This window comes from Arachis ipaensis, chromosome B7 (genome assembly GCF_059453495.1).
Source record: "Arachis ipaensis isolate K30076 ecotype BB chromosome B7, ASM5945349v1, whole genome shotgun sequence".
Taxonomy (NCBI): domain Eukaryota; kingdom Viridiplantae; phylum Streptophyta; class Magnoliopsida; order Fabales; family Fabaceae; genus Arachis; species Arachis ipaensis.
In genome coordinates this window covers 78,117,013-78,188,805 of record NC_142442.1, presented here as the reverse complement: position 1 = coordinate 78,188,805, position 71,793 = coordinate 78,117,013, and the positions used below count along the sequence as shown (strand labels likewise).

At 38.4% G+C, this 71,793-nt stretch overlaps 7 protein-coding genes and 1 non-coding gene across 8 annotated transcripts; 5 read left to right on the top strand and 3 right to left on the bottom strand.

Moving 5' to 3' along the window:
- Positions 1-32,466: 32,466 nt before the first annotated feature.
- Positions 32,467-33,691, bottom strand: LOC148553072 (uncharacterized). Its single transcript, XM_088494766.1, has 2 exons — positions 33,644-33,691; positions 32,467-33,165 (listed from the first exon to the last, which is right to left on the bottom strand). The coding sequence occupies exons 1-2, from the start codon at positions 33,689-33,691 to the stop codon at positions 32,467-32,469; spliced, it is 747 nt and encodes a 248-aa protein (XP_088350892.1).
- Positions 33,692-38,895: 5,204 nt separating this feature from the next.
- LOC107607205 (uncharacterized) lies at positions 38,896-40,404 on the top strand. The gene has a single exon (XM_016309180.1). The coding sequence runs from the start codon at positions 38,896-38,898 to the stop codon at positions 40,402-40,404; it is 1,509 nt and encodes a 502-aa protein (XP_016164666.1).
- Positions 40,405-41,498: 1,094 nt separating this feature from the next.
- Positions 41,499-43,361, top strand: LOC107607204 (uncharacterized). The gene is made up of 2 exons (XM_016309179.1): positions 41,499-42,569; positions 42,807-43,361. The coding sequence occupies exons 1-2, from the start codon at positions 41,499-41,501 to the stop codon at positions 43,359-43,361; spliced, it is 1,626 nt and encodes a 541-aa protein (XP_016164665.1).
- Positions 43,362-43,875: 514 nt separating this feature from the next.
- LOC148553071 (uncharacterized) lies at positions 43,876-44,434 on the bottom strand. The gene is made up of 2 exons (XM_088492957.1): positions 44,417-44,434; positions 43,876-44,337 (listed from the first exon to the last, which is right to left on the bottom strand). Exons 1-2 carry the CDS (start codon positions 44,420-44,422, stop codon positions 43,876-43,878), a joined length of 468 nt encoding a protein of 155 aa, XP_088349083.1. The 5' UTR covers positions 44,423-44,434.
- A 12,137-nt stretch (positions 44,435-56,571) lies between these two features.
- On the top strand, positions 56,572-57,329 carry LOC148553070 (uncharacterized). The gene is made up of 2 exons (XM_088494765.1): positions 56,572-56,751; positions 56,844-57,329. Exons 1-2 carry the CDS (start codon positions 56,572-56,574, stop codon positions 57,327-57,329), a joined length of 666 nt encoding a protein of 221 aa, XP_088350891.1.
- Positions 57,330-58,268: 939 nt separating this feature from the next.
- On the top strand, positions 58,269-58,964 carry LOC148553069 (uncharacterized). The gene is made up of 2 exons (XM_088494764.1): positions 58,269-58,467; positions 58,669-58,964. The coding sequence occupies exons 1-2, from the start codon at positions 58,269-58,271 to the stop codon at positions 58,962-58,964; spliced, it is 495 nt and encodes a 164-aa protein (XP_088350890.1).
- Positions 58,965-63,032: 4,068 nt separating this feature from the next.
- LOC148553067 (uncharacterized) lies at positions 63,033-65,333 on the bottom strand. Its single transcript, XM_088492961.1, is given in 1 exon segment — positions 63,033-65,333. A coding segment is annotated over 1 exon segment (2,301 nt).
- Positions 64,692-64,799, top strand: LOC148553068 (small nucleolar RNA R71). Its single transcript, XR_015892557.1, has one exon. It is a non-coding gene; the product is annotated as a small nucleolar RNA R71 (small nucleolar RNA).
- Positions 65,334-71,793: the final 6,460 nt, after the last annotated feature.

Here is a 71,793-nt window from a genome sequence, read left to right as displayed (position 1 = left end):
AGGATTAAAGGCTTGAAAGATGAACTGGATGCTAGGGTGGCTAAGTTGGAGCTGGATGTGGAAAGGGAGAAACTCCGAGCTACTGCTGCTGAGGCTTCTACAAACCTGGCTGAGGAGGCGGCAAAAAAATATAAGGAAAGCTATACTCGTACTTATGGCGAGCTGTTGGAATTTAAGGAAAGGCTTGAGTCTTCCCAGGCCAATTATGCGGAGCTCCAGGGTCATCTGGTGGGCAGTGTGACTGATGCATATGAGAACTTGAAAGCCCAAGTTCGAGTTCTGGCCCCTGAGCTTGACCTGACTCTTTTTAGTTTGGATAATGTGGTCGAGAATGGCAAGATTGTGCCTGTCCCTGATGATGAGGATGAGAGCCCTCCTCTTGTGCCGCCAGGGAAAGCCGTAGCTACTTCAGCCTCCTCTGTTCCTTCTGAGGCCGACCAGCCAGAGTCTGATCCCGACGTGTAGATCTTGAACAGGCCGGATGGAACTGTTGATGCCGTCCCGATCACGACCATTCCTCCTCCTCCAGCCAAGGATGCCACTACTGGAGAGAATTTAGATCCTTCATAATTTCTGTTGCTTGTATTATAGTCTGGTTTGTGGACTTTAGACTTGTTTTTTGTAAATTTCTTTATGGTTGACTTTATTGACACTTGGTTGCTTCCTAGCAACTTTATTTTGCTAAACAAAACACTTTAAACTCTAAGGCTGCCTTTTTGGGTGGCCTTGTGGGTCTTTAATGCTTTGTGATAGATATGCTTTTGTTGATATATACATTCGCAATTCTTTTGGATCTTTACAGAGGTTTTGATACCTTTCCTGTCCGACCTCTTTCGCAGTGTGGGTTTTTGTCCCTTTTTGGATCATGCCTTGCTCTCTGCTTGGGCAAGGTGATCCTTTGGTGGCCGGGCTAACTTGTCTGACAACTTTTTAGTGTTCTTATAGAACCTTTTTAGTTATCGTCTTCTTTGTAGCCCTGCGTTGAGATCGTTCCTCTGTTTGAGCGTAATTGTTCCCCTTTTTACTAAGCATGTTTGAGCCTTAAGTTCTTTCTAACCTTTCTGGCTTTTACTAATTTCTCGGGGTCGTGCTTGCTTTGCTAGGTCGCGCCTTGAGTTGATGTTGACGTGAGCTTTTTAGTCAAGTTCCAAGAACTTTTTAGGTAGTGATCCAAGGGGAACCTTTTCTTTATAGTTTGCTTGGATGACTTTTTAGCTCTATTCTGACTTGTGGCTTTGCTTTTTAAGTAATGTCTTTTTTCGCAAGACTTGTACCTTTCAGCGAAGCACTTTTGGTCTTTCTTTGGCCTTTGCGAGATGTCGTCCCTTTTTAGTGATCCTTTCACTGGTTTGACTTCTCTGTCGGGCCTTCTTAAGTTATTTTTAGCAATTCATTTTTAGTCAGACCTCGTCAGGTCGCTTTCTATGGATTACTTTTTATAACTTCTTGCATTAATCTGCTTCTACTCTTTTGCCTTGCCGACCTCTTTGTAATCGGACGATGAATTTGGTTACCTTGCCGACCTCTTTGTAATCAGTCGATGAATTTGATTTTCACCTTGCCGACCTTTTTGTAATCGGTCGATGAATTTGATTTTCACCTTGCCGACCTCTTTGTAATCGGACGATGAATTTGGTTTTCACCTTGCCGACCTCTTTGTAATCGGACGATGAATTTTTGCGTTTTTATGAGCTTAGATTAATGCGTCTTGGTAGGAAACTTTTTAGGGAATCTAAAAAATTTATTCAAATAGAAGATAGAAATATAAACAGGAGTATATACATATGAGTGCTTACCCTTCTAAGTCGGTAGATCTTGGCCTAGCGCCTCATTAAAAAAACTTTTTCAGGAAAAAGAGTGCACCTTGACCTTAGATCTTTATTATCTCTAACTATAGTACCTTCTTAAGTTACAGGCATGTCATGACCTTGGTAGCTCTCACCCATCGAGGTCAGACACCTTGTAGTAACCTTTTCCCAATACTTCCACAACTCTGTAAGGTCCTTTCCAGTTGGCTGCTAGCTTCCCTTCTCCTGATCGACCTGCTCCGATGTCATTTCGGATTAAGATGAGATCGTTGGTGGCAAAACTTCGCTGGACTACCTACTGATTATATCTTAAAGCTATTCGACACTTTAGTGTTTCCTCTCCAATCCGAGCTTTTTTTGGGCTTCCGGAAGTAGGTCGAGCTCCTCCCTTTGAATTTGGGAGTTGGTCTCTTCATTGTAGAGGATTACTCTGGGAGATCCTTCTTCTATTTCCACTGGAATCATTGCCTCCATTCCATAAGCAAGTTAGAAAGGTGATTCTCCTGTGGTTGAATGTGGTGTTGTCCGATATGCCCATAAGACTTGCGGGAGCTCTTCAGCCCAAACTCCCTTGGCGTCCTGTAATCTTCGTTTTAACCCGGCCAGTATGACTTTGTTGGCGGCTTTCGCCTGTCCATTGGCTTGTGGGTGCTCTACAGAGGTAAACTGGTGCTTGATCTTTAGATCAGCTACCAGATTTCTAAAGCCTGTGTCGGTGAATTGAGTACCATTATCTGTGGTGATAGAGCATGGGACCCCAAACCTTGTGATAATGTTTCTGTATAGAAATTTCTGACTTCTTTGGGCTGTGGCATTAGCTAATGACTCTGCTTCAATCCACTTTGTGAAATAGTCTATGCCCATAATGAGAAACTTGACTTGTTCGGACCCCTGGGGGAAAGGTCCAAGGAGGTCGAGTCCCCACTTTGCGAATGGCCAGGGTGAAGTGACGCAGATGAGCTCCTCGGGTGGGGCTATGTGGAAATTGGCGTGCTTTTGGCATGGTGGGCATGTCTTGACGAACTCTGTTGCTTCCTTTGGCAAGGTCGGCCAGTAAAAACCAGAGGGCTCGTGCTCAGAGGTGATTGCCACACATGCCACTGTAGACTTCTTCGAGAACTTCCCTTGTAGCGGAGGTCGGGATGCATTTTAGGAAAGGTGTAGAGATTCCTCCCTTATATAGGATATCTTGTATTATGGTGTAGTATTGTGCTTCTTGTACTAGCCTTTTTGCCTCCTTTTTGTCTGTGGGAAGTGTTTCTGACTTGAGGTAGTTGACTATGGGCGTCATCCATCCTTGATCATGTCCTGATATGGCTAGGATCTTTTCTTCCTCCAAGGTTGATGGACTTTGGAGTGTTTCTTGGATGAGACTTCTATTGTTGCCCTCTGGTTTGGTGCTGGCTAGTTTTGAGAGTGCATCAGCTTGGGCATTCTGCTCTTAGGGTATGTGTCGAACCTCATATCCCTTGAATTGTCCGAGCTGTTCTTTGGTTTTGTCAAGGTATTTTTTCTTAGTGGGATCCTTAGCTTGATAGCTCCCTTTTATTTGCGAAGTGACTACTTGGAAGTCGCTAAAGATGGTAAGTCTTTGAGCTCCCACTTTCCTAGACAGCCTCAAACCGGCCAGTAGTGCTTCATATTCAGCTTGATTATTTGAGGCAGGAAACTCGAACTTTAAGGAGAGCTCGATTTGGGTTCCCTTATCACTTTCTAAAATGACGCCTGCACCACTCCCGGTTTTGTTTGAGGAGCCATATACATAAAGGCTCCACTTTGTGGGGATACCCGAGGTGTTAGTATACTCTGCGATGAAGACGGCCAGGTACTGAGATTAATAGCTGTCCGAGCTTCATACTTGATGTCGAATTCAGACAACTCTACTACCCATTGTAGGATACTTCTAGCTAAGTCTGTTTTCTGTAAGATCCCCTTTATGGGTTGATTGGTCCGTACTTTGATGGTGTGAGCTTGAAAGTATGGTCGGAGTCGTCGGGAAGTGAGTATGAGGGCGTAGGCTAACTTTTCTATCTTTTTATAGTTTAATTCACCCCCTTGTAAAGCCTTACTGATGAAGTAGATGGGTTGTTGCCCACTTTCGTCTTCTCTGACTAGTGCTGATGCTATTGCCCGACTTCTTACGGTGAGGTATAGTATGAGCTCTTCACCTTCTTGAGGTCGAGTAAGGACAGGTGGTTGCCCCAGAAATTTCTTGAAATCTTGGAATGCTTGTTCGCATTCTGGGGTCCATTCGAACCTCTTTTCCTTCCTTAATGTTGCATAGAAGGGGAGAGATCTTAAGGCTGATCCAGCTAGGAACCTAGATAGAGCTGCTAGTCTTCCATTGAGCTGCTGGACCTCTTTGACACAGGTTGGATTTTTCATGTGAAGTATGGCCTGGCACTTATCTGGGTTTGCTTCGATTCCTCTTTGGGTGAGCATGAATCCCAGGAATTTGCTAGCTTCTACCGCACTTTGCAAGGTTAAGTCACATGCCATGTTTTCTTTTGGTGTCGAACACTTTAGTGAAGTCGGGTAACAACGATTCCTCACTTTGTGTTTTTACCCGCATGTCGTATACATAAACCTCCATTAGCTTTCCAATGTGATTAGCGAAGACTTTGTTCATCAGTCTTTGGTAGGTAGCTCTGCGTTCTTAAGTCTGAAAGGCATAATTATTAGCAATAGTTTGCTTTTGGGGTTAAGAATGATGTCTTCTCTTGGTCGGGTTGATACATTGGGATCTGGTTGTATCCTGAGTAAGCGTCCATGAAGGAGAGGTACTGATAGCCTGACGAAGGGTCGACTAGTGTGTCGATGTTTGGGAGTGGGTAGGGATCTTTTGGGCAGGCTTTATTGAGGTCAGTGTAATCGGTGCACATCCGCCACTTCCCATTTTACTTTTTGACCAACACCACATTGGCTAGCCATAGTGGGTATTTTACCTCCCTTATGAACCCTGCCTCCAGCAAGGCTTGTACCTGCTCCTCTACAGCTTGGGACCTTTCTGGGCCGAGCTTCCTACATTTTTGTTGTACTGGCCGAGACCCTTGGTATACGGCTAACTTGTGGCACATTAGTCCGGGATCAATACCAGGCATGTCGGCGGCCTTCCATGCAAAGAGGTCGGAGTTATCTTTTAAGAGCTTTATTAGCAGTTCCTTTAAGTCTTCTCTCAGATTTGCTCCTATACTTGTTTTTTTGTTTGGATTGTCTCCAATTTGAACTTCTTGAGTTTCACCTTCTGGCTGAGGGCGGAGTTCCTCACGAGCTCGAATTCTCCCGAGTTCTATAGTGTTGGTTTCTTTCCTCTGGAGTCTCCTTTAAGATTAGACTTTCATTGTAACAACGTCGCCCGAGTTATTGTTCTCTCTTTGTGGTAGCGATCCCCTCCGGAGTGGGGAACTTCATGCATAGGTGTGGAGTGGAGACCACAGCGGCGAGCTGGTTTAACGTTGTCTGACCTATTAACGCGTTGTAAGTTGAGCTCACGTCGACTACAATATAGTCTATGCTCAACGTCCTGGACCGAGTTCCTTTCCCAAAGGTTGTATGGAGGGAGATGTATCCTAGTGGTTGAATCGGGGTGTCTCCAAGTCCGAACAAGCTATTCGGATACCCTCTAAGCTCTTTTTCTTGTAGGCCGAGCTTGTCGAAGGCGGATTTGAACAAGATATCCGCATAACTTCTCTGGTCAATTAGTGTTTTGTGGAGGTTGGCATTGGCGAGTATTATGGTAATGACCATGGGGTTATCATGCCCTGGGATGATGCCCGCAGCGTCCTCTTGTGTGAAGGTAATATTGGCGAGGTCAACCAACCTGTCTCCTTTTCCAACATGATACACCTCCTTAAGGTGTCTTTTGCGTGACGACTTAGAGATCCCTCCTCCTGCGAATCCTCCATTGATCATGTGGACATGCCTTTCAGGGGTGCGATTGGGGCGTTCATCTCATCCAATCTCTTCATCCCTTCTTCTTTTTCTTGGTTCGTTTGCTATGTTGCCTAGAAACCGATCTAGTCGCCCGTCTCGTGCCAGTTTTTCAATGGCATTTTTAGGTCAAAGAAGTCATTGGTGGAATGCCCGTAGATTTGGTGGGATTCGCAATACTCTGTCTGATTTCCTCCTCCTCTTTTATGTTTAATCGGACGAGGGGGCGGGATCTTTTCAGTGTTGCATATCTCTCTGTATACATCCACAAGGGACACTCTGAGCGGAGTGTAGTTGTGGTACTTTCGATATTTTTCAGTAGGCTGATCCTCCTTTTTCCTGGACTCTTTATCCTTATCTCGAGGTTGGTGGGAGAATCCGGATTTTGAGGTTTCTCTTAATCAATAATTTTCCTCCATATTGATATACTTTTCTGCCTGTTCTTGTATCTCGTTTAGAGACGTTGGATGTTTTTTGGATATTGATTGGCTAAAAGGTCCCTCTCTCAGGCCGTTGATGAGCCCCATGATGGCGGCTTTTGTTGGGAGATTTTGTATGTCGAGACATGCTTTGTTAAACCTTTCCATGTAGCTGTGAAGGCTTTCTCGATCTCCTTGTTTAACTCCCAGTAAGCTTGGAGCATGTCTGGTCTTGTCTTTTTGGATGGAGAACCTGACGAGGAACTTTTTGGCTAGGTCGTCAAAACTTGCAATTGATCTTGTAGGCAAAATGTCGAACCACTTTATTGTTGTTCGTGTCATGGTAGTCGGGAAAGCTTTAGCGAATGGATCTTGATCCTTGCGGGAGTTATCTTCACGGTTGGAATGGGCAGCTTTGGTTTTGAGATTGGCCTCGAGCTTTGTGAGTTTGTCCTCTAACTCTCTGTGACGTCTCGTTTCTCTTCGGAGTCTCTCTCGCCCTCGCACTGATGTTCGGCCTCTTGTTCTAGTTATTTGAGGCGATTCTGCTGTTCATGGAGGGCATCTAAGATTTCGGTGTTTGGAGATTGCTTGTCCCCCTTGGTTTGAGGCACATCCTTTGATGCGGCATCCGTATTTTTAAGCGAGGTTCTTTCTTCTAAACTGGAGTTGTGATCGTTGTCAAGGTTGTCTGCCATGATGATGGGATGACTTCCAAGTTCCCCGGTAACGACGCCAATGTTCCGACGGTTATCTGAAACTGAGGGTCGATCTCGGACGAGATCTTCTGTGCTGGTCGGTGCTGACACGTCCGACTTGCTGATCCTTGAGATGTTGCTGATCCTTGATCACCGGAGGGGGGGTGGTACCTGCAAGAGACTCCGATGCTTAAGTTATCATGGGCTTTCAGCAGGTTTTTAAGTAAAATCAGAGTATGAGTTATACCTGGGTGCTCTAATATATTTATAGTAGTGTGGGGTGTCCTTTAAGATAAGTTAGTTATCTTATCTTATCTTATCTTTTAGGGGAGCCGCCTTATCTTTCTAGGCTTTGCCGCCTTTAGAATGGGCTGCGTTCCTTCATTTGGGCCTGCTTGGGCCTCTATGACGATTTGGCCAAACTCTTTAAGGAGAGATCGGGGGCGACCCAACCTGAAGAGGTCAGTCACTCTTGTCTTCAATCAGCCCGGGTCGCATAATCGACCTAGGGTATGAACAATATGTATTCTTGGAAGTTGATTTATTTTGACCAAGTAATTGTATCCATTTAGATAGATTGCATTTAGATAGTATACATTAGAATAAATGATGATACCCTTTGTTTCCTTCTTGGTTTAGCATGAGGACATGCTTGGTTTAAGTGTAGGGAGATTTGATGCACCACTATTTTGTGGTGCATTTTATCTTGAATTTAGGGGATTTTATCACCTTTTCCCACATTTATTCACTAAAATAGCATGGTTCTGTATATTCTCCCTAATTTGTGCTTAAGAGTGAAAACATGCTTTCTAGGCCCTTAATTGGTTAATTTTAATTCACATTTGATTCCACTAGATACCTCGACCGAATCAGCATTTTTAGGTGACAAATTTCTAATCTCAACACTTTTGCATTTTATTTTTAGGTCTTTTAGGATTTTTTGCTGCATTTTCTTATTTAGCATACATTGTAGATCATGTTTTGAGCTAAGAACACAAGCATGTGAGATTTGAGCCTAATTGTGTGGTTACATCTTATAACCACTTATTTTCATTCTTATGTGCATTATTCTTTTTCTATGATTGTAATATTTGATTTGTTTGATTCTTTATGTCCATTATTTTGTGTATGCATGCATTTATATGATTGAGGCCATTATTTCATTTAGCTCACTTACCCAAATAGCCTTACCTCTTATCTTCCATTGTTAGCCAACTTTGAGCCTACGATTAATCCACTTGTTCTTAATTTTAACACATTATAAGCCTTAAAGCGAAAAACAATAAATGTCCTTTATTTGGATCTTTGATTAACTTAGGCTAGTGAGTGTGTGGTGAGAGGAACTTTTGCATGGTCTAGAAATTCGCAGATAAATCCTCGTTGCAAGTATAGTTTCTAAACCAACAAAAGTCTTTTCATACAAATGTTTTGGTTGTCACAAGTAACAAACCCCTAAATAAATTGATAACCGAAGTATTCAAACCTCGGGTCGTCTTCTTAAGGAACTGCAGGGAAGTATGTTCTTAGTATTGGTTATGAAGATTGTAAATTGGGGTTTTGAAGATGAGGAACAAGTAATTTAAATTGCAATTAAAATAAGTAAATGACTGTAAAATAAATAAATAACTTGTAAAATAAACTTTTGGCGAGGTATGAGAAATTAGAAGTCCTATCCTAGTTATCCTTATCAATGATGATGAAAATTGAATCTTAATTCCACTTAGTTAACCTTTTCTAGAGCAAAGAAAAGTCAAGTGACTAATTAGTTAGATCCTCAAATCCTAGTTAATCCCTAAGGAAAGATTGGGATTAATGAAGTTCAATTCAATTAGTAAAGATAGCGATTATCAATCATGTTGAGTTCGATAACTCCTGAGTTACTGATTTCTTAACCAAGACCAAAAGGGGAAAAGTAAATCTACTGAAATAAAAATGTCTTCAGATTAGGGATAAAAGTAACATAAATAAAAGAAACCAATATTAAACTGAAATACCTCAAATAACATTAATTCAAAGAGTAATCTGCAACATAGAAGAATTCATAATTAAATTGAGAACAAAATAAAAAGGAATATTGAACCTGGTAAAGAGATAATCCAGAAAGCGAATAAGATCCTAAATCTAAATCCTAATCCTAAAGAGAGAGGAGATAATCTCCCTCTCAAAACTAAATCTAAATCATGGAAAACTAACTAATTGGAGACTCTCCCTGAATAGATGCGTTCCCCCACTTCATAACCTCTGGTCTATGCCTTCTGGACTTGGATTTGGGCAAAAAAGGGCTTCAGAAATCGCTTTGAGCGTTTTTGCAATTTCTGGTGCGTGGCCTCTGTCACGCGTCCGCGTGGGTTACGCGGTCGCGTCATTCGGAGTTTTCCTTGTCACACAGTCGCTTCAGTCATGCGGCCGCGTCATATGTGTTCTGCTTGTGGCGCGCGATCGCGTTAGTCATGCCGTCGCGTCGCTGTTGATTCGTGCTGGCATGCGGCCACGTCGCCCATGCGATCGCGTGGATGCCAGTTTTTTCAAAAACTCCGTTTTGTGCTTTCCTTCCATTTTTGTATGTTTCCTTTCCATCCTTTAAGTCATTCCTGCCTTAGAAGATCTGAAACTACTCAACACATGAATCACGGCATCGAATGGAAATAAAGGGTAATCAAAATAATTATTTTTAAGCATAGAAAACATGTTTTTCACATACATCATATAATAAGGAAGGAAAAGTAAAACCATGCAATTAATATGAATAAGTGGGTGAAGGATTGAATAAATCACTCAAATTAAGCACAAGATATATCATAAAATATGGGTTCATCAACCTCCCCACACTTAAACAATAGCATGTCCTCATGCTAAGTCCAAGATAAAGAGTAAGTTAATGTTAAAGTGGTGGAATCTCATGCAATGCAATCTACTCTAAATGCAACTACCTACATGCATCATGCAATTCTTATTTTTATTCACTTGTATATAAAGCTTACATGGAGTTGAATTAATTCACATTCTCAAGGAATCATCATATATATATAGCCAAGCCTTAGATAGTGATAAAGTGCCTTTACAATTGAGATGGGAGAGAAAAAATGTTTTATAAACTTGCAAGACAATTAATAAATTAAGCAGAGATATATGTTAATGAGCTATTGAACCCTCACTGGATTTTGTGTTTACTCTCTAGTCACTCAGTGTTTATTGGGTTAATCACTCTATTCTTCTTTTTATCCTTCCTTTCTATAACTTTGTTCTTCATCTAACCAATCAACAATTATAGAATATAGGCATACAAAAGTCATGAGGTCTTTAGTTAAGGTTGTAATGGGGCCAAGGTAAAGGTAAGGGTATATGTATAAGGCTAAGTGAGCTAATTAAGTGAATCCTTGATTAGTCTAAGATCTCACCTAACATACATACTTTGTAAAGCAAAACTTCTTTACCTATTTTCCCACTTTTTCCCACTTTTGATGTTACATGCTCATACTTTAACTTTTGTCCCATGTGCATTTATTTTGCATTTGGGGGATTCTTTTGTATCCCCTTTATTCAAATACTGAAAAATAACTTTTTTTTAATGCACATGGTAATTCAATTATTTGATTTTACATGAGCATGCTTCCCAAAATTTTTATTTGAATTATTTTGTTCTTTTCAACTTTTCTACCTTTTGTTTTTATCATCCATGTTCCCAATAGGTTTCCCACACTTAAACAATTACACACTTTCTATCTTAAGCTAACCAAGGATTCTACTTAGGATTTTTATTTTGTTTTTCTGCTTAAGGCTAGTATTGTGGTTTATAGAATAAGAGGGGGTTTAAAGGTTCAAGGGGGCTGACAAGGGTGATGTAAAAGGTAGGCTAATTTAGGATAAGTGAGCTAAAATCAAACAATGGCCTCAATCACTCTCTTGGTATGTACTTCTATTCTATAATCGGACATATAGATTAAAACAAAGTAAAGAACACCAGAATAAATAAGAAGGGCGGAACACACAGGAATAAAAATTATGGTTTGAATGTAACCATACAATTAGGCTCAAAACTCACAAGCTGTGTATTCTCTAGCTCAAAAATCATTTATCAATTATGTATGTCATGCAAGTAAAATTAAAAGTTCCCATTATTCTCAATGTAAAATTTATTTTGAATGGCTTTAAAGTTTGTGTTTCTCCTTGATGAAATGTTGTTAACTAGCTAACATAGAATGCTATATATACAAGGTGTGCGTTGTTTCTATTATGTTCAAGTCTCTAGTTTACTTCCTTTTTATATTTTCAAATTAAACTAAGCTATCTTATGCTAAAAAGGGTAAACTATACTAATTAATCCACAATTTCTATAACTAATAAGTTAGAATTGCTACTAAACTAAATGGCTAAAATATGAACTAAAAATACAAAATACAGAAATAGAGTAAAAATACATGAAAAGAGTAATGTATAAGTACTGGGAGAATAAAAATAAAAATAAAGAGAAAAATACAGAAAAATAGCAAAATAAAATGAAAGAGTCTGTAGTGGTTCAACAAAAGAATACACCAGAGATGGAGACCTCCCCACACTTAAAATGAAGCATCGTCCCTGATGCTCACTCAAGCAGGGTGTGAAGGGGTGTCATCACTGGAAGGATGGGTAGCTAGAGTCTCTGTGGTGGTGGTCTTAGGATCTGCCTGTTGCAGAGGAGATGCTGACTGGATAGGGATCTCTAAGTCTACAGCCTGAATCTGAGGCAGAGCCTCCTAATGTGATGCGGCCTGCTCTGTGCCTGCCTGCGCAGCCTCGCTCCGTGGATGGGTCTCTGCCTCGTGATCATCCGCCTCCTCCTCAGATGCCTCAGATGGTGTGTCAGGCTCGGAGGGGATATCTCCAGATCGTATCATCAGCTTCAGGTGCTCATAGCGTCGCTTGTTGCGACGCTCCATCTGGTCAAGCCATCGAAACAGGCGGTGCACTAGGTGATAGATGGGGTCTGAGGCAAGTGGAGGTGCAGTGGTGGTAGCAGGGGTAGCTGTGGAAGAAGAGGGGCCAGCAGATGGTGTGGCTGTCTCAGTAGTAGCAGTGAGGAATGGAGGTCTGTAGCCCAAAGCCAGAAAGTTCCTGCTGTGAGGGATAATCTTCTTGCATTCTGCAGCAGGTGGCTTCTCATCAGCATCCTCCCAAGGCACGTCAGCTCGACGGCCTAGCTGTGTAATCAGATAAGGGAAGGGGAGAGTGCCTCGGACGTGGACCTTGGCCATATAGTACCGGATAAAGCGTGGCAGGTACAGGTCCTTACCCTCCATCACACACCATAGGAGGGTGATCATAGCGGCAGGTATCTCTGTCTCATGGGTACTCGGCATGACAAAATTGCTCAGGATCTGGTGCCATAGCCGAGCCTCATCATTTAAGTAAATCCGCTTGATTCCCTTTGGCATGGTGGTGTTCTGACCCATGATCCATGGAACAATTGGGTTAAGGGCTATCCTAGCCTTGACTGCATCCCAATCAAATTTCATGAAGCGCATATCCTCCTCAGCTCTTTGATAGCCATCCAGCTGATCAGATTTAGGCAGAAGCTTCAGAACATCCTCTATGGTCTCTTCAGTGACCAGAATCTGCTTCCCCCTAAGGTTCACTGCATCTAGGGAAGTTTTGAAGTAATTGTAGTAGAATTTCCTTACCCAAGATGCATTGACCTCAGTCAGGTTTCTCTCTAAGAAGAACCAGCCTCTTTGTTTGATTTGCTCAGAGGTGTATTGCTGGAGTTCTTCTGGGATTTTCAAAGTCCGCTCCAGGTACAGGTTCCTGGAGGTTGCAAACACCGGATATTTCAGCTCAAAGTATCGGTTTGCAAATCTAAGGGGATCAGTGGCAGGGAGTAGCTGGTCAGCCTTCTCCTGTGGGGTAAAGTATTTCTCCCGCCAGGAGTCATCGTGCATGATATCCAGGATGGACATGGAGGATTCTCCTCTTTTACGTTTGCCAGTAGTTGCCTTTGCTTTTCCTTTTCTTTGGCTGGCAGACATCCTGAAAAATAGAAAACCATGATATAATAAAAATAGGAAAACAAATAGGCAAATAATCAAAAGAAACACAAAGTGACAAAGAAGCAATAGAAGAAGAAATTGAGTTAAGTAAATTTGCATTAAGGATTGTATAGGAGTGAAAAGTCCGAAAAAAAGAATTCACAATCCAAAATGTAATGGAAGTCATGTTAATTAGAAAAATTAACATTATGCCTTGGTTAGAAGGTTAAAAGAAAGTGAAAAACCAGAAGAGATGTTTCGAAAGGTTAGGTTGGTTAGAATTGAAAAAGAGTTTAGGAAGTTAAAATTAGGGAGTTAGTAAAAAGTGGTTCAAAGAAAGTGGCATAATGATCATATTCCAAGTAACAGGCATTCACAATGAGAAGATATAGGTAACTCATATCCAAACAAGGAAATTAGGTTGATGATGATTCAGATAGATATAGAAATAGCAAAAATTGGAATCTAATCATCAAAAATGCAGATTAAGAACCAGGAAATCAAAAAGGATAAGAAAGCTTGCCCTAGCATTCATGAATTGGTTTGGTAAAAGCAGAGTGAAGCAGAATTTAAAAGTGCTAAAACCAAAACATGAATGAAAGCAGAACAGTTTTACAGAAAATTGGACAGCATTCCTGCTAAAATTGGATTGTCCCGGAAAATAAACAGCAGTCATAAGAGTTCATATGAGTTAAAAATATAGCTGCAGTTACATATAAGGAATATGAACATGGAAAAGCAGTGTAAAGAGCAGCATGAAACAAGAAATTACAGCATATGAATAATACTAACAGTAACAGCAGAATTGCGAAAAGTAGAAAACAAGAAACACGAACAGCGCAATTAATCAGGCCTAAATCCACTAACCACATCCTAGGCTACCTAACAACCTAAAATCCACTACAACATGCATATCTAACTAGCCTAAATATGAACATAAACAGAAAAATATGAATTAACTACGAATGGATAGAAGGGTGGTGTTCGTCGGAACCTGGTAGGCGAATTAAGGAGAGTGGGGCAAAGAGGTGGCTGGGGGATGGTGGCGGTGGCGGCTGGAGCGGCGGTTGGCGGTGGTGCGACGGCGGCGGGTGCTGTTCGGAGGCAGGGGCTTCGGGAAGGGTAATGGGGGTAGAGCGGAGAGAAAGGGGAGGAAGGGAAGGGGGCGTGGGTGGCGGATGGGGGGGCGCGGTTGGGACGGGGCGGCGGCGGTGGGTGGTGGTTGCGAAGGGGGGCAGTGGCGGTGGAGGGAGGAAGAAGAAGGAAGAAGAAGAAAGAAGGGGAAGGAGGAAGGGGGTGGCGTGGTGGCGGGGTCTGGGTGGTCGGCGGGATGGCGGCGGTTGGTGATGGTGGCTGGGTGGTGGTTGGGTGGTTGGAGAAGAAGAACGGAAGGAGAAGGGGTTGAGGGGGCGCGAATGGTAGGATTCGCGTGACTGGGGGGTTATAAATTTGAATCATGGGATCGCGTGGGGCACGCGGTCGCGTGGTTGGACTGAAATGGTGGTTGACGCGATCGCATGAGTGGCGCGATCGCATGGAATAGCTAAAAGAGTGAATGACGCGATCGCCTGGGGCATGCAATTGCGTCGCTGGAAATTGTGCTAAACACACAATTCCAGCGTCGTTTCAGTGCAACTCTCTGTCTCCTTTTGGGATGTTGTGTAATTCATGCGACGCGATCGCGTCGCTCACGCTGTCGCGTGGGATTGATGTTGTGCAAGTGACGCGATCGCGTCAGGGACGCACAATGGCCGTTTTGTGCAAAACGCACAATGGCCGCACGATTCCAGCCTAACTTTCTGGACGTTGGATCTTTACGCCGATCTCCAGATCACGCGGCCGCGTGAATGACGCGGACGCGTGGGGAGTGTTTTCGCAACTTGACGCGATCGCATGAATGATGCAGTCGCGTCGCGCACCCTTTTTTTTAACTGGTATGCAATTATGCAGGATGCAATGCAAATGAAGAATATTCAGGTTCAATTGAAAAGGAAATAAAAATAAATAACACGAAATAAAACTGAAAAAGAAACGACCATACCATGGCTTTTAAATCCACCTTCGTCTTGATCTATATTTTTTCATCCGGGTGGTTTAGAAATTAGATTCTCACCAGAATAACCAAACGTTTTCCAAGATCCATTTGATAGATCATGATGCCAATCCGCACACTTCGAGTTGAAGCGTGGAACCTTATTGAACTTTGTGCACCAGCTCTGAGCACGAGCCATTTCCCTCTTACTCTTAAAGTCGCAGAGAGCTCTAAGCTGGCCATCTGTTTCAAGCAAACCATATTCAAGTGGAAAAATAAAGCTAAAGGTTAAGGATTGTATCCACTTGAAGCTTGTATTAGGTGGTAATGGCCTTGGGATAGGTGGTTCCAGTAGTTCTATGAGTTCTACTCCCTTGTGCTCTTCTATGAAATTCTTCACTTCTTTGCAAGATTCTTCAAATGTATCCATGTCCTGATCAAAGCCTTCTATGTCTTCCTCGTCACTTAAGTCATAAACTGGAGGTTGAGAGAAATCTACCTCCGTATCATCTTCGTACTCGCTTGGGGAAGATTCTTCGATCTCAGAGAATTCACTCGCGGATGCAAGTTCATTACTTGGGGATTGTGCACTATCCTTCTTAGCATCAGTTGTAACGTCCTTGACAGAATTCTCCACAGCTCTGGGTTCCCATGGAAGTTCAGCGTCTCCTAAGTCTTCAACCAACTCATCTTCTTGTATAATGACAACTTCCTCTACTTGTTCTAGTACAAAGTCATGCTCTGTCTTGTCCACTGGAGTTTCTAATATCTCCTTCATGTTACGCCCTTCCTTAGATTGTCCACATAGGGCTCTGAGAGGCCCTTGAATATTCGAACGTCTAGAAGATAATTGACTTATTGCTTGCTCCAGTTGATGAAGGGTTGTTTGAAGTTGATTTACTGTTCCCTTGAGGTGAACTTCTGATTCTCGGGGTGATGGATTTGGACGTGGTACATTGGGAAGTGGTGGTGTTTGGGAGTAATTGGATTGGAATCGGGGTAAATGAGGATCATATGGTGGCGAATGGTGAAAAGGAGCTTGTGAGTGTGGTGGTTCAAGGTTGTGTTGAAAGGATGGCCTATAAGCATAGGGTGGGGCTTGTTGGTAACTACAAGGTTGTCCACTATGTCTATTGCCTTGGTATGCATTGTAGAATGGTCTTTGTCCATGATATCTTGGAGGGTGTTGCTGCCTAAAGGGTTGATCAGATCCTCTTGGCTCCATCCATCTTTGATTGCTCTGACCTTGATGCATGTTCCTGTTATAACTTTCATTCCTTTCAACAATATTAGAACCAAACTCAAAGCGAGAGGGGTAAGAATTTATAGTGACTAATAAAAATAAAAGGGAAAAATAAAAACCAATAGACAAGTAAAAGAAAAATATTTACAATAACCAATAATAAGGCACACAGTTGCAGCTCCCCGGCAACGGCGCCATTTTGGTGAGAGGAACTTTTGCGTGGTCTAGAAATTCGCAGATAAATCCTCGTTGCAAGTATAGTTTCTAAACCAACAAAAGTCCTTTCATACAAATGTTTTGGTTGTCACAAGTAACAAACCCCTAAATAAATTGATAACCGAAGTATTCAAACCTCGGGTCGTCTTCTCAAGGAACTGCAGGGAAGTATGTTCTTATTATTGGTTATGAAGATTGTAAATTGGGGTTTTGAAGATGAGGAACAAGTAATTTAAATTACAATTAAAATAAGTAAATGACTGTAAAATAAATAAATAACTTGTAAAATAAACTTTTGGCGAGGTATGAGAAATTAGAAGTCCTATCCTAGTTATCCTTATCAATGATGATGAAAATTGAATCTTAATTCCACTTAGTTAACCTTTGCTAGAGCAAAGGAAAGTCAAGTTACTAATTAGTTAGATCCTCAAATCCTAGTTAATCCCTAAGGAAAGATTGGGATTATTAAAGTTCAATTCAATTAGTAAAGATAGCGATTATCAATCATGTTGAGTTTGATAACTCCTGAGTTACTGATTTCTTAACCAAGACCAAAAAGGGGAAAAGTAAATCTACTGAAATAAAAATGTCTTCAGATTAGGGATAAAAGTAACATAAATAAAAGAAAGCAATATTAAACTGAAATACCTCAAATAACATTAATTCAAAGAGTAATCTGCAACATAGAAGAATTCATAATTAAATTGAGAACAAAATAAAAAGGAATATTGAACCTGGTAAAGAGATAATCCGGAAAGCGAATAAGATCCTAAATCTAAATCCTAATCCTAAAGAGAGAGGAGAGAATCACCCTCTCAAAACTAAATCTAAATCATGGAAAACTAACTAATTGGAGACTCTCCCTAAATGGATGCGTTCTCCCACTTCATAACCTCTGGTCTATACCTTCTGGACTTGGATTTGGGCCAAAAAGGGCTACAAAAATCGCTATGAGCATTTTCTGCAATTTCTGGTGCGTGGCCTCTGTCACGCGTCCGTGTGGGTCACGCGGTCGCGTCATTCGGAGTTTTCCTTGTCACGCGGTCGCTTCAGCCATGCGGCCGCATCATATGTGTTCTGCTTGTGGCGCGCGATCGCATCAGTCATGCGGTCGCGTCGCTGTTGATTCGCGCTGGCATGCGGCCGCGTCACCCATGCGATCGCGTGGATGCCAGTTTCTTCAAAAACTCCGTTTTGTGCTTTCCTTCCATTTTTGTATGTTTCCTTTCCATCCTTTAAGTCATTCCTGCCTTAGAAGATCTAAAACTACTGAACACACAAATGACGGCATCGAATGAAAATAAAGGGTAATCAAAATAATTATTTTTAAGCATAGAAAACATGTTTTTCACATACATCACATAATAAGGAAGGGAAAGTAAAACCATGCAATTAATATGAATAAGTGGGTGAAGGATTGAATAAATCACTCAAATTAAGCACAAGATATATCATAAAATATGGGTTTATCAGTGTGTATCATTCAAGTGTGGGGAAACTTGGGACATTGGTTGAGAAAAAGGTGTGTGTTGTATCTTTGTTGAAAATCATGGGAATTGGTTACATACTCATGTGTTAATTAAATGTAAAACCATATGCATTGATACTTTTGTATATATTTTGGTTTGAAAAGAAAAAAAAATGAGAAAATAAAAAGAAAAAAAAAATATATATATATATATATAGATATGAAAAGAAAAATAAATAACAGAAAAAGAAAGAAAAAGCAAAGCAATAAAAATGGGACAATATGCCGCACAGTGAAGCTCAATAATAATCAATGCATATGAGTTGTGATCAAGAAAAGAATGCATGAGTGTGTGGAAAAGTGAAGAATGGGTAATTAGGTTTGTTTAGAATTGTATAGGTTGCTATATAGGTTAGGTGGGAAGCTTAGGTTAATCAAATATTCAAATTTCAAGTCCACTTAACCATATGCATCCTACCTTGACCCTAGCCCCATTACAACCTATGGAAAAGACCTCATGATATTTGTATGTATGCATGAAATAATTGTTGATTGTTATATGAAAAACAAATCTTGGAAAGCATGAATAGGGGAGAATTGAGTGAATCAACCCCATACACTTGAGTGATTAGAGCGAATATACATCCGGTGAGGGTTCGATCGCTCAATTACATGTTTTCACATATAATCATCACTTTCCTTGCAAGTTTGCAAAAATCTTTCGATAACTCAATTCAATTATGGGTTTGGCTTGGTTGTTAATACCTTTAGCCCTTATGCTTATATTGGTTTTCTTGGGAATTAATTTATTTTGACCAAGTAGTTGCATTCATTTAGATAGATTGCATTTAGATAGTTTACATTAGAATAAATGATGATACCCTTTGTTTCCTTCTTGGTTTAGCATGAGGACATGCTTGGTTTAAGTGTGGGGAGATTTGATGCACCACTTTTTCGTGGTGCATTTTATCTTGAATTTAGGAGATTTTATCACCTTTTCCCACATTTATTTACTAAAATAGCATGGTTTTGTATATTCTCCCTAATTTGTGCTTAAGAGTGAAAATATACTTTTTAGGCCCTTAATTGGTTAATTTTAATTCACCTTTGATTCCACTAGATGCCTTGATGTGTTTGTTAGTAAATTCAGGTGCAAAAGGTTAGGAATGGATCAAAAGAATGAAGAGAAAAGCATGCAAAGTGGAGAAATCATGGAAAATCAAGGATTGGGAGTGCATTCACCGACGCAAACGCGTGAATATGGAGTCGCATGGCGACGCGTACGCGTGACATGAGGCGTACGTGTGGGAAGTAAAAATGCCGATCGATGTGTGCACGTGACCCATGCGTACGCGTCGCATCTCGCACATGACCTCATTAAAGTGAAAACGCTGGGGGTGATTTCTGAGCTTCCCAAGCCCAAATCTAACTCATTTTCTGAGCCTATTACATGCAGAATTCAAGAGGAGTTAAGGGGGGAGCATATAGTTGAGGTTTCACCATGCTTTAGTTAGTTTCTACAGAGAGAAGCTCTCTCTTCTCTCTAGAATTAGGTTAGATGTATATTAGGATTTCTTAGATCTAGGTTTAATTTATGCTTTAATTTACTTTTCCCTTCTAATTTCTTGTTCCTTTACCTTTGCTTTCCTAGTTTAGCATTTCATTCTTTGTAATTGTTTACTTTGTTGTTGATGCACTTTTGTTTCTTTTATTTTCCTTTAATGCAATTTATGTTTTATTTGTTTTATTGTTGATTTGAATTATTGTCATTACTTTCCTTGCAATTGGTAGTGTAGATTTACTTTTCTTGCAATTTTATATTGCTTTCCTTTTATGCCTTCCAAGTTTTGATTAAATACTTGGAAGGATGTTAGAGTAGATTTTTGTGTTCTTAACTTGGGATGGTAACTTAGGTGAAATTGAGTTGCTAATGTCCAAGACTTGATAATTGGTGTCCATTGACTCTAGCTTCTACTAAGTTAATTAATGAGTGGCTAGGACTTATGGATTAGGATTGGTGTAGCTCATTTGACTTTCCTTCACTTGTTAGAGGATGACTTAATGAGATTGATCCTTACAATTATCATGTTGTGGTTAGTAACAAAGATAAAGATCCTTAACCATCAACCCTTGCCAAGACCTTTTATCATTTGAGTCTCTTTTACTTTCTTGCAATTTATCTTTCATGTCCCTAATCCAAAACCCCAAAATATACTATCCATAACCAATAACAAGAACACTTCCCTGCAATTCCTTTGAGAAACGACCCGAGGTTTGAATACTTCGATTATTTTTTTTATTGGGGTTTGTTACTTGTGACAACCAAATTTTTGTATGTGAGGATTGTTTGTTGGTTTAGAACTATATTTGCAACGAGATTTCATTTGTGAAATTCTATACCGACACAATTTTTGTTCATCACTAGTCTCCCCTCTCGTGCCAATTTTTCTATGACATTCTTCAGGTCGTAGCACTCGTTAGTAGAATGTCCATTAATTCGGTGGTATTCGCAATATTCTGTCCGACTTCCACCTTTCTTGTGTTTAATCCGGCGAGGGGGTGGGATCTTCTCAGTGTTGCATATCTCTCGGTAAACATCTACAAGGGTCACCCGAAGAGAGGTGTAGTTGTGGTACTTTCTAGGTTTCTCAGTAGGTTGGTCTTCTTTTTTCCTGGACTCTTTATCCTTATCCCGAGGTGGGTAGGAGAGTCTGATTTTTGAGGCTTCTCCTAATCGGGAGTTCTCCTCCATATTGATGTACTTTTTCGCCTGTTCTTGTACCTCATTCAACGATGTCGGGTGTTTCTTGGATATGGAGTGGCTAAAGGGTCCTTCCCGTAGTCCGTTGATGAGTCCCATAATTGCTGCTTCTGTAGGGAGATTCTGTATGTCAAGGCATGCTTAATCCCTAACAGGCTTGGAGCGTGTTTGGCTTTGTCTCTCTGGATGGAGAACCTGGCTAAGAACTTCTTGGCGAGGTCATCAAAGCTTGTGATTGACCTTGGTGGCAAGCTGTCGAACCACTTTATAGCCGTTTTAGTCAAAGTGGTCGGAAAAGCCTTGCACCGGGTTGCGTCTGAGGCATCCGTGAGGTACATACGACTTCTGAAGTTGCTGAGGTGATTACTCAAGTCGGACGTACCATCATATGGGGTCATGTCAGGGGCTCTGAAGTCCTTCGGGACTTTAGCCTTCATGATTTCTTTTGCGAATGGATCTTGGTTCCTGTGGGGGCCATCTTCGCGGTTGGACCGAGTGGCTTTAGTTTTGAGGTCGGCTTCGAGATTTAAGAGTTTGTCTTCCAGCTCTCGACGCCGTCTTGTTTCTCTCCGGAGATCTCGCTCGGCTTCACGCTGACATTCGGCTTCTTGTTCGAGCTGTTTGAGGCGATCTTGCTGTTCACGAATGGCATCTAAAATTTTAGCGTTCTAAGTCTGCTTGTCTCCCTTGGATTGGTGTGTATCCTTTGGGGAGTTTGCTATTGGGTTCGTGTTCTTGAGTGGCATTCCTTCTTCTAATCCAGAGTTGAGGTCGTTGGCAAGGTTGCTCGCCATGGTGAGAGGATGACTTCCAGGTTCCCCGGCAACGGCGCCAATGTTCCGAGGGTTAGCTGAAACAGGGAGGTCGATCTCGGATAAGATCTTCTGATCTGGCTAGGGCTGCCGTGCCCGACTTGGTGGAGCTTGAGATGTTGCTGGTCCTCGATCACCGGAAGGGGGGTGGTAACTGCAAGAGACTCTGATGCTTAAGTTAGTACGGGCTTTAGGCAGGTTTTTGTAGAATTGGAGTATGAGTTATACCTGGGTGCTCCAGTGTATTTATAGTAATGCTTGATGATCTTCCTTTGAGATAAGTTGTTATCTTATCTTATCTTTTAGGGGTGAGATCATATCTTTGGGTCAACCGCCTTCTAGTGGTCGGCGGTTCTTTGTCTCTGGGCCTTCTTGGGCCTCAGTGCATTTGTCTGAGCTCTTTGGCGAAGAGGTCGGCGATGGGCCAACCTTTCATGAGGTCGGTCCCTTTGTCATCCTCCAACTTGGCCTTAGAACTTGGACCGGTGTATGGACAGATGGGATGAAATATCTTGTATTGATTCATGAAATATCCAACTTTGATGCAATTTATTTGGTTGATGATAGAAGAAGCAGAGATAGAGGAAGCAAAGCCCTGAAATAGAGCCCTAGAGTAGGCCAACATGGCGTGGCAACACCTGGCAAAAGGGATGATGCACCACTATTTCGTGGTACATTTTGTACTTTGAGTGGATTTTATCCACTAAAATCACAGTTGTTCATATAATTCGCATGTTTTACATTTTCCTTTCCTAACTTTGTGCTATAATTGAAAACATGTTTCTTTGGTCTTAATTTAGCTAAATTTAATCCTCTCTTATTACCATTCAATGCCATGATATGTGTGTTAAGTGTTTTCAGAGATTATAGGGTAGGAATGGCTTAGAGGATGGAAAGGAAGCATGAAAAAGTGGAAGGAATACAAGAAATTGAAGGAATTGCAAAGCTGTCTAACCTGACCTCCTCGCACTAAATCGATCATAACTTGAGCTACAGAGGTCCAAATGAGGTGGTTCTATTTGCGTTGGAAAGCTAACATCCGGGACTTCGAAATAATATATAATTTGCTATAGTGTCCATACAGAAAAATGATGCGCACACGTGCATCACGCGCACGCATCGTTCTGCAGAAAAATCAGCGACTTGTACGTATCAGAAATCGCCCCCAGCGATTTCTGGGATATTTTTGACCCAGTTCTCGACCCAGAAAACATAGATTAGAGGCTACAAAGTGGGGAAATCAAGGAGATATTCAATAATCAATTCATTATTCACAATTTAGGTTTTAGATGTAGTTTTAGGATTTAGGATTTCTCTTAGGTTAGGTTTACTTCTTCTCCATTCCAGGTTCAATGTTTCTTTAATTTAGTTTTCTCTTCTACTTTTATTTATTCTAGCACTTTGGTTTTTCTATTTCTCTTGTTAATTACTTATGTTGCAAAATTGGTTAATGAACTCTTCATGTTAGATTTGAATTTCAATTTAATGCAATTTGAGGTATTTCAGATTTATGATTTTAATTTAGCTTTTTACATTCTTAGCTTTAATTGATTAATTGGTGACACTTGAGTTATCAAACTCCTTTGTTGATTGATAATTAGAATTCGCTGGTTGATTTGGATCCCTCTAAAGCTAGTCTTTCTTTAGGAGTTGACTAGGACTTGAGGAATCAAATTAATTAGTACACTTGACTTTCCTTTATTTAGTAAGGGTTAACTAAGTGGGAATAATGAACAATTCTCATCACAATTGATAAGAGTAACTAGGATAGGATTTCCAGTTCTCATACCTTGCTAAGAGCTTTATTAGTTATTATTTAAATTTCTTGCAATTTACTTTTCTTGTTCCTTATTCAAAAATCCCAAAAAGATAATCTTCCATAACCAATAATAAATACACCTCCCTGCAATTCCTTGAGAGACGACCCGAGGTTTAAATACTTTTTTTATCAATTTTATTAGGGGTTTGTTACTTGTGACAACCAAATTTTTATACGAAAGGATTCTTTGTCGGTTTAGAAATTGTACTTGCAACGGGAATTTATTGTGAATTCTTTACCGACATAAAATCTCGATCGTCAAGGGGCGTTACCTCAAGCAACGCCTAATATGGGAGGACAAGGGGCATTGGCAACACCCACTATCACTAGAGTTACTCAAGCTAACCCCTAAGCAAACCCTGGATAGTGGCCTGGCGTTAGCAATGCGCAACTCAACCGATGTTGCCTTCAAATAACGCCAGGCACATTAAGACAGCACCCATGCACAAATGAGTTAGCTAGGACAACGCCATGCATGAGGAGAAGCATTTGGAAGACCCTGACGTTAGCAATGCCAAGATGAAGCCCTGAGAGTTGGAGCTGGCATTGGCAATGCCAGGAATGCCTGGAGTTATCCTAAAACACGCCAATATGAAGCCCTGGGAGTTGGAGCTGGCATTGGCAACACCAGGAATACATGGAGTTATCCTAAAACACGCCTGCAATGATTTTGTGAAGCTGCATATTTCAATGGCCACGCGTAGGCATGACCCACGCGTACGCGAGATAAGAGCCAATAATGCTAAGATATAACTGGAGTTATCTGGAACAACGCCAGCAATGAAGGCCATGCGTACGCGTGGCGACGCGTACACGTGAGAATGAGATTTTTACTCCTGGAAGAAGGGCTCTGGCATTGGCAATGGCAAAATATAACTGGCATTATTCTAGAACAATGCCTGCGATGAAGGCACGCGTACACGTGAGGAGAAACTTTGTTCCTGGAAGAATATGCATGATACGAAGGTCACGCGTACACGTGAACTACCAATAACGCCCAAGATAAAGGGTGCCCAATTTGAACAACGCCAGCTGGGCATTGGCAACACCAACATAAGGGGAGTTAGTGAGCAAATAACGCCCAGGCCTTTCAGAACCTCAATTCCAAGTCCAGCAAAACCCATTCCTCATTATGGAAGCATAATTTGAAGCCATCTAAGGAGCAGAGAATTAGTATAAATAGGAGGGGACTTTGAACTGTAAGGGGATGGCTACAAGACTTCTTTCTTTTGCACTTGCTTAGAGAATTTCACTTGTACTTAATTCTTAGTTTACTTTTCAAGTTTTACGATTCCAGTCTTAGTTCTTTGTAAAAGAGCTATGAGTCACTTTACCGCCACTTCATTAGGGGGAGGAGCTCTACAACAATTGGAATGAATTAATGTTCATCTTCTCTTCTTTTTGATTCTATCTTTGTTTATCTAAGAGAGAGTTTCCGTTCTTCAAAGATCCAATTCAATCGGAAGAGGGATTAGATCTATTAGAATTCTATGTGAACCTTGGAAAAGGAATCCTAGTAATTTAGTTTGAAACTCTCTTCTTACAATGAATTTGATTTTGATTCAAAGTTGATATGTAACATATAATCACTTTGAAATTGGGATCTTAGGAGTTGTGTGGCTTTGGTTTAGAAATTAAACTTTACCTCTTTTTGTAAGCATTGGATCAATAATTGGCATTTGATCATGATTAGAGAAATTGAGTAACCAAGGAATTGGAGCTCAATTACTCATGATCCACCAGAGATCTAACATTGCATGAACAAGAGGAAGAAAAAGTTCATTGACTCAGGAAGATCTAGCATCTTCGATCCCTAATAACCTTTATCCATTAGCATTCCCTTATTTCATCTTTACTTGCTTTAATTCCTTCCCTGATTGTAATTCCTTTACATTTTCTTTATATTTCTGCAATTTAATTTTCTTGTCATTTATCTTTCAGCAATTTACTTTTATGCACTTTAAATTTCTAGTCATTTACTTCCCACTCTTTAATTTCAGTCATTTAATTTCCTGATGCGCGGGAATTTACCTCTCAACAAATTTTCTTTCGTCAAGTGCACCGGATTGTCGTCAAGTAAAAACTCACTGTAGAGTGAGGTCAAATCCCACAGGGATTGGTAGATTGATCAATTTTAATTGGAGAATTATGCTAGTTGAGCGAAATTGGATGTGAATTGAGACTTGCAGAAAGTAAAATTGGCAGGAAACTTAAATTGCAAGAAATTAAATGACAGAGAATTAAATTGTTGGAATTAAAGAACAAGAAATTAAATTGCAAGAAATTAAAAGGGAATGGGGATTTAACATGAAATTAAAGAAACTGAATGTAAATAGAATGGGTAGATCAGAGATGGAGGAATCATTGGGTTTAGGAGATGTATAATTCTCCAGATCAAATTCATTTTCATCTTTTCCACAATCAATGCATTCATTGATCTCCTTGGCAATCTTAATTGATTGGATCCCAATTCCTTGGCTCACCAATCTCTCTAAGCATGAACAATTGCCCAATTCCTTGATTTAAGTACTCATGGGAAGAGATGAAGTTTGGTTACTGATTATACCACACAAATTCATATACCAAAGTTTTGGTAGGATTACATGTCACTATATCCGTCCAAACCCCAATCTAATCCAATGTGAGAAAGCATTTCTAGCATGATCTCCTCGTTCCTCTTCCAAGGTTCCAAGGAGATCCAATTATGAATAGCTTCTTTCCCAAGATAAATATCCAATTTGATGAAGACCGAAAGCTTTCTAGCAAAATCAAGAGAAAAGAAAGAAGAAGATGAATGAAAATTACTATTGATCCATTGAATTACACAGAGCTCCCTAACCCAATGAAAGAGGTTTAGTTGTTCATAGCTCTCAAAATGGAAATTGGAAGTAAGAGATACATTGCAAAATAAAAATCCACAGAAAGTAAAATGTGCAATAGTCAGTAAAAGAAAAATTGAAATCGGAAAAAAGGTCCCTCTAACTTAAATTCTAAACAATTTATACACTCTCTTCCATTGATCTTCAATCTCTGAATTGGGATTTTGGCCTTGGTGGAATTGGGTTGAATTGGCTCCAATTGGTTTCCTTTGCTGTTGAGAAGAGATTGGTTTGAATTGCAGAGTCTGATGCTTCACGTTGGGGTCAACGTTTGATGGCCAACGTTGACTCAAACGCTCTTCAGAAAAACCAGAGAAACTTGTTGTCATTGGCGTTTGACTCAACATTGGAGGGCCAACATCCCGCTATCCACGCGTACGTGTGCTTTGCGCGTTTGTGCACAAGGGGCAAAAATTATCATCCACGCGTACGCGTGCTTCACGCGTGCGCGTGGATGCGAAGATTTCATTTTACAGCTTCAAAACCATGTAGGGGACGTTGGCCTCAGCGCTGGACCTCCAACGTTTCCTCCAACGTTGGCATTTTCACGCATGCGCGTACTCCACGCTTACGCGTGAATCGCTCTTTTTCCCATCCACGCGTACGCGTCACTGACGCGTACGCGTCGATTCAAGTTTTTCAAATCCAAAGTCTGGGCTTGGCATCGTGGACGTTGGAAGCTAGCGTTTGAGGCAACATTGGACTCCAACGTTCGTGTAATGACGCGTACGCGTGACCCATGCGAACATGTGGATGGTCAAGTTTGCCATTCCACGCGTGTGCGTGACTCACGCTTGCGCGTGGATACGAAAATTTTGTTTTTTCACGCGTACGCGTCATAGATGCGTACGCGTCGCTTGGAAATCATTCAGCCCCAGAATTGGTCATTTTATCACCACGTTGGGGGTAACGTTGGACCTCCAACGCTCCCTCCAACGTGAGCATCAGCAAAATATGTAGAGAATTACTCTGCTTCTCTTCCAACGTTTGAGGTAACGTTGGTGGTCTAACTTGGCCACCAACGTTGCTTCCTCTTCATCTTTTCCATGCTCCTTCTTCAACCTTCTTCCATGCTTTTCTTCACCTATCATCAACCAATAAATGCATCAAAGACTTGCTAAAGTCATGAGAATTCTTATCATTCTTAGCATACAAGTAATCATAGCATGAATCATCATGAAATTGCAACAAATTACTCATAGTTGAATGAATCTAGGCATACATAAATTTCTACCCAATTTGCTTACTTATAGCTCAAGAAAGTGCATAAAAGCTATTAAAATCAAGGAAAAAGGATAGTGAAACTAGTCTAAGATGCCCTGGCATCATTTCCTGCTCTTTACAATTCAGTCATTTAAATTTTTGCTAAGTCACTCAATTCTCATTATCTTGCTTGTTTAACTAGAATAACCAATAGATTAAAGTTTCCTAATCAATCAATTCTCACGGGATCGACCTCGCTCTAAGTGAGTTATTACTTGTTTACGACCCGATATACTTGCCGGAGGAATATTGTTCATCAAATTCCGTATCACCTACTCAATCACCCTTTTTCACTAACCTTAATATTGGTCTTTTCCCTAGTGATGATTCTATAGGTTCTATCTCGAGTCCACCGCTACGGTCTCCTACTCTTCCGCCTTCTCTACCTCCCGATGATTCCCGTCGGACCATGATCTTGCTCCTGTTGTCATACGTCTTCCTTCCACTCGTTCTTCTAGGGTAAGGAATCCACCTCCTCATCTTCTTGATTATCATTATTTTTCCACTATTCTTCATCAACATGAACCTAGGTCATTCAGAGAAGCCTCCACAAATCTAAAATGGCAGCAAGCAATGCATGAAGAAATCCAAGCACTTGAAAAAGCACACACTTAGAATTTGGTTGATCCTCCTTCTTATCAGAAAGTTGTGGGTAGTAGATGGGTATACAAAATCAAGACTTACTATGATGGTTCTATTGATCGTTATAAGGTACGATTGGTTGCTCAAGGTTGTACGCAAGAGTATGGTATTGACTGTGAAGAGACTTTTGCTCATGTTGCACATCTCACATCTATTTGAGCTCTCCTTGCCATTGCTGCGGTCAAAAAATGGTCTCTTAGTCAAATGAACGTGAAGAATGCATTTCTTAATGGGGATTTAAAAAAGAAGGTCTATATGAAACCACCTCCAGATTATCATTGTCCTTCTAGCAAAGTCTATCTCCTTGGTAAGGCACTTTATGGTCTTAAGCAAGCTCCTCGTGAATGGTTTGACAAGTTCATCACCACTATATGAAATTTCGGTTTCTCTTGCTGCCCTCATGAGAATTCTCTCTTTATTTGTGAAAGTAAACGTGGAGTTGTTCTTCTGCTTTTGCATGCTGATGACAGGATCATTACTGGAGATGATGTTGATGTTATCTCTGATCTCAAAGACTCCCCTTACCATACTTTTGAAATGAAAGATCTTGGTTTCCTCAATTATTTCTTTGGTCTCGAGGTCATATCCACAGATGATGGTGATGAAGAGAATTATGCTGGTTCAGAAATTTAGCAAAATAATTTCTTCGTTAGTAGCATAGTCCAAACCGACAATGGATCCTCTCAATCAAAGTTTGATTTCAAATAAAAATAACCGAGAGTAATTAAACCTTGGGTCATCTTCCCTAGGAACTAATGACAATAAGCACACAATTTTGGTTGTGAAAAGCAAGGGATTTTCGATGGTTGAAGCAAACAATTAAGAAATAAAAGAACACTTAAAATTTCAATTAATAAACTAATAAAGGAATAAAAGAACTATGTATATAATATGAACAAGTAAAGCTCAAAAAGATGGAAATGTGGTTCAAAACATAAATGAAACCTTGACTTGGGATGAGTTATGGAATCCCTTCCTTGCCATAACCATAACTATGATAATTATGATGGGTTAATGTCATCTAGTCAACCCTTAACATCGAAGAGTAAGTCAAGTGAGCATAATTATTATTAATCCACAAATCCTTACTAACTTACTAATTACCTTAGTAAAAGCTAGCATTAGTGGAAACAATAACAACTAACAACCCAAGAATTATCACTAAATGTCGAACATTATGACTCTAATATTCCATAAATTCATTTTACCAAGTCAAGGAGTGGAAATCTACTCCATAATCAAATTTGGCATTTCATCAAACACATGGTAGGCATATTCACAAAACATGACAAAATTGTAAAATTACTTTAAACTATGAACAACCAATGATCAAAATCAACGAAGGCAACTCAATAAACATAAAATAACCATCAAACATCAAATTCATGAACAAGAATTCAAGATTGCAAAAGCATATATATATATATATAAAGGAAATTAAAATATAAGAAAGTGTAGAACAAGTAATGTAATAAAAGAGAACATTAAGAAATACTTACAACGGAAATTGCTAAAATCCAAGATCAAAAATAGAAAATTACAAACTTGTAGTATAAACCCTAAGGAAAATTGAGAGAAAACCTAAACTAAACTACCTAAAACTATCCTAAGTGTGTAGTATATTGTATGGTATTTATGGTGTGTTGCTAGCCCTCCTTATATGCTCCAAAGCCTTCAGAAATGGGCCAAAAAGCCTCCCAAAACGCGAGCCACATGACTTTTTAATAAAGTCACGCGCAGGGACTTGTGCATACGCACAGACGTGTGTACGCACAATTGCTGAATTTCCCTCTTGTGTGTACGCACAGATGTATACATACGCTCTTTATATAGAATACACTCTTTAGATTACTGTCTTATTTCTATTAGAATAATAAAATTTTTCTGCAATAATATAATCATTTTTTTTATATGTCGATGATTTTAATATTTATGGGTATTTTAAATTTATGTTGAAATAGAACAATAATACCTCTTGATAACTTGTTTATATATAGAAAACAAGTCATCAGTGGTCAACAATAGTTTGATTTTATTTTAAAAACTATAGCAAAAAAAGAATTTTGCTATGTGTTGTAGAGGCTAAACTACATACAGGGAAAAGCTAATCAATTATATTATTACTCGGTTAGTAATTATTTTTGATAGGAAAGTGTTTCATTGAGTAACTTGGCAATGAAAAAATTGCAGAAAAAAGTGCAAAGCTCAGCAAAGAATGAAAACTGAAAGTGAACGCCTTGACTTATGAATTAGTGATAGAAAATAAAGATGCATAGGTATATCTTTTTATCAAATAACACATTCCTTAAAATGTTAACATTTTTTATTGTCAAAGACAAACATATATAACCCTTATAATTTTGTGCATTATCTAAGAAAATACATTGCTGTGATTTATAGCTAATTTTGTTTTTATTATAAGGTCTTAAATTAGGATAATAAGAACTTCTAAAAACCTTTAAATGAATATAATCAGATTTATGATCAAATAACACCTCAAAAGGGGACTTATTATCCAAGACAATGATAGGCAGCTTGTTGATAATAATAATAATATAAGCAATAATAAGCACTGCCTCATCCAAAAAAAAAAAAAGTGATATTGGAACAATGGAGAGCATAGCTAAAGCTATCTTAGTGAGATGGCATTGCTTACATTTTGCTTTACCATTTTTCTCATGAATATATGAACATGAGAGTCTTTGCTCTATTTCATATTAGTGTAAAAGAGAAGTGCACACATTGGATACATATTTTTGGCATTATCAGATTGCAAGCATTTAATAATATAATATATATATATATATAGCCAGTAAGATTTTCAATATAAGCTTTACATTGAACAAAGGCATTATGAAGTTATGATTTATTAACCAACTAGAATAGACATGTATATCTAGGATATGCATCAATAAAAATCACATAATAACAATAGCCTAAATGTGAGGTCATAGCACTTGGATCCCAAGCATCTCAATATATATATTAATTATAGTAAAAGTTCATTATATTGAGTTGTAGAATTTGAAAAAAGCAACTTGTATATCTTAGCACTTGCACAATTGTCACAATATTGATACCGATCAGAATCATCATTATTGTTTAAAGAAAAAAAAAAACTACAATGAGTAAGAATAAATTTAATTATTTTGGAAGTAGCATGACCTAATCTTTTATGCCATAGATAAAGATTAGAACAAGAAATAGATAAAATTGTAGGCTTTATATTATAATTTAGTTATGGAATAGTAACATTGTGAAATTGATAAAGGCTTTCATTACGAAAACCATGCAATAAAGTTTTCTTAGTGTACTTTCACTTCACAAAACAAAAATAGTCATAAAATCCAAAAAAAATACTACATCATCCTTAATAATTTGGACATACTAACCATATTTTTGGTAATCTGAGGAGCATGAATTAAAGATTGTAATTTAAACCATGCTCTTGAAGAAACTTTGCAAATGGACTAGGTGCTTGTCCATTTTTAGTATCTCTCCCATAAAATTTTTTACCTCTTTTTGATATCACGATCTTAATTTGTTTTTCGCATTGTTTCTCTACTTCAACTTTATAAATCTTAAAAGCGTCCAATGCCTCATATTTATTATGAAGCGTATATATATATATATATATATATATATATATATATATATATATATATTGTGAATAATCATCAATAAAACAGATGAAGTATTTCTGACCACTTGAGGACATATCAGAACAACATATGTTAGTGTAAATTTTTTTTAATATGTCAGAACTCCTCTTAGCACCTTTTTGAGACTTTTTGGTTTGCTTTCCCTTAACGCAATACACACAAGTATTAAAATTAGTAAAGTTTAGAGGTTCAAGAACCCCATCACTTACTAATTTCTTCATTCTCCCAATAGAGATGTGTCCCAACCTTCAGTTCTACAATATGGAGGATTTTTTGTTCATACCATTACCATGCATAACCATTAAACCTGATAGAAAAATATTAGCTAAATGTACTTTAAATAATCACCAATTAAAGTACCACATCCACTAATATTAAATTTTTTAATAATGTCAACATCATCATCATAAAAATTTATACATAATCCTTATTTTACAAGCTTAGATAAAGAAATCAAATTTTTAGAAAAATATAAAATATAAAATGTTCTTTCTAAATCTAAAATACAACCAGTACTTTATACAAGCCTAAATATTCTAACGGCTTTCACATGTGAATGTATCCGATTGCCCATATAGATTCTCAGTTCACTTCCTATCGATTTTCTTTTCCTTATGAAATCCTGCATGGTATTTGAAATATGAATTTCAGCACCAGAATAATCCACCAAGTGTCATGACATATTTCAATAAAATTAAATTCAAAACATACTGAAGGAATAAGATCATAAAGGTTAGTGCCTTTCTTTTCAAGCCAAGTTTTAATCTTGGGCACTCCTTCTTCATGTGTCCTTTCTTTTTACAAAAGAAACATCATACACCTTCTTTCTTCGTAGGATGGGATACAATACCCTTTCTTTTCTTCTTGTGAGCTCGCTTCTTACCATCCTTATTTGTTACCAACAGTGCACTTTTACCAAGCTCCTGAACTAGCCCTCCTCCCTCTTGCACACACATTACCAGTAATTCATTGATGGACCACTTTTCTTTATGTGTGTTGTAAGAAATCTTAAATGGTCTGTACTGGATAGAAAGAAAATCTAGAATAAGATGTACTAGAAATGAGTTAAAGATATCAACCTCTAACACCTTTAGTTGTGCTGCTATATCTCTTAATCTCATGATGTGCTCACGCATACTCCTTACACTGGTAAGCTTCATGGATATCAATTGTTCCATTAAGGTGCTTACAAGTACCTTACTAGACAACTCAAATTGTTTATCAATAGACTTCATGTAATCCTTGACATTCCTGCAATTAGGAATTGAACCCCGAATACTAGTTGAGATACAATACTTAATGAACATCATACTTAAAAGGTTGTATTTCTTCCACCGTTCGTATAATGCTACCTCAATCCGAGTACTAGCATCAGTAGGTGCCAGAGGCTCTTCCCTACGAAGAGCATAGTCAAGGTCTGCATACCCTAAGTGAAAGACTATACACCAAAATGACATCCTAGAAACCACTTCGCTGCAGAACTCCAGATGCCTACCGAGGTGCCTCTCGACCTGCATTTGAAAAAAATAACAACATAGTATGGGATGAGAACTGGAGGTTTTCAGCATGGTAAAGGTGCCACGCGCATAATATATAAGGTCCTGGGAATGCCACAGGCAATCCTAGAACGTCGACACTTAGATAATAAAGCTTAAAGGACTAAAAACAGAAACGATAAGCGGGTTGTCTTCTAAGGATTTCTAAGTTTAACTACAACTTAACTTGAACACTAAATCTTCCCACCTTTCTTCTGTACCTCTATCTCCGGTGAATTTGCACAGACAGACAAGCAAACAAAGGCAGACACAGGTAGAATACAATTAATACAGATAGCAAGTGTAACAATTAGCATATTATAAGCAATTAGGCATTCCCAATTAATAGACAAGCAAGGAATGAAAATAATATGCACATGATATATGCCTGTCCTATGGCTGATGAGTCTCATCTGTCAGTTATAAAGCCAACTCGACATGTCCAGTAGCTAACCCTGGACAGAACACCACAACATGGAACAGGTATTACTCGTCTTCCCATGCCGGTGTTTCACCCAACCCAAAATAGGTATTACTCGTCTACTCAGGTAGGTGCCTCAAACCATAACCCGGGTAGGAATTACTCGTCTATCCACAGGCCATGACTTGGATAGAAATTACTCGTCTATCCTCAAAATTACATCTCGGATAGGAATTACTCATCTACCCTCACAGTCATACCTCGACATCTCAAAATAATCCATAATTAAACTCGGTTCTTATCATTAATCATATCTCAATATCTCAAACTCATAATCGTAGCTTGGATAGGAATTACTCATCCATCCTAACAATCACAACTCATCACTATCGCTTCAATCACCATCACACTTTGAGGTCATCATCATTTTCAACCCATCTTTCACTCAATTGAAATTCATTATTATCTTCTTCATAATTATATAAATTCAGTTAATACTTCTCAAGCTTAAAATATCCCCTTTACAATCATTAGTTCATTACTCCACAACTTGCTTCATTCCCAAGTTACTTTCTCTTCTTAATTACATCTCATCACTAAGTACCCAGCTAAGGTTTAGGGGCTAAAAAAGTAAAAATAGAGGTTTAAAGGTTCAAAATTAGGTTTTTAAAACATAAAATTAAGTTTGCTGGAAACAGGGGTCACGCGTATGCGTGGGCCATGCGTACGCGTGGGAGTGCATTTCTGAAAGGTCACGCGTACGCGTGGGCCACGCGAACGCGTGATCTACACGCACGCGTAGGTGTACAATTTTCTATGCTCGCGTACGCGAGATACCTAACTCGAATAGGTTGGTCGCGTCATGTACAGTGGTCGCGTATGCAAGTTATGCAGAACAGCAAAAATGCTAAATGCTACAGAATTTTCAACTTTGTACTCCAAACTTCCGACATGCATAACTTTTTCGTTTTAAAACATTTTTCATTCATTCTTCGAACGGCGTAAACTTCGCAGACCCAGTTTTTATATTAAATAAGTTTGAAACAATTTGAGAGTCCGGAAACTAACTTATGGCCCACCAAAGTTTAGCTAAAAACCAGATTTTTTCTCAAAAACACCAATCTCTATTTTTACCAAATTTTCATTTTCAAACCAAACCACTATCAACTCATTTAAGATTCTCACTTTAACATACTTCAAATCAATATTCATCACGAATCATATAACAACAATCTACATATACCAACTCAAACTCAACATACCACACACAAAATCATCACACAACATACTCTTTCGGTACCTCAACAACCTCCACATCTCATTCTTCCTCAATTTTAACAATCTCATACCTTTAATTTCTCAAATATACCAACAAGATTATCATTCACCTACTCAATATATATTAATATCATTATGTCGATCATCATTAATTCATCACTTAACATCCTATTATCATCCTAAACAACAATCATCCAACGATAAATACTCAATTCATATCACAATCATCATCAAAGGTGTTCAGCATTAAACATACTCATACATTCCAACTTATCTTATAGTCATCTAGACTAAGTATTCACAGGATATTACATATTAAATACGAGAAACCGAGACCATACCTTGGTTGATTTCTCCCTAATGCCAAAACACCACAAAATACCTCCGCTCCTCAAATGTCCAAAGTCTCGAATCCTCACTGAACGAAGATCCAACCTACACGGTCCGCTTCCTAGTCACTGATATCACCCAATTTGCCTCGAACACATATATTTCACTCTAGTTCCACATAAATTCCACAAAAATCAACTATAGTTCATAATCGTTAATGGTTTACAAGAGTTAATATTTTCTCACCTTACTGACGGAGATTTGGGACAAGACCTGGCAAGTCCACAAGGTTAATTCAATCTTAAAGCACCAAAATCACATAATTCTTTAAAATAAAACCCCTAATTTTTGAAATTATAAAGAGAGAGCTTGGAAAGGAAATAGTGACATACATACCAAATTATCCCATGGACTTTGTAGAGCTCGACGCGCTGGTTGCGTGGCCGCAAACGGTGCGGTGATCGAAACTTCGGATCAAAAGTTATTTAGAATTTAGTGGGAGGTTAGGTTTTGGAACCCTCATCCTCTTCCTTCAAGCTTTCCCAGCGGATTTGAGTGAATGAGAAGAGAGAGAGTGCTGAATTTTTTTGTGTTGGGGTGAGGGTTGGGCCCATGGATTCGATTTGGGTCTGATTCGACCCGTTCGGCCTAATTTTAGGTCAAATTCTTTGAAATTAGTGTCAAAATTCTTATTTTAATTAGCTCTATCTTATTAAACCGTAAAATTCACAATCTTAATTTCTTTTTTACAAATTAATTTATTGACTAATTATTTATTAATTTTGCAGAATTTACAGATAGAGCATCCAAATTCAACATTCACTCCAAATAAAATTTGCATTTTTATTAAAAATTTTAAATTTTAAATGGTGAAACTAAAACACACTCAGCGTGAATGAAGAGGGATAATATGAACCAAACATTAAAAGACAACATGAAGAATAAGAATTAATAATGGAAAGTTATGCTAATATGAAGAACAATTATTGCAAAAATTTAAAAGATTCTTTCAGAGAATATTATTTATTATTCTTTTTTTTATAATGCATTAATTTTAATTTTAATATTTTTTTAATTTATACTATGCATTTTTTTTAAAAGAATGTACAGTCATTAAATTTTGAAATGGCAAGACAGAGATAATACTTTAGCTCTAACACCACATGTTAGATATTTTATAAAATCAGTAATTTACGTACCTCCAGTTATAGTTATAAAATCTTTGATTTAATTTAAAATTTTCAATTCTTGAATCATTAAACTAGATAGAATCAAAATGTATTTGTTTGTTGTGTAATGATCAAAATTAAGGACCCAAATTATATCATTTTGGACAGTCGCATTCTTTTAATAAAAAACAAACCAACTGTTAATACAATTAATTAGTATAATTTCTTAAAATTTATAATACCACCTAAACTAATTTTTATATTAATAAATTATACTACAAATAAAATAAAAATTCTAACAGAAATGGCAGAAAAAAGTGTAAAGCTCAGCAAGGAATGAAAACAGAAAGTGAACGACTTGAATTATGAATTAGTGAATCAATCTACCATTACACTCTTCACATACACTCACACGTAGATGAGCTTAGCCTAGACTAATCAAGAATCAAGAAAAGCACTACTACACTAACTAATTAACTTCCAAAAACAGAAACATAACTTGCATTCTGTTTTTGACTAACTAACTTAACATTCCCTTCAATAAGTTTAAAGCTCATACATATATTTTTAAATTTTAAAAACAATCATGTTTAGGTTTAGTTAAAATCACTTTGCATGTTCCTTAAATAGAACATAATGAATAAAACGTTTAACAGATGTTGAAAAAAAAAAAAGTTCAGAAAAATATTAAGAAAGTTCAAACCTTGGACATAGTCCATAGCTTTATAATCACGGCGCATGGTTTGATTCAGTTCACATGAACAATGTGTGTACCTCATCACGAGTTATGATGTTGAGGTTTTCAGCCTTCACGTACTTTTTGTTAACTATAATATGATCTAATGAACTGAAAAACAATTTAATTTAAATATATGGACGGTGAAAAACAGTTTTTTTTATGCACATGCAATTTTAAGTAATAAGTATGCATTTTACCGTCCATATTTGGTAAACATCGAATACCAAGATCAATATATTTTAATTAAGTATTAATTAAGATTAAAAGATCATTTATTGAGTGATCTTAATTCTTGAAAAATATTCAAGTTGGTCTACTACTCTACTATGCTCACACAACCATTTCTCCTATGCGCAACTCCTTGGTCTTATTATTAGTCTATACACAAGTTATATGTAAAACCACAGAGGAGTAATAATAGTTATGGCTTACTTTAATACATATATGTTATGTAAATAACCAGTGTTAATCATTGTACATGAGAACGATTGTTAGAAAACAGGAAGAAAACAAATACTATATTATGATAATGATGCCGAATAACTTTTTTTTTATTTATCTTGCATTTAAACTAATTAATACTAGTCAGTTTTTTATTTATTTTTGTTAAAAATGTTAATCCCCTAAAATTGTTGTTTTTTATATGTAAGATTTGATATGGTCATAATAAATGAGCTATAACTCGGCATAATCCGTTATGGACTCACCATTTATGAGCTATAAACTCGGCATAGTCCGTTATAAGCTCATCTCTTCATGAATCGTAAGACAGTCAAATATAACCGACAATACAACGTTATGAAAGTAGAAATACGTTATTTCCACTCTTGATGAAAGACTTAAAATGACAAAAGCGTAACGGACCGATGGCCGACCATATATAAAGCAAGGTAAAATGTTCTTTTTAGCTAGATTCCAAATAAAATAATATACTAACTTAAGCTTCGGAGTGCCTTTGCAGGTACACTCCCCTCCTCTTCATTGCTCATACTTTCACATCACCATACAAAGGAAAAGCTCGAACTCAAGAGTTGGACACCCAGCCTCTGAGGATATAACTCGGTTAACACCTTGATTTCGCAAGCAAGATCAATTGGCGCCCACCGTGGGGCCGAAGATATAAAATTTTCTCTTTTGGTCCCATTTTTTCTGTTTATATCCATGGCTGACGCACCACCTCCTTCATTATCCGAACTCATGCGGATGGTAGCCGAGATACAGCAAGCCAATCAGCGGATAGCTGACGAAAACCAAATAATGGCCGCCCAAATCGCCGAACTGAACCATGTTCGGACGGACCACAACGACGCTCACCACCAGCAACCAGAGGGTGATGAGCATCACTCACCCTCTCATGTCTCGGAGACTATCCGAGCTGATGTAATTCACCCCGAAGATGAAAAAGAAGGAACTGATGATCTTGTGGGACCCTTCACCAAGGAGGTGATGAACTTCGAGTTGCCGAAGAGATTCACTCTACCACTAACCCTCACACCTTATGATGGCCTCGGAGACCCGAAGAAATTTCTCAAGAAGTTCCAATCAATAATGATCGTTAACGGTGCATACGACACTGTTTTATGCCGTTGTTTTCCAAATTATTTAGACGGCCCTGCACTTGATTGGTTGTGTGCTTTGCCTGCAGGTTCTGTTTCGCGATTTCAACAACTAGCCAAGCTGTTCGAAGAGCCGGATCCGCAATATATTTGCATGACTTTGACTATCTAAACACTATTAAGCAGGGGCAGAACGAAAGCCTGAAAGACTATATGACTCGCTTCACCAAAATAGCCATCAGCATACCTGATCTCCACCCAGAAGTCCATTTGCACGCACTCAAAAGCGGCCTCAGACCTGGAAAGTTCCAAGAAACCATTGCGATAGCAAAGCCAAAAACCCTGGCCAAATTCTGGAAAAAAGCAAAAGGACAAATCGATATCGAGGAGCTCAGACAAGCTCGGAAGTCTGATAGAACAACCTACAGAGACGACGATAAAACTCCAACTAGTAAGAAAAGTTTTAAACTAACCCCTCGTTTTGACTCTTATACGCAGTTTAACACTAAGCGAGAGGATATCATCAAAGAGATTCTACATTCAAAACTCATCAAACCACCAAGAAAGGTCGGAACATATCAAGACACTAAGAACGCAGATAAATCAAAATACTGTGCCTTCCACCAAAAGCACGGCCACACCATTGATGACTGTGTAATAGCAAAGGACTTCTTGGAACACTTAGCTCGGCAAGGCCATCTCGATAAGTACATCGGAGGTCACATCCAAAAACGTCCCAGATCTTCCAGGACCGAAGACTCATCTAAACAACAATACCGAGGAAAAGAGAAGGTGTCGGCGAACAATTACGAAAAACCACGAGGAATCATTAACTATATTTCAGGAGGATACGCGAGTGGAGGCTCCTCAAACTCAGCGAGAAAGAGGTCATTCCGATCAATATGCTCGTTAGATGGCCCACAAAGTGACACACAAAATCCAACACAACTCCCGCAGCTCACATTCACACAAGCAGACTACATCTCTAGTATACAGAACTTGGATGACCCCGTTGTTATAACTCTTCAGTTGGGAGACCTACTGGTCAAAAAAGTACTGCTAGATCCCAGAAGTAGTGCCGACGTCTTGTTCTACTCAACATTTCAAAAAATGAAGCTTAGTAACAACATCCTCCAGTCAACAGGCGGAGATCTGGTCGGCTTCCCCGGCGAACGAGTCCAAATAATAGGGTCAGTGTGGTTACAATTTTTAGTAGTAGATTGCTTCAGTCCATATAACATTATCCTTGGTCGCCCTTTCTTAAACAAGTTTGGCGCCATTGTTTCTACAGTTCACCTGTGTGTTAAGTTCCCTTTGCAGGACGATCATGTCGTCACAATCCATGGAGATCATAAGGAAGCTCGGCACTGTTACAACATCGGCATGAAATTTCAAAATAATTCAAAACAGCAAGTTAACAGTGTCGACCTCACACACAACAGCTCGGCAATAGCCGACTTAGACCCAAGAGCCGATTTCCGAGAAAGGCCAACTCCCTCCGACGACTTACAAAAGGTTTATTTCAATAACGACCCTAACAAATTCACTTTTGTAGGTAGGTCAATAAGCAAGGAAGAATTAAACGCCATCACCACCTTCCTACAAGATCAAGCCGACCTTTTTGCATGGAAACCTTCGGATATGCCCGGCATAGACCCGCAAATCATCAGCCATAAGCTGGCTATAAACTCGTCTGCGAAGCCAGTGCAACAAAAGAAATGAAAACTCGGCGAAGAAAAGCGAAAGGCGTCTTTGGAGGAGACACAAAAACTAATAAGGGCCGAATTCATCGAAGAGATCAGATTTACCACCTGGCTCGCCAACGTGGTTATGGTAAGAAAACAAAATGGTAAGTGGCGCATGTGCGTCGATTTTACTGATTTAAACAAAGCATGTCCAAAAGACTCGTATCCTCTACCATCCATAGACTCTTTGGTAGATAACGCTTCCGGTTATGCTACCTTAAGTTTCATGGATGCATATTCAGAGTACAACCAAATACTTATGCACCCCTCCGATCAATGTAAAACAACTTTTATTACTGACTTCGGAAACTACTGTTATAAGGTTATGCCTTTTGGATTAAAGAATGCAGGGGCGACTTACCAACGCCTTATGGATAAAGTTTTTGCCAAACAAATCGGCAGAAACATCGAGGTTTATGTAAATGATATGGTCGCCAAAACAAAAGTCGGCAACAATCATCTTGACGACCTAACAGAAATATTCGCCCAGATACGCCATTACAACATGCGCCTGAACCTAGAAAAATGCGCTTTTTGTGTACAAGGTGGTAAGTTCTTGGGATTTTTGTTAACAAACAGAGGCATCGAGGCAAACCCTGACAAATGCCGAGCAGTTTTGGAAATGACAAGTCCTAAGACCGTCAAAGAAGTCCAGCGCCTCACAGGAAGGCTTGCTGCTTTATCAAGATTTGTACCTTGTTTAGCTTTGAAGTCTAATCCCTTTTTTCAAACAATTAAAAAGAAAAACAAATTTCAATGGACCGACGATTGCGAGAGAGCTTTTAACACACTAAAAACAAATCTCTCGCAACTGCCGATTCTACAAAAACCCCTCCAAGGGGAACATTTATTTCTATACCTTTCAGTAACTAATTGGGCGATAAGCTCGGCTCTTGTCACAGAAAGAAACAAAATTCAGCAACCGGTCTACTTCGTCAGCAAAACACTCCACAATGCCGAGCTTAATTATCCGAGAATAGAGAAGCTGGCCTTAGCATTAGTTTTCTCAGCACGAAGACTCCGACCTTATTTTCAAAGTCATGTCATCAATGTCAAGACAGACCACCCACTATGACAAGTACTACACAAGCCGACATTGCAGGAAGACTCATAAAGTGGTCAATCGAACTGTCCGAATTCGACATCAGATATCAATCCAGAGGGGCAATAAAATCACAGTTCTTAGCCGACTTTATTGTAGAACTTACGATACCATCGGAGGAGGACCACACAAAACAATGGACTCTATACATAGATGGCTCATCCAACAAAGAAGGATGTGGCGCTGGAATACGACTCGAAGCCGAAGATGGTACTGTACTCGAGCACTCCTTACACCTATCTTTTAAGACCAACAACAACCAATCCGAGTATGAAGCCCTGGTCGCAGGACTTCAGCTTTGTTTAGAACTTCAAATATACACAATCAAAGTATATTGTGACTCCTTGTTGGTTGTTCAACAGGTAAACGACCAGTTTCAAGTAAGAGACCCCCTTCTATCCAAATATTTATTATTAGTCAAAAATTTGATTTCACAATTTAAAGAATTTGAAATACAACACATTCCAAGAGAACAAAACCAAAGAGCTGATATTTTATCTAAGCTCGACAGTACTCAATCCGAGATATCTACATTGCATCAATTTACTATAAACTCTCCTAGCATTGACCTAACAAAAGTGCTAAGTGTTACTCAAGAAAGTGATTGGCGAATAGATTTCATAAACTATCTACAAACATCGCACATTCCAGAGACTGTCGAGAATGTCAAAAGGTTCCGAAGACAAGCCACCTTCTTTACATTACTTAACGGAGCCTTATACAGACGAGGATATACTCGTCCTTTACTCAAATGTCTCAGCAGATCCGAAGCAGAAATAGCACTGTCAGAAGCACATGAGGGGATCTGCGAAACACATACAGGAGCTCGGAGCCTTTCATCCAAAATCCTCCGCGCTGGTTTCTTCTGGCCATCACTGAAGCAAGACAGTGAAAACAAGGTCAGGGCCTGTATAAATTGCCAGAAGCACGCCCCTACCATCCACATTCCAGCTGAGGATATGCATCATAGCAACGTCACATGGCCTTTCCACCAATGGGGACTAGACATCCTCGGCCCGTTCCCTACGGCGCCGGGCCAGGTAAAATTTCTAATAGTCGCCATTGACTACTTTTCAAAATGGATCGAAGCTCAACCGTTAGCTAAAATAACATCACAACAAATGATATCTTTTGTTTGGAAGAAGATTATTTGCCGTTTTGGCATTCCTCATCATATCATAACTGACAATGGTCGCCAGTTTGCCGATCAAAAATTCCAATCTTTTTTATAGAATCTCAAAGTCAAATAGCATTTCGCTTTTGTTGAACATCCTCAGACGAACGGACTAGCAGAAGCGGCAAACAAAGTGATCTTGCACGCACTTAAGAAGAAGTTGGATGACGCAAAAGGGCTATGGGCCGACCTCATACCTGAAGTCCTATGGGGTTACAACACAACACCCCAATCATCAACAAAAGAGACACCATTCCGACTTGTCTATGGCTCTAAAGCAATGATACCACTAGAAATCTCCCAAAGCTCAATTAGGACACAGCTCGTCGACCACAATGAATCCCGGCGCACCGAATTAGATATCATTGAAGAAGTCCGAGATATAGCAACACTGAGGCAACGCGCCGCACAGCAAACAATAGCTCGGCACTACAATAAATCGGTAAGAAGTCGAACATTCAACAAGGGAGATTTGGTCGTTCGAAAGACAGAACTCGCCCGACGACCACCATCCCATGGCAAGCTCGCCGCAAACTGGGAGGGCCCATATCGAGTCACACAAGTCCTCGGCAATGGAGCATATAAACTCGAAACTCTAACCGGTACAGTCCTACCCAACACTTGGAATGTAGCCTCCTTAAAGAAATTCTATAGTTAAAATTCAGGGACAGGCTAGTACTCTTTTTCCTACTACCAAGATTTTATCCCCAATGGGTTTTTCTTGGAGAGGTTTTAACGAGGCTTGCCTACCTGAACCTTTGTATCCAAAGGATTACCAATACTAGTATATGATTTACTTCATTCCCCTTAATAACAGTTTTCTCAATACATTACTACAATGTTTGCTTTTGCAATAACAATCACACATACAGTTTCATCTATCATTTCAAACAAAATAACAAATATCCTCCACTAATTTCAATCCGAGAATAAATCGGCAATCAGGAATATTCTTAACAGAAAATTCCCTTCAATTACGCAATGGCCTATGAAACATTTAAAATCCAAATCGGCCACAAATTAACAACAACTCAAACAAACTCTATTAACAAGCTACAAAATAGCTATCAAATTGTTCACCAACTACCAAATAGCATTCACCCATCAGTTTTTCAAAAAGCAGTCAAGCATAAACAAAACTACACATAAAAACCAAAATTACAATAAACACATTAAACATTCTCTACCTCATCCTCGGCAACGCCATCATCTTCAACCATTTTGCCATCTCGGACAATCTTCCCAGGGTCCAGCTCAGAAAGATCAGCATCAGGCAAAAGAAACTTCGCTTGCAAAGACGCCCTCTCAAAACCTTCAACAAACGAATCTAAGATCTCATCACTCTTCTTCTTTTCCATTTCCTTAAGCTTAGTGGTCACCTCAATCAGCCGAGCTTCTATGCTCGCCAGGTTCGCTTCTTTCTTCTTCAAATCTTCCACATCATTGGCATAGTTCTCTTTTGTCTCCTTCAATTGCTTTTCAGTTTCAGCCAACTTGTTCTGAAGATCTGAAACAGAACCCTTAGACTTACTCAACTCCTCTTTCAACAACAAAACCTCCTTGTTCTCCACCAACACCTTCTTGTGCTTCAACTCCTGACTACGACCTAAACTAGCTAACCTCAAACCAACCACCTACAAAAACACAAACAATATATATATCAAAATTTCCAACAAACATAAACAATCATAACACAATAAAAAACGATCTCACCTGCATATACTGACCAACAGCCACCTCTCCAACCTCATTAGCTAATGATACGTCAGCTTCAGACTGACAATGCTCATCGGCAACAGCCATGTAAGGATACTCTTTCCCCCCACACAGTCAATCCCTCACTATGCTCGGTCATCTCATGCAGCTTTTTCTGATTCCCAACAAAAGCTTGAATCTCCTCCAGAGAAACCTTTTGTTCTCGGTCGCTAGTATCCTCGGAGAAATCAACCACACTCGATTTTCTTTTCTTAGCAATCACCTTCCTCCGCCCCTGACGAGGTTGATTAACCTCCCCAGCTCCACCACTTTTTTCACGATTGGAAGATGATACCTCCTTCTCCAGGTTCTTACTCTTAAAACGTAACCTCAGTGAAGCAGCAGACACCCCAGGATATTTACCACCTGTAGATTCAAACAAACAAAATAGAAACTCGATAAAGCTCAAAAGTACACAAAATAACTCATTCACACATAAACACAACTCACCCATATAATCTACCACAGCAGCCCTATTCTCCTCCCACTTCAACAGTTCAAACATCGAGATCAAATCTTTTCGATCAATTTGTTCCACCAAAAACTCTATAATACACACATTCCTCGGGGTTATGACCTCGGCCCCGAGTATATTCTGAGGTTCTAAGCACCACCCAAGTGGAAACCTCTCAGCCAAAAACTCTTCTATATAAAACGGAAACTCTTTTTCAACATTCCTCACCTTAACATATATCTCTTTAAAGTCCTTAAAGGAAGACTTATACAATTTAAAGATACCAAAACCAGGTGTACTGTTTAAATTAACCCAACCCCCCTTCCAAACTCCTTTGGCTTGGAATAAAGAGAAAAACAAATCCACAGAAGGATCTTCCTCAAGAAATTCCATCAATATTTCGAAACAACGCAAAAACGCCCAACCATTAGGGTGCAATTGTGAAGGAGCACAGTTTAGCTGCTTCAAAACTTGACATTCAAACTCTGTAAATGGCAGCCTCACCCTCAGTTCTTCTAACACACAACTATGCATATAAAAATACTCAAACCCCTGCCCCTATGGTAAACCCTATCCTCACTGCTACATGACAGCAACTCGACGTGAACCCCAGACCCAGGCCTAATGATTCTGCCAACATCAATCTCCCTTACAGCCGCATCATCCCGAAACAGAGATACACGACCCTTAACATCCTCATTAACCCAGTCATAGGACCAGTCAATCCCCCCTTTCTTCTCTTTTTCAAACCCCATTACCCAACCCAGAAGCAAAAAACAAAGAAGGAAGAAGATGATGATAAGTTACAAAACAAAAGAAACAGTATGCATACCTTTTTTACTCATTCTCTTTTCAAAGGAGAAACACCAAGGGTCAAGGATAAGCAACTAAGCTTCCAAACCACTAACTTAACCACATTGAAAAAGTAATTGTTTCATCAATCACATCAAAGGACGCAGTTGCTTTGGAAAGATAAGAAAATTTAATGACCATTACTCTCTCTCTCTCTCCTCACCAAAACAAAGCCCTACTATCCACGTCACGCATAGAGAAGTTTTAAATGAACTATGTTGAACTGGGGGCTCACTCAGTAAACTCTCCCACCGAGTTATAACTCCTCGATAAGCTCAACCTGCTTCATTAAAAACTCTCCAGGCTAAGTTTGGGGGCTGTGATATGGTCATAATAAATGAGCTATAACTCGGCATACTTCGTTATGAATTTACCATTCATGAGCTATAACTCGACATAATCCGTTACGAACCTATCATTCACGAGCTATAACTCGGCATTTGCCCGTTATGGACTCACCATTCATGAGCTATAAACTCGGCATAGTCCGTTATAAGCTCATCTCTTCATGAGTCGTAAGACAGTCAAATATAACCGACAATGCAACGTTATGAAAGTAGAAATACGTTATCTCCACTCTTGATGAACGACTTAAAATGACAAAAGCGTAACGGACCGATGGCCGACCATATATAAAGCAAGGTAAAATGTTCTTTTTAGCTAGATTCCGAATAAAATAATATATTGACTTAAGTTTCGGAATGCCTTTGCAGGTACACTCCCCTCCTCTTCATTGCTCATACTTTCACATCACCATACAAAGGAAAAGTTCGGACTCAAGAGTTGGACACCCAGCCTCTGAGGATATAATTCGGTTAACACCTTGATTTCGCAAGCAAGATCAAGACTCATTATATATATATATATATTTTGTTTCATTTTTATATATTTATTGAATAAATTATTCAGTTAAACTTTTAAATATAGAGCACGATCTAGCTAGTGACGTTAATTTTGCTTGAGGAGTACAATAAATAGGTAAACTAAAATCTATGGCGAACGAACAGAATGTGAAGGACAAGTTTTATGGGATGATGTAAGACGAGTGGGACCACATTGAAGAGCAACAGATAAAAATTAAATGACTGAATGCTTTATTTTGATTTTTGGGTTTATTCGAGTAGCTATATATTTTATATATTGGATCATGGATGAGGCCTGAGGGACTCAAGAATGGAAAGAGTATGAAATTATAGCTAAGGTCCCACCATTTGCATGCAGAATTACTTGCTTGGGAAGATTCATCGGTTTGTGGGCAGTAGTCCGCAGACGGTTGGTGGCTCAATATTTGGTATAGTTATTGTTAATTATTGTCAAGCTGTTGTTGTTGGCTGTGTGTATGTTTTCATACATTAATTGATCTAATCTTAAATTCATTTGTATGAGAGGACAACTATACGTTTCGGATCCCTTCAGTCAGCTTCAAAATTATAGGGCTGAGAAAATTTAAATGATAAGAAGATGCATATGAATAATTATATATTTTTTAACATATTTTATTATTCATATTTTTTAATATATATTTTTAAATAAGAGCTATTTTTTATTTGTTTGATTTTATAAAACTATTTTTTATAAAAGTTGAAGTGGATAGAAAAAGACATATTTTTTTATAACTCCTCAGAAAAATCTAAATAAAACCTAAGAAGATGCAAATATAAGGTCATATAAACTATGAAAGACACAGAAGACACTATAGCTAGCTACTAAAACTAAAATGATCAAGAAACAAAACACAACACCAACATCAATATATAGTAATATATAGAATACAATTAATTAATACAAAATCAGCTATGCCTATCATCAAAGATGCAATATTATAGGACAAGTCCATGCCAAAACTCAATCAGGGATGCTACTCGCTCGTCTACACAACCATGATAATTTCTTTGCGTGCGACATGAAATAACACCACTCCTGCTTCCGATGATAGCCTCCATACTCTGGTTAAGTACCACTATAAAAAATTATCAGAATTGTAAACGATTCTGGTTGTCAAGATTTTGTTTGCTAATTAAAAAATAATGATCCGTAACGACTCGTATTTTTTCAAAATCTACATAAAAAAAGGTTCTAATTTATTTTATTAATTTGGGCTCCTTATTTTTAAAAACTAATTTATTAAGAATAATTAAATTAATTTTATGAATATTTTAAATATAAGTTAATTAATATTTTTATATAATTTTAATGTAATTGAATATTTTACATAATTAAAAATAAAATTTGAGTAATTGAAAAATGATGAAAATTATATAATTTAATTGAAGTAATCTGTGTTTTGGATTTAAATTTATATTTTTATAAAAGAACATTAATTTGTTATTTTAGATTTTAGAAATAGTTATTTGAATTTATTGGTATATTAGTAAATAAAATTGTGTTTACAAAATAATTTTACGGTATTATTCTTCAATCCTAATTATTATATTATCTAAAAGATTTTGTAAAATTGCTATACTACTAGTATGTATTTGACTCTAACCCTAACCCTAAAGTCAGCCACACATATGCAAACACGTAGTAACACACGCGTAGCTTTCTCTTTCTTCCCAGAAACACGCGTTCTTCTCTTCCCCCATAACCTATTGACTCATACCCTCACCTCACTCATTAATATACACACAACAGTAAAACAGAGAGGAAATAGAAAGAGCTCGAGGGAGAAGAAGAAGGAAAAAAGGAAGAAGGAGGGGGAGAAGGAGACAGCGTGGTGGGCGTCACTGCCACCAACGCCGCTGTCGAATCACCTCAAGGGAGGAGGAGAGAGAAGCAAAACCGGAGAGAGAGAGAGAGAGAGAGAGAGAGAGAGAGAGAGAGAGAGAGAGAGAGAGAGAGAGAGAGAGAGAGAGAGAGACGGAAACGTTCACGCTGCTACTCCTCGTCACGCTGAGTCTCACCAATGTCACTGCCATCATCACAGGTCGTCGCTCGTCACCACTGCTGGGTTCTCCGTCAACGCTACTGCAGACAAGGAGAGGGGAAGAGTTCGCTGAAGGAGGAAGCACCGCGCAAAGGAGGAGGGAGGTTCTATCAACGTCATTGCCGGAATGGAGCCTTAGTCGTCGTCGTCGAAGCCCCGTTGCCGTTGATTAAGGGTGTCACCATGGAGCTCAAGGATAACGTTGCAGAAGTTGAATGGAGTCGTCTTGCCACTGTTGAAATCATGCTTTGTGTTCTACCCTATTCATCCCAAATCCATTCTCCATTCTGTCTCGCCGTCAAGCTTTGTGCCGCTGGTGGAGCTGTACCTTGCCGAATCTACTGCTGGAGGTCTGTAAGAGAAACGTACCTTCAAAGGGAAAAACAGAGCTAAAATAGGGGTAAGAAAGGGAAAACAACACTGCTATTGTTGCTGATGCATCGCCGTCATACCTCTGGTTGCCGAAAAACCACCACTACTCCTTCTGCCCCGCCCTTGTTCCATTAGGGTTTGTTGTTCCTCATGGTGAAACTAAACTTATTTTGCCTCATTCACCATGATAATTTGTTTTAGTTTTACCTAATATCCATTTCATGTTAATTTTAATTTATGTCAGAATAAACTATTGTTGTTTGCTATTGATGTTGCTGTTGTTGCTACTGCTGGTTTTGATGCCATTGCCACTGTTGCTGTTAGTTCGGAATACGCAGGTTTGTCTTGTTTGATTCCTGAGTTTGGTTAATCGAGGTAAGGGGTTTCATTTTTAAAATTAATGGTCTTGATTTAAGAATGCTTGTAAATTTTATTGAATAATTGTAAATAATTCATGATTGTCTGAACTGATTGAATGATGAGTGTGAGTTGGATTTATGACTGTGAAAATGATTGAATTCAATGGATATGGTTTGATTTTCTAATTGTTTGAGAATGCTAAAAATTCTGTATTTAGCTGGTTGTGATGAGAATTGCTGGATTTGTGACTGTGAATACGTTATGTTTACATTTTGGTTAAATAATGTATAAATTGAAAATAATATATTGGTCTGAATTGTGTGGGATGGGTAAAATTGTTTACTTGATTGATTTAATAATTGACTTGGGTAATTCTGGATTGGGTGCTGGTTTAGATTGAGATAAATTGAGGAATTATGAAAGTGAGGGAGCCCATAAGGGTGGTGAAGTCTAATTTTAAAAGGAGGTTATGTCCGAGTTCTTGTAAAAATATACGAAAAGGTGATTTTATTTTGGAAATCTAATATATATATATATATTAAGAAACGATCTTTGTATTAGAAATCCGATTTATAGGCTTATTTTGAGAAATGATTCTATGTTGAAAAAAGATTTAGTTTACATATTTACTCATATTGAGAAAAGGGTTTTGTCCTGAAAGTTTGATTTATTGGTAATGAATTGAGAGTTGGAAATGATTTTGATATTGGAACTGGTTAGATTTTAGAATTGTAAATGTTTTGATATTGAAAATGAGTTTGACTTATCGAAAATGATATTGAGAATTGAAAAGGGTTTATGATATTGGATTCAATTTGTTTGATTTATCGAAAATAATTTTTTAGAATAGAAAATGGTTTGATTGAGACTCTTGAAGGGTGGCATAGTCCAAATTTTAGAGGAGATACCGGCGAAAATTTTATAAAAATTTGAGGCTTCATTTGAAATGCTTATTTAGTAAGATTAGGATTTGAAAAATTGTATTATCTGATTTTGATTTATTAAGAAAAGAATGAATTATGCTATGATTTTAAGTTATGGAGAAAAGCATTTTTGTTTTGAGTTTATTTATTAAGAAAAATATGGCGTTTTAAGTTCAATTTAGTAAGGAAAGAATTATGTTTTGATTTTGAATTATTGATGATCGAAATAAGAGGTGTGATAATAAGGAATGAAGGATGAGGATGATTGATTTGAAAGTATGATTATGGTGTCAAAGGATAAATGTTAACAAGCCATGGGCTTTGTCTGTGAATGATTGTGCAGGAACGCCCGTAAATATGGAATAGCATCTAGGAGAAAAGGTCACATGCTTCATCTGGAGAATCAGCGCCTGGAAGTACTTGCAGAGGTCATATTCGACATACTTCTGTTGGAGAATCAGCGCCTGCAAGAAGTAGAAACTTGCAGAGGTTATGTTTCTGGAATAGCTTATCTGACTTGCGAGTTGGATTACATCGGGTGCGGGTCGAAATTGACAAATGAGCTCATTACTTGTGATTGGACTAGATATGCATTATATTGTTTGCGAATTTATATTTGGTTGTATTTACTTGTTTTATTTCTCTATGATTGTGCCTTGTTTGTGTGTCCAATTGGGTCTCTTGTGCTATTAATTTGTGTATCAAGGTGATTAAGAACTAATATTATAATTGAGATTCGTTTTAAGTTTAGAAATTTAAAGAAAGTAATTAATTATCTAAAGTAAAATTAAGAAGTACTTTCCAAGGATTGATAAAAATAGTTTTATTGAGTAAAGTCAATTATTCGCATTTTGTTCATTACTTTTACGGCATTTTCTTTCCCTACTGAGAACCTGCGAGGACGATGTTCTCACCCCCTACAGATTTTTTTTAGCAACAAGTTCAAGAATCCTTAGCGTGGAGCCACGACCCAGCTACAGTATTTTGTGTGTATATATATTTATATATTCGTACTTTCTGTATTTGGTTTAGTTGTAGATTTTTTTCCCCATTCATTTATTGCTTTAGTGTTGAGAGGGGTAGGACTTATACTTGAGAATATTTGAATAAGACTATGTATATAATGCTACGTGTGTGTGTGTGTGTGTGTGTGTGTGTGTGTGTGTACCTATGTGATTAAGTGATTTAAAATAAATATTTTTTCCGATTTCTTAATTAGAATTCTGTTTTGTATTCACGAAGCCTCAATATTAAATAAATATAGTATAAAATTAAAGGAGTAGAGGTAGGTAACGCCTGGACTTTTAGTGCGATTATGGGGTGCTAAAAGTTAGGGTGTTACATTATGGTATCAGAGCAGTTCGTTCTTGTTAGAGCCTTAGGGATGGACTGGCTATGCTTCACTACATACTCTGAGTGTCTGTCATGCAATAGGACTTGTCTTAATGATAAGATTTTGAGTTTTAAATGCATGATTGTCTATTGATTAATGCTGTTAGTCGACCATTGCATCTCTCATGTTATTAAGTCTGACCAACCTAATACTGATGATTTGTGTTTACGAAAACACTAACAGATTATCATAGACGAAATAGAATTAATAAAAGATGTGAATCACAGGTTTTGGGAATGATAGAGGCTATTTTTCACGATTAACTTGGTCCTGAATCGTAAAACCTGTTTGTATCCTGTGACCTGGTACACCGCCCGTTCTTTTATAATTGTATTGGATTCCTTTGTTCGAATGTATCCTTGTTTGACCTTGTTTCTAAGTATCTGCTTGAATCTCCTGGACTATCTCTCTTTTTGTTGTTTATACTTATTTTCATGAATCTTGTACTCTTTGATATGACCTTAAACCTATTCTGGCACAATAAAACAGTCCTTGAATCATCTTGTAGCTTCTACTTCACATCACACTTTTCACTTATATTCAAATCATATGAGTTCCTGGTATTTGAAAATTATATATGCAAAAACTTTTTGCTTTTTCCCTAAATGTGTTCAAAAGTAATGTCTGTTTAAATTTCTTCCAATTTATATCAATTTTCGAGGACAAAAATTTTTGTAAGATGGGTAGAATGTAATGACCCGTGATACGGAAATTTAATGAACTCAAATATCCGTAGAACTACCGGCAAGTGTACCACGTCGTATCAAGTAATAAAACTCACCAAGAGTGAGGTCGATCCCATGAGGATTAACAAATTAAGCAAGCAATAGTTGATTGAATATTCTAGTTAGACGGTTCAATTTGAGATGATGAGCAAATAAGAAATGTAAATGACATGAAATTAACAGAAAGTAATAAAGTGACTAGAAAGTAAAGAACATAAAAGTAAAGTATTAGGAATTTAAATTGCAAGAAAAGTAAAGTACGGGAAAGTAAAGTTCAACAAATTAAAGTGCAAGAAGTAAATAACAAGAACTAAGAATAAAATGCACGATGGGATCAAGAGATATTGAATTCTCTAGATCAATTATTTTTCATCTCATCTTCAATAATGCAACTCATTGATCCCTTGGCAAATCATGAGTGATTGAAATCCAATCCCTTGGTGAATCAATCTCTCTTAACCTGATCAATTGCCAATTCCTTGATCTAATTGCTCATGAGAAGATATGAAGATTGGTCCCTGTTTAAAGCCACATAATCTCATAAACCCAAATTTTGGGATGATTACATGTCACTATATCAAATCCAAACCCAAATTTACTCAATTGTGAGAAAGAACTTCAAGCATTATTCTATGATCCCTTTCCCAAGGCTCACATAGAATCTATGTGAACTCAATTTCTTTCCCAAGACAATTGAATCCTTGAATTGAAGAACGAAGATTCTTTCTAGAAAATCAAATGAAAGATGAAGACAAGAAAAAGAATGAAAATAAATTAATTCATTAAATTGCAATAGAGCTCTCTTTTCCAATGTTGAAAATTAGAAATCATAACTAAATATTTACAAAAGTGGGTGAAAGAAGGTGGAAGAGAGGAAAAGAATGAAGGTGAGAAGAGAGAGGAGTCCGAAGACCCCCTCCAGGATGGTGGTGTGTATGTGTGTGAGAGAGAGTCCTATTTATAGACTATTACAAATGCAAAATGAAATTTAAATTACAATTAAATGAAAATTAACTAACTATTTCTAGATGATTCTTGTGGCTTTGATTAGTTGGTAATTGTGGCTTGAATGAGAATTGGAGTGGGCTTGGTTGAAGGTTGAAGGCTGCAGGAAGAAGTTGGTGTGTGGTTCAAGTGCCACTTTGATTGGCACGCCCAGCAGAAATTGCTCCCTGGAGTGGTGACCCATTTTGTAGTGCTAAAAGGATGGAATTGTTTGGGCCTAAAACTGAAAGTCTACTATAAAATATTATATATCGTTGAAAATCCCTGGATGTCAGCTTTCTAACGCCACTGAAAGCGCCTCATTTGGACCTTTGTAGCTGAAGTTATGCTCTTTTGAAGATGAAGAGGTCAGTCTGTCAAAATGCCTTGGCGTGCCACGCCTTCGAGCACGGCATATTACACACCCAGATGCAAGAATTTGTCCTCTGAAAAGTTGGTCCAGCATGCCCCGCCCATTGGCACACCCTCTACATGCCCAGCTTGCAAGACTCAGCGTGCCACACCCACTGCACACGCCATAGTGCACGCTGAGATTGCAACGCTGAAAGAATATTGATTTTTACCCTTAGATTCAACGTCCACTATAAAGTGTTATATATTGTTGGAAAGTCCTAGATGTCAGCTTTCCAACATCACTAGAAGCGCACCATTTGAACCTCTATATCTCAAGTTATGTTTCTTTGAAGATGAAGAGGTCATGCTGGCATCTCTGCAGGGACATGTTGTGCTTCTTGTGTTTTCAGGGTGAATTTCAATCTCAAATCTAGTGTCCACTATAAAGTGTTATATATGGTGGTAAAGCTCTGAAAGTCTACTTTTCAATGAAACTGAAATCACCTCATTTAAAACTTTATACCTCATGTTATGTTCCTTTGAAGGTGGAGAGGTCAGGCTGACGTGTGCCCCAACTTGCCACTTTATAGTACACGCCCAGAGTGCATGCCAGGATGAAGTTTTACTCTCTGGGAAGTTGGCCCAGCGTGCCACTTTCCAGGCACGTCCTCTACATGCCCATATTGAAGAGTTGGCGTGCCACTTCCTTGACACGACCTTTGGCAAGCGCTTAGTGATAGGTTGGCGTGCCACACCTTCGAGCACGCCCAATGGCACGCTCACTCATGTATTCCTAACGTGGCACTTCATATTACACGCCGGATGGCATGCCCTTGTTGGAGGGTTTTGGGAGAGCTTCTGGAATCTTAGCCCGGCGTGCCACGCCCACTAGCACGCCCATCACACGCCCATGAAGAAGAGGTTTTGCACGCCAAGGAAACGCCACTAACACGCCCTTTAATTAACGCCACATGCATGCACAATTAGTTCACATCACCAACGCCTCTTGAGAAGGCTTCATGGGCCACGCTTTCCTCAAGGGAAAAGTTCCAAAGCGTTTCCTAAATTTCAAAGCAACCCCAAAACTTCATCTTTTCTTCTTTTTGAGCTTGTGTTTTTTGCTTCTTTTTCTATTATTTCCTACAAAATTCATAAAATAAAAAGATCAAAGCAATATACAACTTAAGCACTAAAAAAACTCCATAATTAAGCATGATGAATTGATTTCTTATATAAAAAGCATAGAAAAACACATCATGATGCACATACATCAGCCCGCCTTTTTGAAAATCTAAATAGGAAAAATGTTCTAATTTATTATATTAATTCGGGATCCTTATTATTAGAAACTAACTTATTAAGAATAATTAAATTAATTTTATGAATATTTTGAATTTAAGTTAATTAATATTTTTATATAATTTTATTGTCATTGGATATTTTACATAATTAAAATTAAATTTTAAGTAATTGAAAAACGATGAAAATTATATAATTTGATTGATGTAATTTGTGTTTTGGATTTAAATTTATATTTTATAAAAGAAGATTAATCAGGATATTTTAGATTTTGAATTAGAAATAGTTATTTGAATTTATTGGTATATTAGTAAATAAAATTGTGTTTCCAAATTAATTTTACGGTATTATTCTTCAACCCTAATTATTATATTATCTCAAAGATTTTGTAAAGTTGCTATACTACTAGTATGTATTTTACTCTAACGCTAACCCTAGAGTCAGCCACACATACACAGACAGGTAGTAACACATGCGTAGCTTTCCCTTTCTTCCCAAAAACATGCATTCTTCTCTTCCCCCATAACCTAATAATTCATACCCTTATGTCACTCATTAATATACATACAGCAATAAAACTGAGAGGAAAGAAAGAGAGATCTAGGGAGAAGAAGAAGGAAGAAAGAAAGAAGGAGGGGGGAAGAGGGAGATGGCACGGTGGGCGTCACTGCCACCAGCGCCGCTGTCAAATCACCACGGGTAAGGAGGAGAGAGAAGCAGAACTGCAAAGAGAGAGAGATTGATGGAGATGTTCACGCCGCTCGTCCTCATCACATTGAATCTCACTAATATCTCCGCCATCATCACGGGCCGTTGCTCGTTGCCACTGCTGGGTTCTCCGTCAACGCTACTGCAGACAAGGAGAGGGGAAGAGTTGGCTAAAGGAGGAAGCACCGCGCAAAGGAGGAGGGAGGTTCTATAGAGATGAAGAAAAGACAGCATTTCGAACACCCGTAGGCAATTTTTACTATACTGTCATGCCTTTTGGCCCAAAGAATGCTGGAGCAACCTACCAAAGATCCATGACTGCTATATTCTACGACATAATACATGACTTTGTAGAAAACTATGTAGACGATTTGGTTATTAAGTCAACATCCGAGAAGCAACAGACAAAACACCTCAGAGCTGTGTTCACTAGATGCAGAAAGTATAGACTCAAGATGAACCCATGAAATGTGCCTTTGGGGTGTCATCTGCAAAGTTCTTGGGATTTAGAGTCCACAAAGGAGGCATTTCAACTGACGAGGATAAGATTAAAGCTGTCCAAGACATGGAACCCCCGAAAGACATCAAGGGACTCCAAAAGTTCATAGGCAAGCTGGGGTAAATTTGAAGGTTCATACCAGCATTAGGAGAGCTCTTTAGACCTCTAAGACCTTTTTTAAAAGAGAAGAATACCTTTAAGTGTAAACAACCCCACCAAGTTGTGATGGATAAGATCAAGGGCGTTCTCACATCCACTCACACCATGACTTCGCCTCAACCTGGTGCACTATTAAAGGTATACTTAGCGGTAGGAGAAAAAGCAGTTAGTGGGTTAATTGCACAAGAAGGTGAAGGCAAAGAGAAACCTATTGCCTATGTCATTAGAGCCATGAAAGGGCCAGAACAAAGATACTCCTCACCAGAGAAACATTGCCTGGCTCTGGTATACATCTCACAAAGATACCGACACTACTTTCAAGTACACCAAGTAGAAGTTGTATAAAAAATGAAGGTCTCAGATTTTTAATCGAAAAGCCAATGTTGATCGGGAGAATGGGTCATTGGGCACTCCTATTAAGCGAATATGATGTGAAATTGGTAACACCTACCACCATTAAGAGCCAAGCTTTGGCTGACCTCCTGTCAATTTGTCCTGAAAAAGCAACTATTGAAAAGTTGTCAGATCAAATTCCAGGAACAATAGAGATTGTTCATGCTTGCAATGAAGAAAAAATATGGACCCTCATGTTTGACGAAACACCCTCGAATCCACAAGGAGGGGCAGGAGTCGTCCTTATAGACTCCCATGGAAGAAATCTATCTTTCATGTTTCGGTTGGATTTCTCTTGCACCAACAATGAGGCGGAGTATGAAGCTCTAATGTTTGGTCTAAAGATGGCTCAAGAAATTGGTATAAAAAAACTTCATGTCAAAGGAGACTCCAACCTGATAATACAACAGATCCAAGGAGGGTACGGCACAAAGGAAAGAAGTCTGGCCTTATGCAGAGAACAAGTTTAGCACCTGATGAAGGTATTTGAAAACATTTCATTTGAGCATGTTTCCCGAATAGAAAATAAGCATGCAGATGCTCTAGCAACATTAGGGAGTAGAGTTACCATTCAAAATGGACAACATGCTTTAGAACACCATACAGCTGAAAGTTCTACCAGAGAAGAAAGAATATCAATGGAAGGAAAAATCAATGATTGGCGAATGCCTCAACATGAACATCTCAGAACGCTCAACATCACCAAAGAAACAAGAGGATTTTTCCTCCTCAATGGGAAAATGTCCAAAAGAAGCAACGATAGACTCCTCATGAAATGTGTAAAAGAAGAGGAAGGAAAAGAAAAAGTAAAACAACTACATGGAGCCACTTGCGGAGAAGAGGGCCCTGGGTTGTACTAAAGGCTCCAGATGTGGGGTATTTATTAGCCAAAAATGAAGTCTCATTGTGATGAATTACAAGTATCTTGCAAGTCTTGTCAAGAAACGAAAGAAAGTATACAAATATGTAATGTTCACAATTGGCAACAACCTATCATAGAGTACCTCGATGTTGGAGTTTTGCCTTCAAAAAAAATAAAAGGTGAGAGATAGAAGAAGAAATAAGAATGCTATATTTTGCAGAAAGGTGAGTTGTTCAAGAAGAGTTTTACCGGGGAGATGCTAAAATGTGTTCGAGATGAAGAAAAAGACAAAGTCTTAGAAGAAGTCCATCAAGAAGTATGTGGAAGATACCAAGGAAGAAGGGCCTTGTGGTATGAATTAATTAGGATTGGCTATTATTGACCAAAAATGAAGGAAGATGCAATCAACTGGGCCAGGAAGGGTCCACAATGCCAAAAGCATACAAACTTGATACATGCACCAAGCGTGCAGAAGAACAGCCTCAAGACACCATACTCATTCCATACATGGACGGTAGATTTTGTGGGACCAATCAACCCCCCATCAATGGGGAAGAAATGGATTCTAGTTACAACAGAAAGTTTCACCAAGTGGGTGGAGGCTGTGGCTGTCAAGGAAGCAAATGCTGAAGCAGTAGTGAGATTTATCAAAGAAAATATAATATGCAAGTTCGGGCTGCCAAGTGTTCTAGTATCTGATAATGGAACCCACTTTGTTAACCAAAGAGTGTGGGTGTTCTTGAACAGTACCAAATCAAACATCACAAGTCTTCTCCTACTACCCACAGGGCAATGGCCAGGCAGAGGCTACTAATAAGAGCCTTTTGAAAATACTCACAAAGATGGTGACCGATGCCCATAAAGATTGAAGTGAATACCTACCACTTGCTCTCTGGGCTTACAGAACAACCAGATATGGAACAACTAGAGTAACACCCTTCTTGCAGAGATTGAAGTACCCACCGCCAAAATGTTGTTAGACGAAGCAAGGGATCGTGAAGCTGAGTTGCAAAAGTTGGAAGAAAAAAGAGAAGTTGTGGGAAGCAAGATAGAAGAATACCACCGAAGACTAGCATTAGCTTATGATAAGCATGTTCGGCCCAGGGTGTTCCTAGAGGGAGATCTAGTACTAAAATCAGTAGACACAGTAATGAAAAATATGCTTTGCCAAAATGAGCTCCCAAATGGGAGGGTCCTTATATTGTTTCTAAAGTACACCCCAACAGACATTGCATCCTACTAGACCCAAATCATAGAACAATCACTGTCCCCATCAATTTCAAGTATATTAAGAAGTACTATGCCTAATTTCAGTGCTAGGAGTTAGATTTCAATTCCAAAAGGCTTTTTTGAGCCAATGTTTATGTTATATTATTTTGCAAGCATCCTGCAATGCATGCAAGAATTTTGGTGCACGAAATTGTGATCTCAGGTAACGGCGCCAAAAACTTTGTATGCACGTCTTAATAAATTGTTTTTCATTCACAACTTCGATACAACTAACCAGCAAGTGCACTGGGTCGTCCAAGTAATAAACCTTACGTGAGTAAGGGTCGATCTCACGGAGATTGTTAGTATGAAGCAAGCTATGGTCATCTTGTAAATCTCAGTCAAGCGGATAATAATTGATTATGGAGTTTTCGAAAATAAATAATAAATAGACAGAAAATAAAGATAGAAATACTTATGTATATCATTGGTGAGAATTTCAGATAAGTGTATGGAGATGAGTTCATTCCTCTGAACTTCTGCTTTCCTGCTGTCTTCATCCAATCAATCTTACTCCTTTCCATGGCTGGCTTTATGTAAGGACATCACCATTGTCAATGGCTAACTTTCATCCTCTCTGTGAAAATGGTCCGATGCGCTGTCACTGCATGGCTAATCATCTGGAGGCATCACCGTTGTCAATGGCTGCTTCCTATCCTCTTGTTAAAATGGTCCAAATGCTCTGTCACAGCACGGCTAATCATCTGAGGTTCTCGATCATATTGGAATAGGATTCACCCTCCTTTTGCGTCTGTCAATACGCCCAGCACTCGCGAATTTGAAGTCCGTCACAGTCATTTAATCCCAGAATCCTACTCGGAATACCACAGACTAGGTTTAGACTTTCCGGATTCTCATGAATGCCGCCATCAATCTAGCTTACACCACGAAGATTCTGATTAAGAGATCCAAGAGATAATCATTCAATCTAAGGTGGAACGAAAGTGGTTGTCAGGCACGCGTTTGTGGGGGAATGATGATGATTGTCACGTTCATCACATTCATGTTGAAGTGCGAATGAATATCTTAGAAGCGGAACAAGTTGAATTGAATAGAAAAACAGTAGTACTTTGTATTGATTCATGAGGAACAACAGAGCTCCACACCTTAATCTATGGAGTGTAGAAACTCTACCGTTAAAAATACATAAGTGATGAAGGTCCAGGCATGGTCGAGAGGCCATCCTCCTAAACGTGATCAATAGTCTCCTAAGATGAACAATAGATTAAAACTGGGACCAAAGATGTCTAATACAATAGTAAAAAGTCCTATTTACACTAAACTAGTTACTAGGGTTTACAAAAGTAAGTAATTGATGCATAAATCCACTTTCGGGGCCCACTTGGTGTGTGCTTGGGTTGAGCTTGAATGATACACATGCAGAGGCTCTTTTTGAAGTTGAACGCCAGGTTGTAACGTGTTTCTGGCGTTCAACTCTGGTTCGTGACGTGTTTCTGGCGTTTAACTCCAGACAACAGCGTAGAACTGGCGTTCAACACCCTTTTTGCATCATCTAAACGCGGCCAAAGTATGGACTATTATATATTTCTGGAAAGCCCTAGATGCCTAATTTCCAACGCAATTAGAAGCGCGCCATTTTGAGTTCTGTAGCTCCAAAAAATCCACTTTGAGTGCAGGGAGGTCAGAATCCAACAACATCAGCAGTCCTTCTTCTACCTCTGAATCTGATTTTTGCTCAAGTCCCTCAATTTCAGTCAGAAAATACCTGAAATCATAAAAAAACACACAAACTCATAGTAAAGTCCAGAAATGTGAATTTAACATAAAAACTAATAAAAACATCCCTAAAAGTAACTAGATCTTACTAAAAACATACTAAAAACAATGCCAAAAAGCGTATAAATTATCCGCTCATCACAACACCAAACTTAAATTGTTGCTTGTCCCCAAGCAACTGAAAATCAAATAGGATAAAAAGAAGAGAATATACTATAAATTCCAAACTATCAATGAAACATAGCTCCAATCAGATGAGCGGGACTTGTAGCTTTTTGCCTCTTGAATAGTTTTGGCATCTCACTTCATCCATTGAAGTTCAGAATGATTGGCATCTATAGGAACTCAGAGTTCAGATAGTGTTATTGATTCTCCTAGTTCAGTATGTTGATTCTTGAACACAGCTACTTTATGAGTCTTGGCCGTGGCCCTAAGCACTTTGTTTTCCAGTATTACCACCGGATACATAAATGCCACAGACACATAACTGGGTGAACCTTTTCAGATTGTGACTCAGCTTTGCTAAAGTCCCCGATTAGAGGTGTCCAGGGTTCTTAAGCACACTCTTCTTTTGCTTTGGACCTTGACTTTAACCGCTCAGTCTCAAGTTTTCACTTGACACCTTCACGCCACAAGCACATGGTTAGGGACAGCTTGGTTTAGCCGCTTAGGCCAGGATTTTATTCCTTTAGGCCCTCCTATCCACTGATGCTCAAAGCCTTGGGATCCTTTTCATTACCCTTGCCTTTTGGTTTTAAGGGCTATTGCCTTTTTGCTCTTGCCTTTTGGTTTTAAGAGCTTTGGCTTTTTCTGCTTGCTTTTTCTTTTTCTTTCTATTTTTTTTTCTTTTTTTATTTTTTTTCTGCAAGCTTTGTTCTTTGCTGCTTTTTCTTGCTTCAAAAATCATTTTTATGATTTTTCAGATTATCAAATAACATGTCTCCTTGTCAACATTCTTTCAAGAGCCAACATATTTAACATTCTAAAACATCAACTTCAAAAGACATATGCACTGTTCAAGCATTCATTCAGAAAACAAGAAGCATTGTCACCACATCAATATAATTAAACTAAGTTCAAGGATAAATTCGAAACTCATGTACTTCTTGTTCTTTTGAATTAAAACATTTTTCATTTAAGAGAGGTGATGGATTCATATTCACTACTTTAAGGCATAGACACTTAGACACTAATGATCATGTAATAAAGACACAAACATAGATAAACATTTAACATAAGAAAACAAAAAACAGAAAATTTAAGAACAAGGAATGAGTCCACCTTAGTGATGGTGGCGTTTTCTCCTTGAGGAACCAATGATGTCCTTGAGCTCTTCTATGTCTCTTCCTTGTCTTTTTTGCTCCTCCCTCATTGCTTTTTGGTGCTCCTATCCTTAGTTGATCCCAATAATTATGTGGAGGAAAATGTATCCCCTGAGGTATCTCAAGGATCTCTTGATTTGCAGTAAAATGTTCTACCACTGAGCTATGGAAGCTTGAGATGAATCTTTCCATCTCCCATGACTCAGAGGTGGAAGCCTTTGTCTTCCCTTTCCCTTTTCTAGAGGTTTCTCCGGTCTTAGGTGCCATCAATGGTAATGGAAAAATAAAAAGCTTATGCTTTTACCACACCAAACTTAGAATGTTGCTCGCCCTCGGGCAAAAGAAGAAAGAATAGAAAAAGAAGAAGAAGAAGATATGGAGGAGATGGAGGGATGTGTGTATGGATGTAAGTGGTGAATGGAAAACAAAAGGGATGACCATGAATGGAGAGAGAGAGAGAGGGTGAGGTGGGTGGGGATCCTGTGAGATTCACAGATCCTGAGATGATCCTGTGGTGTCCACAGATCCTGAGGTGTCAAGGATTTACATCCCTGCACCCATTAGGCATGTAAAACGCCTTTGCATACAATTCTGGCGTTGAACGCCAGCCAGATGCTTGTTTCTAGCGTTCAGCGCCAGCTCTTCTTCACTGTGCATTTCTGGCATCTGAACGCCAGGATGCTGCTTGTTTCTAGCATTCAATGCCTGAAACATGCTCTGTTATGGCGTTGAACGCCAGACAGATGCTCCTTACTGGCGTTTAAACGCCAGTAAGATCCTCCTCCAGGGTGTGATTTTTCTTCTGCTGTTTTTGATTCTATTTTTAATTTTTTTTATTTATTTTGTGACTCCACATGATCATGAACCTAATAAAACATGAAATAACAATAAAAATAAATTAAAATTAAATAAAAAAAATTGGGTTGCCTCCCAACAAGCGCTTGTTTAATGTCAATAGCTTGACAGTGAGCTCTCATGGAGCCTCACAGATGTTCAGAGCATTGTTGAGACTCCCCAACACCAAACTTAGAGTTTGGATATGGGAGTTCAACACCAAACTTAGAGTTTGACTGTGGGGGCTCTGGTTAACTCTATTTTGAGAGAAGCTTACTGTGCCTCTTTTCCATGTTTACAGAAGGATGTCCTTGAGTTTTAAACTCAAGGGAGTCCTTATTCAATTGAAGGACTAATTCACCTCTGTTAACATCAATCACAGCTCTTGCTGTGGCTAGGAAGGGTCTTCCAAGGATGATGGATTCATCCTCATCCTTCCCAGTATCTAGGATTATGAAATCAGCAGGGATGTGAACACCTTCAACCTTTACTAATATGTCCTCTACTTGTCCATAAGCCTGTTTTCTGGAATTGTCTGCCATCTCTAATAAGATTTTAGCAGCTTGCACCTCAAAGATTCCCAATTTCTCCATTACAGAGAGTGGCATGAGGTTTATTCCTGACCCAAGGTCACATAGAGCCTTCTCAAAGGTCATGGTGCCTATGGTACAAGGTATTAGGAACTTTTCAGGATCATGTTTCTTCTGAGACAGTCTCAGTTTATCCAATGCATTTAATTCATTGGTAAACAGGGGAGGTTCATCTCCCCAAGTCTCATTACCAAATAAATTGGCATTCAGCTTCATGATTGCACCAAGGAACTTGGCAACTTGCTCTTCAGTAACATCTTCATTCTCTTCAGAAGAGGAGTACTCTTCAGAGCTCATGAATGGCATAAGGAGGTTCAATGGAATCTCTATGGTCTCTAGATGAGCCTCAGATTCCTTTGGTTCCTCAAAAGGATACTCCTTATTGATCATTGGACGTCCCAGGAGATCTTCCTCCTTGGGATTCACGTCCTCAACCTCACTTACAGGTTCGGCCATGGTAATTAATTCAATGGCCTTGCACTCTCCTTTTGGATTCTCTTTTGTATTGCTTGGGAGAGTACTAGGAGGGGTTTCAGTGATTCTTTTACTCAGCTGGCCCACTTGTGCTTCCAAATTTCTAATGGAAAACCTTGTTTCATTCATGAAACTCACAGTGGCCTTAGATAGATCAGAGACTAAATTTGCTAAATTAGAGGTATTTTGTTCAGAGTTCTCTGTCTGTTGCTGAGTGGATAATGGAAAAGGCTTGCTATTGCTAAACCTGTTTCTTCCACCATTATTAAAGCCTTGTTGAGGCTTTTGTTGATCCTTCCATGAGAGATTTGGGTGATTTCTCCATGAGGGATTATAGGTGTTTCCATATGGTTCACCCATGTAATTCACCTCTGCTATTGCAGGGTTCTCAGGATCATAAGCTTCTTCTTTAGAAGATGCCTCTTGAGTACTGTTGGATGCAGCTTGCATTCCATTCAGACTCTGAGAAATCATATTGACTTGCTGAGTCAATATTTTATTCTGGGCCAATATGGCATTCAGAGTATCAATTTTAAGAACTCCCTTCTTCTGAGGCGTCCCATTACTTACAGGGTTCCTTTCAGAAGTGTACATGAACTGGTTATGAGCAACCATGTCAATGAGTTCTTGAGCTTCTGCAGGCATTTTCTTTAGGTGAATGGATCCACCTGCAGAAGTATCCAATGACATCTTAGCTAATTCAGACAGACCATCATAGAATATATCCAGGATGGTCCATTTTGAAAGCATGTCAGAAGGACATTTTTTTGTCAGTTCCTTGTATCTCTCCCAAGCTTCATAGAGGGATTCACCTTCTTTCTGTCTGAAGGTTTGAACATCCACTCTAAGCTTACTCAGCTTTTGAGGAGGAAAGAACTTGGCTAAGAAAGCCTTAACCAGCTTATCCCAAGAGTTCAGGCTATCCTTAGGTTGAGAGTCCAACCATATTCTAGCTCTGTCTCTCACAGCAAAAGGGAAAAGCATAAGCCTGTAGACTTCAGGATTTACTCCATTAGTCTTAACAGTATCACATATCTGCAAGAATTCAGTTATGAACTGAAAAGGATCTTCAGATGGAAGTCCATGAAACTTGCAGTTCTGCTGCATTAGAGAAACTAATTGAGGCTTCAGCTTAAAATTGTTTGCTCCAATGGCAGGGATGGAGATGCTTCTTCCATGTAAATTGGAATTAGGTGCAGTAAAGTCACCAAGCATCCTCCTTGCATTATTATTATTTTTGGCTGCCATCTCCTCTTCCTGTTCGAAAATTTCAGAAAGGTGCTTGCTGGATTGTTGTAATTTAGCTTCTCTTAGTTTCCTCTTCAGAGTTCTTTCTGGTTCTGGATCTGCTTTAACAAGAATGTTCTTGTCCTTGCTCCTGCTCATATGAAAAAGATGGAACAGAAAAATAATAATAATAGGGATCCTTTTTACCCAGGTATAGAGGTTCCCCTGTGTGAGTAGAAGAAAAGAAGAAGAAAAGAATGTAATATAAGGAAAGAAACACAAGGGTGAGGAGAGCAGAGATGTGAGATGAAGAGAAGTGTTAGTAGATGAGTAAATAAACAGAAGGAGATGAGAGAGAAGGAGAATTTTCGAAAATTATTTTTGAAAAATGGTTAGTGATTTTTGAAAATTAAAAGAAGAAATAAATTAAAATTAAATTTTGAAACAATTAGTTAATTAAAAAGAATTTTTGAAAAAAAGGGAGATATTTTTCGAAAATTAGAGAGAGAGGGTTAGTTAGGTAGTTTTGAAAAAGATAAGAAACAAACAAAAAGTTAGTTAGTTAGTTGAAACAAATTTTGAAAATCAATTTTGAAAAGATAAGAAGATAAGAAGTTAGAAAAGATATTTTAAAATCAAATTTTTGAAAAAGATATGATTTTGAAAAAGATAAGATAAAAAGATATTTTTGAAAAGATATGATTGAAATTAGTTTTGAAAAAGATTTGATTTTTAAAATCAGAATTAATGACTTGATTCACAAGAAATCACAAAATATGATTCTAGAATTTAAAGTTTGAATCTTTCTTAACAAGTAAATAACAAACTTGAAATTTTTGAATCAAAACATTAATTGTTGATGATATTTTCGAAAATTATGAGATAAAATTAAGAAAAAGATTTTTGAAAAATATTTTTAAAATTTTCGAAAATAAATAAGAAAAATGAAAAAGATTTGATTTTTGAAAAAGATTTTGAAAAAGATAAGATTTTTAAATTGAAATTTTGATTTGACTCATAAAAAACAAATGAATTTTTAAAAATTTTTAAAAAAGTCAATCCAAATTTTTGAAATTTATGAGAGAAAAAAAAGGAAAGATATTTTTTGATTTTTGAATTTTTATGATGAGAGAGAAAAACACTAAAAATGCTCAATGCATGGAAATTATGGATCAAAATAATGAATGCATGCAAGAATGCTATGAATGTCAAGATGAACACCAAGAACACTTTGAAGATCATGATGAACATCAAGAACATGTTTTTGAAAAATTTTCAATGCAAAGAAAACATGCAAGACACCAAACTTAGAAATCTTTCATGTTCAGACACTATGAATGCAAAAATGCACATGAAAAACAAGAAAAGGCACAAAACAAGAAAACATCAAGATCAAACAAGAAGATTTACCAAGAACAACTTGAAGATCATGAAGAACACTATGAATGCATGAATTTTTCGAAAAAATACATAAAAATTTTAGAAAAAATGCAATTGACACCAAACTTAAAAATTGACTCAAGACTCAAACAAGCAACACAAAATATTTTTGATTTTTATGATTTTATAAATTTTTTGTATTTTTCGAAAATTATTTGTGAAAAAGAAAAATAAGGATTCCAAAATTTTTAATATGAATTCCAGGAATCTTGCACTCTTAGTCTAAAGCTCCAATCTGAGGGTTAGACATGGCTTAATAGCCAGTCAAGCTTTAGCATGTAAATCAGGTGGATCAGGAATAGCAGCAAGTGGATTAGCAACAACTAGCTTACTCTTGATAATGTTGGGTTGGAAGCCCCAGTCCAAATGAATTTAGACATGGCTTTACAGCCAGCCAGGCTTCACATGCTTCATGAAACTCTAGAATTCATTCTTAAAAATTTTGAAGAACATAATAAAAATTTTTGAAAAGAATTTTTATTTTTTTTCGAAAACAGATGAGAAATTTTTGAAAGATTTTTGAAAAATTTTTGAAAATAAAACAAAAAGAAAATTACCTAATCTGGGCAACAAGATGAACCGTTAGTTGTCCAAACTCGAACAATCCCCGGCAACGGCACCAAAAACTTGGTGCACGAAATTGTGATCTCAGGCAATGGCGCCAAAAACTTTGTACGCACGTCTTAATAAATTGTTTTTCATTCACAACTTCGATACAACTAACCAGCAAGTGCACTGGGTCGTCCAAGTAATAAACCTTACGTGAGTAAGGGTCGATCCCACAGAGATTGTTGGTATGAAGCAAGCTATGGTCATCTTGTAAATCTCAGTCAGGCGGATAATAATTGATTATGGAGTTTTCGAAAATAAATAATAAATAGACAGAAAATAAAGATAGAAATACTTATGTATATCATTGGTGAGAATTTCAGATAAGTGTATGGAGATGCGTTCATTCCTCTGAACTTCTGCTTTCCTGCTGTCTTCATCCAATCAATCTTACTCCTTTCCATGGCTGGCTTTATGTAAGGACATCAACATTGTCAATGGCTACTTTTCATCCTCTCTGTGAAAATGGTCCGATGCGCTGTCACTGCATGGCTAATCATCTGGAGGCATCACCGTTGTCAATGGCTGCTTCCTATCCTCTTGTGAAAATGGTCCAAATGCTCTGTCACAGCACGGCTAATCATCTGAGGTTCTCGATCATACTAGAATAGGATTCACCCTCCTTTTGCGTCTGTCACTACGCCCAGCACTCGCGAGTTTGAAGTCCGTCACAGTCATTCAATCCCATAATCCTACTCGAAATACCACAGACAAGGTTTAGACTTTCTGGATTCTCATGAATGCCGCCATCAATCTAGCTGACACCCCGAAGATTCTGATTAAGAGATCCAAGAGATAATCATTCAATCTAAGGTGGAACGGAAGTGGTTGTCAGGCACGCGTTCGTGGGGGAATGATGATGATTGTCACGTTCATCACATTCATGTTGAAGTGCGAATGAATATCTTAGAAGCCGAACAAGTTGAATTGAATAGAAAAACAGTAGTACTTTGTATTGATTCATGAGGAACAGCAGAGCTCCACACCTTAATCTATGGAGTGTAGAAACTCTACCGTTAAAAATATATAAGTGATGAAGGTCCAGGCATGGCCGAGAGGCCAGCCTCCTAAATGTGATCAATAGTCTCCTAAGATGAACAATAGATTAAAACTGGGACCAAAGATGTCTAATACAATAGTAAAAAGTCCTATTTATACTAAACTAGTTACTAGGGTTTACAGAAGTAAGTAATTGATGCATAAATCCACTTCCGGGGCCCACTTGGTGTGTGCTTGGGCTGAGCTTGAATGTTACACGTGCAGAGTCTCTTTTTGGAGTTGAACGCCAGGTTGTAACGTGTTTCTGGCGTTCAACTCTGGTTCGTGACGTGTTTCTGGCGTTTAACTCCAGACAGCAGCGTAGAACTAGCGTTAAACGCCCTTTTGCATCATCTGAACCCGGCCAAAGTATAGACTATTATATATTGCTGGAAAGCCCTGGATGTCTACTTTCCAACTCAATTGAAAGCGCGCCATTTTGAGTTCTGTAGCTCCAGAAAATCCACTTTGAGTGCAGTGAGGTCAGAATCCAACAGTATCAGTAGTCCTTCTTCTACCTCTGAATCTGATTTTTGCTCAAGTCCCTCAATTTCAGTCAGAAAATACCTAAAATCACAAAAAAATACACAAACTCATAGTAAAGTCCAGAAATGTGAATTTAACATAAAAACTAATAAAAACATCCCTAAAAGTAACTAGATCCTACTAAAAATATACTAAAAACAATGCCAAAAAGCATATAAATTATCCGCTCATCAAATTTCATTAGCAATTATATACTCAAAAGTTATAAATGATGCATCTTAAGAAATTTACAATACAAAATATTTTAAAAAAGTGAAGTGTCCCACCCTCCAAGCTCCTAAAAAAAGAGAGCATAAATAGGACAAAAAAGTTCTAGGTACCTTCATTTTTTGGCCTAAAAAAAGGCAGAAAAAATAGCAATAGATAATCCTGCTCTTCTTAGAATCATACCCTCCCCCTGCAAAAAAAAAGTATGTATCCAAAATAAAATTATCACACAAGTAGGTACAGAAAAATAAAACTCCTGGAGGAGTGTGCATAGTATTTAAAAAAAAAGGGGGAAGCATAATGGTGCACGAAATTGTGATTCACACTTTTCACAACTTCGCACAACTAACGAGCAAGTACACTGGGTCATCCAAGTAATACCTTACGTGAGTAAGGGTCGATCCCACAGAGATTGTCGGCTTGAAGCAAGCTATGGTCATCTTGTAAATCTTAGTCAGGCGAATTCAAATGGTTATGAGGTTTTGATAATTAAAAGATAAATAAAACATAAAATAAAATAGAGATACTTATGTAATTCATTGGTGGAAATTTCAGATAAGCGTTTGGAGATGTTTTGTTGCTTATGAACCTCTGCTTTCCTATTGTCTTCTTCCAACCATGCGTACTCCCTTTCATGGCAAGCTGTATGATCCTCTCGGATGAAAAATACCAGGTATAGCTACTGCACGGCTAATCCTCTGTCGGTTCTCACTAGCGTCGGAATAGGATCTCTCTATCCTTTTGCACACTGTCACTGCGCCCAACATTCGCGAGTTTGAATCTCGTCACAGTCATCCCTTCCCAGATCCTACTCGGAATACCACAGACAATGTTTAGACTTTTCGGATCTCAGGAATGCTGCCAATTGGTTCTAGCCTATACCACGAAGATCCTAATCTCCCAGACTCGGTCCGTAGATCAGAGACCCAAGAGAATATACTCTGACTGTCGTCCAATGACTACGTTGAACATCATGTAGACCGCTTGTGGTTGTCAAGCACGCAGATCTTGGCTAAGCGAGTAACGAAGATAGTGGGTGATTGTCACAGGTCACCCCTTCATTCTGACTTAATTGAATTAAGTAAGAGAGTATATCTTGGAGAAGAAGTAAGCATGAATTGAAAGAAAAACAATAGTACTTACATTAATTCATGAAGAGCAGCAGAGCTCCACACCTTAATTTATGAGGTGTAGAAACTCCACCGTAGAAAATACAGAAGAGAAAAAGGTCTAGGCATGGCCGAATGGCCAGCCTCCCAAATGTAACATAAGATGATAAAGTGTTCCAAGTCTAAGGAATAAATGTGCAGAGATGCGAATACAATAGTAAAAAGTGCTATTTATACTAAACTAGTTACTAGGGATTATAGAAAATAAGTAACTAAGTGCAGATAGTGTAGAAATCCACTTCCGGGGCCCACTTGGTGTGTGCTTGGGCTGAACATTGAAGCTTTCACGTGCATAGGCCATTCTTGGAGTTAAACGCTAGCTTGGGTGCCAGTTTGGGCGTTTAACTCCAGTTCTCGTGCCAGTTCTGGCGTTTTACGCCAGAAAAGGGTCTTTGGTGGGCGTTTGAATGCCAGTTTGGGCCATCAAATCTCGGGCAAAGTATAGACTATCAAATATTGTTGGAAAGCCCAAGATGTCTACTTTCCAAAACAATTGAGAGCGTGCCAATTGGGCTTCTGTAGCTCCATAAAATTCACTTCGAGTACAGGAGGGTCAGAATCTAACAACATCTGCAGTCCTTTCTCAGCCTCTGAACCAGACTTTTGCTCAGATCCCTTAATTTCAGTAAAAAAATACCTGAAATCACAGAAAAACACACAAACTCATAGTAAAGTCCAGAAATGTAATTTTTTCATAAAAACTAATAAAAATATAATAAAAAGTAACAAAAATATACTAAAAACTATGTAAAAACAATGCCAAAAAGGGTATAAATTATCCGCTCATCACATAACACCCAAAAAGAGGTGTACGATGAAAGCCATAGAGGCAGCAGGGAAAAATATACTTTGCCAAAGCGTTACATATTTTAAAAAATAAAGTGCTGGAAAACTATCACAGCCACAAAATATCACTGTAAAAAATCACAGACGAAGTGGTCCCCTTATGTTTGGCCAATTGCTCTCGCTCCAGGCTGACGCTGGCTAACCTAGCCTTCATGATGTTCAATTCAGATGTAAGCTTGTTAACTTTTTCTTGAAGAGTAGAAACATCAAAAGAGAGAACATTATACTCTTTAGACAATAATTCTTTTCTAGCAATATCAGGTACCCCAGGTGGAGGCTCCAATTTAGCAGAAATATTCTCAAGCCAACGACCACTAAATTTAAATAACTTAAGGTTATTTAGATATTTTTTTACTATATCCCGATGAGTACCCCACAAGTCTGCAAGGGGGTGTGAAGTAAAAAAATTCCATGTGTCCAGAAAAGCTTGATACCCAAGCTTCTTGAAAAGGCAATTTAGGTCATTTGGAAGCATGAAGGAAGGAGCCCAAGATGCAATCTCCGATAACAAATTCTTCGCATCACCATTGAAATACTCAAACTCATCACGGATAGAAATTGAAAAGCAAAACAAACAAGTAAGAAAACACCTTGTTTCCATCAAGAACTTATAAAATGCTGGCACACCTGACAAATGAAAACAAATACAATGGAACACACCAGAAGAAGCACTAGCTGAGAGTTCCTTTGTGATATTAGAAGTGCTCGAAGCTTGAAAAGTAGACTCAGAAACAACATGAGAAGCTGAAAAAGAGAAAAAGATA

Bases quoted from the DNA above. Each gene is read 5' to 3' on its own strand.
- LOC148553072 (XM_088494766.1), bottom strand. From the start codon at position 33,691: ATGGGAAGACGAGTAATACCTGTTCCATGTTGTGGTGTTCTGTCCAGG. The intron at 33,166-33,643 runs GTTAGCTACTGG...TTTCAAATGCAG, and splicing joins GTTGTGGTGTTCTGTCCAGG to GTCGAGAGGCACCTCGGTAG.
- LOC107607205 (XM_016309180.1), top strand. From the start codon at position 38,896: ATGACTCGCTTCACCAAAATAGCCATCAGCATACCTGATCTCCACCCA.
- LOC107607204 (XM_016309179.1), top strand. From the start codon at position 41,499: ATGACAAGTACTACACAAGCCGACATTGCAGGAAGACTCATAAAGTGG. The intron at 42,570-42,806 runs GTAAAATTTCTA...GAACATCCTCAG, and splicing joins TCCCTACGGCGCCGGGCCAG to ACGAACGGACTAGCAGAAGC.
- LOC148553070 (XM_088494765.1), top strand. From the start codon at position 56,572: ATGACTTCGCCTCAACCTGGTGCACTATTAAAGGTATACTTAGCGGTA. The intron at 56,752-56,843 runs GTATACATCTCA...TTAATCGAAAAG, and splicing joins AGAAACATTGCCTGGCTCTG to CCAATGTTGATCGGGAGAAT.
- LOC148553069 (XM_088494764.1), top strand. From the start codon at position 58,269: ATGGGGAAGAAATGGATTCTAGTTACAACAGAAAGTTTCACCAAGTGG. The intron at 58,468-58,668 runs GTACCAAATCAA...CCCTTCTTGCAG, and splicing joins AGTGTGGGTGTTCTTGAACA to AGATTGAAGTACCCACCGCC.